The following is a 60,948-nucleotide window of genomic DNA, read 5'->3' as shown; positions in this document are numbered from 1 at the left end:
AGCAAGTGCTGTTAGCAAGTGTTGTGGGCAAGTGCTGTTAGCAAGTGTTGTGGGCAAGTGCTGTTAGCAAGTGCTGTTAGCAAGTGCTGTTAGCAAGTGCTGTGGGCAAGTGCTGTTAGCAAGTGCTGTGGGCAAGTGCTGTTAGCAAGTGCTGTGGGCAAGTGCTGTTAGGTGGGTGGCCAACACCACGCCCGGGCCGCCTTTGTATCCCCAGTGGCGATGTTTACTACACACTGCGTCGGGTACTTATTCAAGGCTGAGTCGACCTAGGAGGAGGCCCATAACCGGTTCAGAAAATCGTCACCGGTGTTGGCCGTGAGCGGGAATCGAACTCGGGCGGCTGGGTGCTTAGCGCAGCGCGCTGACCGCTCCACTACCGCTCCCCACAAAAAAAAACACACAACAAAGACAAAGCCCCCCCCACACCTCCCCACCAGGTACTTATTTAAGACTGAGTTGACCTAGGGGTGTCCCAGGAAAGGTTATGCTCGCATTTTCCACTGAAATGGAACCCGGGTCACAGGGTTCACAGTGCAATCGCACACCTCCCATCGCCTTCACGGGATGTTTGGCAAGTGGACGGACTGTCAGCAAACACTTTTGTAGGCCAGCACGGCACACGAGGGGGAGGGTGGGCGGCCAACACCACGCCGGGCCGTCTTTGTCTCCCCAGTGACGATATTTACACACCGCACCAGGTACTCATTTGAGGCTGAGTTGACCTAGGGGAGGCACAGGACCGGTTCAGATATTCGTCACTGGTGTTGGCCGTGAGCGGGAATCGAACTCGGGTCGCCAGGTTCGTAGCGCAGGGCGCTAACCGCTACACTACCGCTCCCCACACACAAAAACACGCACACAAACACACACACGCACAAACACAAACACACGCACGAACACACACGCACAAACACACAAACACACGCAAACACACACGAACACACACACAAACAGAAAGACAAAGATCCCCCGTATAGCCTTAACAGACTGTAGGGGCAAGTGCTGTTAGCGAGCACCTACACACACACGCAAACACACATACACACACAAACACACACAAACACACACACATACCTACACACGCATTCGTACACAAACACACGCGCGCTCACAGCAGCTTACCCACACCCACTCTCGCCCATCCCCCCCCCCAACACAGCTCAACCCACCCGCTCAGCACCCCCACACCCCCCCTGCTCGCTGGCCGCCACTGTACGCACGGCACGGACGCGGTGCACTCACTCGCCGTTCTCAGGCCGGGAGTCAGGCGCGACCGTGGCGCTGCTCCGACCCCCTCGTCGCCTCTCGTCCTGCCGCCTCGTCCCACCTCCGGCTCGTCCCACCTCCGGCAGGCCTCGGGGAGACGCGATGAACTGGGCTGACATGTGTACCGTGGTTGGGGATGGAGCCGAGTTGTCAGGTTCGTGGCCGAGTGTGCACGTGCGCGCACAGGTGTGCCGACACGTGTGTGTGTGTGTGTACAGGTGTGCCGACACATGCGTGTGTGTGTGTGTACAGGTGTGCCGACACATGCGTGTGTGTGTGTACAGGTGTGCCGACACATGTGTGTGTGTGTACAGGTGCGTGTGTGTGTACAGGTGCGTGCAGGTACGCGTGTGTGTGCGTGCAGGTACGCGTGTGTGTGCGTGCAGGTACGCGTGTGTGTGCGTGCAGGTGCGCGCACAGGTGTGCCGACGCGTGTGTGTATTCGTGTAAGGGTGCGTGTGTGTTCGTGTAAGGGTGTGTGTGTGTTCGTGTAAGGGTGCGTGTGTGTTCGTGTAAGGGTGTGTGTGTGTGAGTTCGCAGTTGTGTGAGAAAGGGTAAGTGTGCAGGGCTGTGTGTACGAGGTGTGTGTGTGTGTATGTAGTGTGTACACACTACATACACACACACACACTTTCACGCTCACAAAAGCCGCTGTTCGCCGCCACTCAGTGGCGGTGACGTCACCACGTCGCTTGTGCCAGGCTAGGTGCACCTAGAGGCCACGTAAAGTGTTACAGGCTGTCTGCTGGCAGGATAGATCCAGGTGTTGTGTGGGTTCACTGACATGGCCGGTAGATGCGTCCGCCTGTTGACCCTTAGGGTGCCAACTCGCTGCGTTTATCCGCCCGTCGCTTCGCTCGTTGTTGTGAGCGTCGCTCCTCTGCCCCCCGTTTGTGTTGGAGGGCGACTGCCTCCAACACCTGCACCGCATCAGCGCACCTCTTTTCACACCTACACACACACCTGTGTGTGCACACCTACACACACACCTGTGTGTGCACACCTACACACACACCTGTGTGTGCACACCTACACACACACCTGTGTGTGCACACCTACACACACACCTGTGTGTGCACACCTACACACACACCTGTGTGTGCACACCTACACACACGCATTTGTGTGACACAATGACAAAGATTCCCCCGTGTAGCCTTAATAGTCCGTTGTTCGGGCAAGTGTAAACACCCTGCTCATATCATACACACGTGTACACACACACACCTGCACACGAGACAAAGATCCCCCGTGTAGCCTTAACAGACTGTTGGGGCAAGTGCTGTTAGCGAGTAGCACCTATGAAGGCCGGCACGGCACACGAGGGGGTGGGTGGCCAACACCACGCCCGGCCGCCTTTGTCTCCCCAGGAGCGATGTTTTTACGCACCGCACCAGTTACTCAGTTGAGGCTGAGTCCACCTAGGGGTAGGCCCAGGACCGGTTCAAGATATTCGTGACACCAATACGCGCGCACACACATGCACCTGAATTGTGGTATCTACACACCTGGGTTTGGAACACGCCACACCTGTACTCAGGTGTCTGAGTCTGTATCAACATCGTCATCATTATGGTCTTTGTCGGGAGTGTCGCTTGAGCCTGGACTTTCAGATCGTGGCGCGTCGCCCGAAATGTCGCTGCCTTGTTCATGCACTCGGGGAGTTGGGGGATGATCGTCAGCCATGGTCACCGCTTCGGTTATCATCATCAGCTATGGTCAATCCACTGCTGAATGTATGTAGAACTTTTTCGCACCGTACGTAGCCAACCATACTTATCACAGCTCTAGCGCTTCGGTTAATCATCATCATCATCATCAGCAGCCATGGTCCATCCACTGCTAGATGAAGGCCTACCCAAGCCGCTGCCACTCACGACCCTGCGACCTATCTCCCCCTCGACATGGTTCGCTCTCTGCTGGCCCCTCTCTGATGCGTGACAGCCTTTGGCTGCTGCTGCTGCTCCGTCATTCGTCTCGACCACCACCACGACGCCTCCCGCCGTCTCCCTCTCGCTCGCCAAGCGAGGGCGAGCGAGAGGGAGACGCACGCCTCGCTCGTGAGCTACTCCAATTCATCCGGGAGTGCGCATCAAACTCTCCCACCATCATCACCATCACCGCTCACCATCGCTCCACGCGTGTTTGTTCGCGTGTTTGTTCGCGTGTTTGTTCACGTGTTTGTTCGCGTGTTTGTTCGCGTGTTTGTTCACGTGTTTGTTCACGTGTTTGATGTGGCGACGATTTACACCTCATCCCCGCTCTCCTCGTGTCCCTGTTTCTGAACCGTCCGTTTATAGCACGACGCCGCGCACTGATTGAAATCTTTCTTGTTTCAAGATGAGGTGGGGGCTAAGGGGGGGGGGGGTTGTTAGGAGTTCTAGGGGGGTTTGGTTGGGGGGCGGGTTCAGGAGGGTTCTGTGGTGAGGGGGGTGAGGGGGGTCAGGTCGTGTTCCCACGTCTACTCAAGAGCACATTGACCTCCTGGGCAAAGTCACTAAAGGGTTATTGGGGACACACACACAGACAGACACAAACACACACAAAGATAGACACACACACAGATAGACACACACACGACATACAGACAGACACACACACAGCCAGACACACAGACAAACACACACACAGATAGACACAACAACAACCGCCATTCACCACTAAGTGGCGGTGACGTCACCACGACGCTTGTGCCAGGCCATGTGCACCTTGAGGCCACGTGAAGTGTCGAACGCCCGCTGGCGGGAGGTCACGGGGCAGACCCAGGTGCCACGGGTCGACTGACTGAGATAACTGACTGATGCACCACCTGTGCCCCCTACTGTGCCAACTTGCTGTGCTTTAGCCACCTGGCGCTCCGCTCGTTGTTGTGAGCGTCGCTCCTCCGCCCTCCGTTGTTGTTGGAGGGCGACAGCCTCCAACTGCCCAGTAGCGTCCTTCACGAGCCTCCTCCACAGAGGCCGATCTTGACACCGCTGGTACCAGTCATCGGCAAGTCCACTCAGCTCCACGTCCTCCTATACCACGTCACTCCATCTCTTCTCCAGCCCGTGCCGCGCCCGTTTAGCCCCCTCGATCCGGCCGAACAATAGCTGTTTAGGCATGCGGTTGCTGGGCATGCGAGCTACATGACCCAGCCAACGCAGCCTTGCCTTCCGGAGGAGCTCACCGATGGGACTTTGCCCAGATCTTTCAAGGATTTGTGAGCTCCTCACGCAATCCAGCCTGGTTAAACCCAGGATGGATCGTAGGCAGGCCAGCCTAAATGTTTCCAACCGGCGAAGACACACAGACAGACACACACTCAGATAGACACACACACAGACAGGCTACGTGTTCACGCGTGTGTACCACTCCCCACGCGTACGCACACACACACACAACACACACAGAGACACACAAAGACAACGATCCCCCGTGTAGCCTGAACAGACTGTTGGGGCAAATGCTGTTAGCGAGCACCTATGAAGGCCGGCACGGCATATGAAGGGGTGGGTGACCAGAACGACGCCCGGCCGCCTTTGTCTCCCTAGTGGCGATGTTTAAATACTGCACCAGGTACTAATTGAGGCTGAGTCGACTTACACAAACCTGCACACACACCTGTGTCAACACAGAGTTACATTTAAAACGTGAATACACAGGTGCAAACACAACCACGTGTTCACACGCACATGTGCGCGTGTGTGTGCTTAGACATACGTGTAACTGCGTGTTCATATGTACATACGTGTGCACAGGCGTACACACTCTCACACGAGTGCGCGCACACACACGTCTTCTCACGCATACGTGCACACACACGTGTTCTCACATACGTATACACACACATGTTCTCACACATACGTGCACACACATACGTATACACGCGTGCACACACACGCGTAATCTCACACACGTGCACACACACACACGTGTCTCACACACACGTGCCCACACATACGTTTTCACACATGCATATAGAGTCTTCTCACACCTACACACGCGCTTTTCACACAGTGCACACACACGCGTAATCTTGCACACGTGCACACACGTGTTCTCACACACGCGTGCACACACACGTGTTCTCACATACGTATACACACATGTTCTCACACATACGTGCACACACATACGTATACACGCGTGCACACACGCATAATCTCACACACGGGCACACACACACACGTGCAATATCACACACGTGCACACACACACACGTGTTCTCACACACGTGCACACGTAAACACACGTGGTCGACCCAATGACGACCACGCGTGCCTCCAACACACCCACCGCCCCCCCCCCCCCACAAAGGCAGTGAATGTACAGACAGAGGGGCGGGGTGCAGTAGGGAGCGGGGGGGGGGAATCTGTCACGCGCCGCGCAGACAAAAATAACTCGGCCGTGTTCAGGCACCCGGCGCGCGAGGGGTGGAGTGTGGGGGGTGTGGGGTGGTGGGGGTGGAGTGTGGGGTGGTGGGAGGTGTGGGAGTGTGGGGGGTGAGGGGCTGACACGTGGTACCCCACGCCCTCTGGAACGACCAAAATCTCCCAGGCAGCCAGCCAGGCAGCCAGACAGCCGTCCTTGGCTCCCCATCGCATCCGCAAGAGTTGACCCAACTTCTCCTTCCTCGCTCGCGTGCCGCTTGCAGCTGGCAGTCCGGCGAGCGCGATGTGACCTCGCTGCTCCAAACCCATCAGCCCCGTGACGGTGGCTCGCCTCTCGGTTTACAGCCCCACGAACCAGTCATGGACATTCCACATTCTCATGGCGGGGGCGTGGCGGAGTCTATCGAAGGGACGACAACCCCCATCCCCTGGTCGGGAAGGACGATGTCCTGAGTCAACCACCCACCCCCACCCCGCCCCAACCAGGAGTTGAACCGGGGCGCTTCCACGTGGCCGGCTCTCTTTCCCTCCTCTCTCTCTCTCTCTGGCCGTGCGGCCTCCACACCGCACACCGCACACCTCGCTTTCGTCTCTTTTTCTACGATCAGAGGAAACAAGAAGATGCTCGGTGTAGTGGGCACTTTGCTTCTTTCATTATTTTGTATTTTTTTGTTTTTTTTCCAATGTTTTGCTTTATGTGCCCCCCCCCCCCCCCCGTTTAAATGAAAGATTTCACGCTCTGCTCTCCTCCTTATCCCTTCCCTCTCTCTCTACCCCCTCTCTCTACCCCCTCTCTCTACCCCCTCTCTCTACCCCCTCTCTCTCTACCCCCTCTCTCTCTACCCCCCTCTCTCTCTACTCCCTCTTTCTCTACCCCCTCTCTCCCTACTCCCTCTCTCTCTACCCCCTCTCTATCTACCCGCTCTCTCTCTACCCCCTCTCTCTCTACTCCCTCTCTCTCTACCCCCTCTCTCTCTCTACCTCCTTTCTATCTACCCCCTCTCTCTCTCTACCCCCTCTCTCTCTACCCCCTCTCTCTCTCTACCCCTCTCTCTCTACCCCCTCTCTCTACCCCCTCTCTCTACCCCCTCTCTCTCTATCCCCTCTCTCCCTAATCCATGTCTATGTTCCCCCTGTTTCCGCTCTCATCCCGTGGCCAGTCGTCACCGCGAAGGAGCGGACGAGAAATCGTCTCATTCCCATTCCCAAGGCGCCCGTGCCTCCCAGTGTGAAAGCTTGAAACGAGCGTCGCCGTCGTCGCCGTCGTCGCCGTTTGACACAGGCGTGGGAGCCCCCTGGGCAGTGCGTTGTGCACCTTCTTTTGAGCAAAGTCGGCCTACGGGGCAGTCGCAAGCAGCTCAGAGCGCGTGCCACGTGGTTGAACTTAATGCCGCTGGGATGTACGCGCTCCCACAAGAATGTGCGGCTCGTGGGCTGCGTAAAACAGTCGCATGCCGTTGTTGCTTTCAGAACGCGAATCGGATATAACGCGACGAGGAATGTATCGGGCAACACATTGTTTTTCATGACGCGAATGCGAATTGGATGTTACGCGATCGAGCAAATGGAACCGCGTCGCGCGAGTAGGAATAAGCGGTGGTACGGCTGCTTCAGTGTAGCGTCATCGTCATCACACGAGGAACTGGGATACTGCTGGATGCTTCTAGATGCTACCCACGCGCCTCTTCGGTCGGTCGGCCTGCTTACCCATCTCACGCGTTATCGCAGACCGTGCTTTACCCTGCATTGTTTATTATGTATTGTAACGCGATGTGTCCATAAGGCGGTGTTCTTCAGGAAGGAATCTTCGACCGCGTTATAGGAGAAGAAGACTGTACGTGTATTGTTGTTGTTGTTGTTTACGTGGAGAGACCGATATGGTAAGGAAGCAACATGCCCGCACGCCCATTGTGAATTCCAAAGGGGCGCTGCTGTGGCTGGGGTTGTGGATGGAGGAGGGGAGAAGATTCATGGGGGGAGGGGGATGCGGGAGAAGGGAAGGGGCTGATGATGAACCCTCGACCCCTCACGACACCAACCCCCACAATGACCCGGGGGGGGACACGTGGCTGAGTGGACAGCTGAGTTGCCTCCTCCTCCTCCACGCCCTCTCTCCTCCGGCACCAGACCGGTGTCATAAAATGTTTTTCTCCCTTCGGCTTTGGTCGCCAGACAAACAGCCCCCCGAATTCCACAGGTGTGTGTGGCAAGGTGTGTGTGTGTGTGACAGGGTGGGTGTGTGTGGCAAGGTGTGTGTGTGTGTGACAGGGTGGGTGTGTGTGGCAGGGTGTGTGTGTGTGTGGCAGGGTGGGTGTGTGTGTGGCAGGGTGGGTGTGTGTGGCAGGGTGTGTGTGTGGCAGGGTGGGTGTGTGTGTGGCAGGGTGGGTGTGTGTGGCAGGGTGGATGTGTGTGGCAGGGTGGGTGTGTGTGGCAGGGTGGGTGTGTGTGTGTGGCAGGGTGGGTGTGTGTGGCAGGGGGTGTGTGTGTGGCAGGGTGGGTGTGTGTGTGGCAGGGTGGGTGTGTGTGGCAGGGTGGATGTGTGTGGCAGGGTGGGTGTGCGTGGCAGGGTGGGGTGTGTGGCAGGGTGGGTGTGTGTGGCAGGGTGGGTGTGTGTGTGGCAGGGTGGGTGTGTGTAGCGGTGGGTGTGTGTGTGTGGCAGGGTGGGTGTGTGTGGCAGGGTGGGTGTGTGTGTGTGGCAGGGTGGGTGTGTGTGGCGTGGTGGGTGGGTGGGGGTGGCGTGGTGGGTGGGTGTGTGTGGCAGGGTGGCAGGGTGGGTGTGTGTGGCAGGGTGGGTGGGTGTGTGTGGCAGGGTGGGTGGGTGTGTGTGGCAGGGTGGGTGGGTGTGTGTGGCAGGGTGGGTGGGAGGGTGTGTTTGGCAGGGTGTGTGTGGCGTGGTGGCAGGGTGTGTGTGTGTGGCAGGGTGGGTGTGTGTGGCAGGGTGGGTGTGTGTGTGTGGCAGGGTGGGTGTGTGTGGCGTGGTGGCAGGGTGGGTGGGTGGGTGTGTGTGGCAGGGTGGGTGTGTGTGGCAGGGTGGGTGTGTGTGTGTGGCAGGGTGTGTGTGTGACGTGGTGACAGGGTGGGTGTGTGTGGCAGGGTGGGTGTGTGTGGCAGGGTGTGTGTGTGTGGCGGGGTGGGTGGGTGGATGTGTGTGGCGTAGTGGGTGGGTGTGTGTGTGTGGCAGGGTGGGTGGGTGTGTGTGGCAGGGTGTGTGTGGCAGGGTGAGTGGTTAGCGCGTTGCGCTACGAACCCGGCAACCTGAGTTCGATTCCCGCTCACGGCCAACACCGGTGAGGATTATCTCGAACCGGTCCTAGGCCTCCCCTAGCTTGACTCAGTCTCAAATGAGTACCTGGTGCGGTGTGTAAACATCGCCACTAGGGAGACAAAGGCGGCCGGGCGTGGTGTTGGCCACCCACCCCCTCGTGTGCCGTGCCGGCCTTCAGAGGCGCTCGCTAACAGCACTTGCCCCGACAGTCTGTCACAGGCTACATGGGGGATCTTTGGGTGGGTGGGACGCGGGGAGATTGGGAGTCAGGGAAGGATGGGTCCTGGTGAGGGAGGGGACTAGGGGGGTCCCTGTACGTGTTGGAAGCTGTGTCCATGACGACTGTGTGCAGGAACACCTCGCCCTGGTTAGGGACCAGAGCATGGACGGACGTCAAAGTGGAGACTTTTTTTTTCTTGCAAATTTATTTTGGCGGCGAAAAACGCGCACTCCGCACCAGGTACTACAGTGACGACGTAACACATGCGTGCAAATTCTTGCAAATTAGAACCTTACGGGTTCTTTTAGCTTCACTATCACCACACTTAGGACCCATCTATATATCTAAAAGGTAAATTTGTGAATATGTGTGTCTGTTCGAAATGTTTAGCATACTTCCCAACATGCAACAAACTTGAAATTTGGCAAGTGGGTAGCTTCCAGACTGTACACAATGCAAAAAGTATAAAAATAGACTTTTGTATTTTGGCGGGGGGGGGGGGGCGCAATAATGGATATATTTTGCACAGCAAGTGAGCGGTGACGTCACATCTGTGATGTCACCCACATGCGGCAGCGTCGCGCAGTGTGCCTGCTGACGTCACGCAGTGTGCCTGCTGACGTCACGCAGTGTGCCTGCTGACGTCACGCACCCACCCTTCCCCCAAACCCTCCGCGTTGGCCGTGTATCCCGCACAAATGCGCGGCATAGCCGTCCCGATGTTCTAAGTCAATGCGGCTATTTTCAGCTCTTCAACATAAAGCAGAAGATGCATCTGTTTGTGTGAAGCAGCAAAAACTCTCCAACGCTGAGCCCTGACGCCATAACATTTGCACAGCTTTACGCTTTACATTTCTATTTAAAGCTTTCGTGACTGCAGGGATTCATATTCTTGGTTCTTTCGGTAAAGTCACGTAGAAGGGAAAAAAAATAAAATAAGAAAAAGAAAACAATAAAATTCTCACTTTTTTCAAATTTTCTTGCTGTGGTTTTCACACCTGATGAAGATTGCTTGTGTTGCAATCGAAACCTCATGAGAATTTTATTGTTTTTCCCTTCAACGTGACTTTACCGAAAGAACCAAGAATACAGCTTTATTTTGTCTGGAAGTTCTAAGCGAACGCGACTATTTTCAGCTCGCCACGTCATTCCCTTCCCGACTTGCTTAAATCGACCTTGCGTATAAAGTGGGTTAAGGTTGAATTTCCTTAAGTGAAAAACATCCGATTTAGTTAAGTTGATTAGTTTCGGATTTTTTCTTTCTTGCAAGCATCAATTTTTTTCAAGGTTTTTCAGTGAAATAGAAGGGATTATGAAATTAGCCCTAGACAACATTCCAAGTCCCGGGTGAAGTCGGATAGTAAAGCTAGTTATGAATATATAAAAGCACTCAAATAAGTATTTTACAGTAATCACAAAAATAAGCACAGTATGAATACTGTACACGTTTTATAATCACGAAAATAACTATGAACACTGTAGTATTATACTATTATCACAACCATTAATTTGAATCGTTTACAGTATGATCACAGAAGTAAGTACAGTATTAATAACATATGAATGAACACAAATATAAGAGATGCTCATTGAACGACCTCTCGTCAAAGACTGAACGAACAAGACGGCGCTTGGCTCGAACGCCGTGGAAGGTTTGGGGATGAAATCGGACGAAAGAGAAAAGCCGCGTGGACGAAATATGAAAAGTGGTGATGATTGAGAACGGCCGAAAGAGCGAAGCGACGAAAGTCAAGGTAGAGCCGTATGTATGTGGACTTATTTCGCACCGTACGTAGCCGGCCATGCTAATCGGAGGTACGGGGGGAACGACTCTCTGTGTGAGTCTATGTGTCTCTGTGTGAGTCTATGTTGTCTCTGTGTGAGTCTATGGGTCTCTGTGTGAGTCTATGTTGTCTCTGTGTGAGTCTATGGGTCTCTGTGTGAGTCTATGTGTCTCTGTGTGAGTTTATGTCTCCGTGTGAGTCTGTGTCTCTGTGTGAGTCTATGGCTCTCTGTGTGAGTCTATGTGTCTCTGTGTGAGTTTATGTCTCTGTGTGAGTGTGTGTCTCTGTGTGAGTCTATGTGTCTCTGTGTGAGTCTGTGTCTCTGTGTGAGTCTATGGGTCTCTGTGTGAGTCTGTGTCTCTGTGTGAGTCTATGGGTCTCTGTGTGAGTCTATGGGTCTCTGTGTGAGTCTATGGGTCTCTGTGTGAGTCTATGTTGTCTCTGTGTGAGTGTATGGGTCTCTGTGTGAGTCTATGTGTCTCTGTGTGAGTTTATGTCTCTGTGTGAGTCTGTGTCTCTGTGTGAGTCTATGGCTCTCTGTGTGAGTCTATGTGTCTCTGTGTGAGTTTATGTCTCTGTGTGAGTGTGTGTCTCTGTGTGAGTCTGTGTCTCTGTGTGAGTCTGTGTCTCTGTGTGAGTCTATGGGTCTCTGTGTGAGTCTGTGTCTCTGTGTGAGTCTATGGGTCTCTGTGTGAGTTTATGTCTCTGTGTGAGTGTGTGTCTCTGTGTGAGTCTATGTGTCTCTGTGTGAGTCTGTGTCTCTGTGTGAGTCTATGGGTCTCTGTGTGAGTCTGTGTCTCTGTGTGAGTCTATGTGTCTCTGTGTGAGTTTATGTCTCTGTGTGAGTGTGTGTCTCTGTGTGAGTCTATGTGTCTCTGTGTGAGTCTGTGTCTCTGTGTGAGTCTATGGGTCTCTGTGTGAGTCTATGTATGCCTCTGTGTGAGCCTATGGGTCTCTGTGTGAGTCTGGGTCTCTGTGTGAGTCTATGTATGCCTCTGTGTGAGTCTATGGATCTCTGTGTGAGTTTATGGATCTCTGTGTGAGTCTATGGGTCTCTGTGTGAGTCTATGTGTCTCTGTGTGAGTCTATGGGTCTCTGTGTGAGTCTATGGGTCTCTGTGTAAGTCTATGGGTCTCTGTGTGAGTCGATGTATGCCTCTGTGTGAGTCTATGTATGTATGTTGAACTTCTTTCGCACCCTACATAGCCAACCGTGCTCATTGGTGGTGCGGGAGAAAGAACAAACTAAACACAAAGAAGCAGTTTGTAACGAATGTATCAACAACCGAGATAGACGGCGAGTTATCAGCAAGGCCCCGCTGTGTGTCCCCCACGTGCATACGTGGTATATGTAGTTACAGTGAAACCCAACACGTGGTTCATAGTCCCATCGACCTGCCGGCTTGCCCGACATCAACGTTGCGGCGGCGGCAGCAGCGTTCGTTTTGAGCACGCAGAGCGAGCGAGCTGCTGCTGCTGCAAGTTTCCACTTTCTGGGTCTCGTCTGGCTCGTCGACCGTTTGCTGCGAGTTGTTGGGAGCGCACGAACGCGATCGGCCCCTTGAAAGGTCGCAGGGTTCACGGCGCGACTGGCACAGCCATCCGGCCTCGGGGATTCTCTCTTCTTCATCATCATCATATGCGAGTTGGTCTCGCTTCATCCTCAGCGCGCTCTCTCTCCCCCCCTGCCCACCCCTCCACTGTGGCCACCAGAACTCGGCTGATTTGGGCCGTGATAGCGCGGGCGGGGGGGGGCCGACAGGACTGGGTTCTCACTGAGATGGAAAGTCTCGAAACACGATGGGGGGCGTTGGCGTGGAGCGCTACGATCGAACAAGCCCAAACCAAGCCACCGATCAGAGATTCGCCCCCCCCCTCGCTCCATTAATCGAGATTCATTGTATCGATGACCACTCGGTCGAACCGTCATAAAGACGCGTCAACAAACTACCAGGGGCTAATCTAACTTGCGGGTTCAGCGCTGATCCATTCACGGATCGATAAATTGCTGTGACACGCCCCCCCTCTCCCTTTATCTGATTGGCTAATATCAGCAACATTGATCGGTGATTCCGTCGCAGTCCGCTTTGATTGTTAGCGCAGCGCCACGGGAACTCGTCTCGATGGACCGAGACGAATGCCACTCAGGTGTGACGTTGCAGGCGGGAGGGTGGGGGGGAGGCGGGAGGGGGAAGGAGGGAGGGGGCGGGAGGGGGTGGGCGGGGGGAGGGAGTGGGGAGGGAGGGGGGCGGGAGGGGGGCGGGAGGGGGAAGGGCGGGGGGGGAGGGCGGGGGGGAGGGAGGGCGTGAGGGCGGGAGGGGGGAGGGAGGGCGGGGCGGGGGGAGGGAGGGAGGGGGAGGGAGGGGGGTAGGGAGGGTGTAGGGAGAGGGGAGGAAGGGAGGCGGGACGAGGGGAGGAGGGAGGAGGGGAGGAGGGAGGGGGGGTTTTTAATTTGGGACTGGATCCAATAGAAGAAAAAAAAGTGTCCCGAATGTGTCGCAGGGTTTGTTGTTTTCAGGCATTCTGGGAGCGGTGAGAGAGAGTGCCCACACTTTATCCCACCACCAATGCGCACCACCCACTGTTACTTCTGGCTGGACATAGACGATGGGCGGTGTTTAATCAACTTGCACCACCTTTAGCTGCCGCGCCTGGAGATGGAACCGGCAACAGCGGCGGACTGACTGTGAGTCCCAGCGAGCCGCGAGCCAATCTCCTTCCACGGGTTGGCAAATCGGCGAATGGTGGGGGCTGCTCCAGCAGTGGAGGGAGACACACGGGGGGGGCCGCATCATCTGGCACGAGTCCAACAAAATCAGCATTTTTGGATGTGGGCCAACAACAATGATCGGATCGGCTGTTGTCACTCGCAGGGCAGCCTCGGACCCCCGAGTCTCACGGGGCCCCCGGCGCACGCGCGAGCCTCGCGTCGCCGGAGGACCGAGTAACTTGCCCGCTGTGGAACTTCACGCTTACAGGCAATTTAAAAAAAAATCAACAACAACGACAAAAAAAACTAGACAGGTAAAACCGGCTGCAGGTTAGCAGGGTTTACTTTGCCGAAGCTTCCCCATTTAGCCTCGCAGGGTATAGGAGCAAGGCTGTAGGACGATAACAGAGGACACATTCTGTCCGTGCGCCGTGCGGTTTAATTATAGGCTGCTGTAGCTCTTGGTCAATCCACTGCTGGATTGGGCTTCACCCGCGAGCCATGAGGGATGTTTGACCGCGGGGGCGCCGCGTTGGCGAGACGCTGATGACCTCGCCCGGTCCACCGGAGGTCGTGGGTTGAACCCCCGTGGTCGTGTGGATTATCCTCCGGGTCCTCCGGTTTTTCCCTCCACGTCAACGTTGCGCGTTCGAGGGTATTGGGCTGCTGCTGAAAATGATCAAGCGACTGCGAGCCACTTCCCTAAAGCCATCATTTGTGATAGCCAGGTGAATCTTCTGAGAAAGATCCACGTCGTCACGGCTCAGTGACGACGTGGATCTTCCTACGTCACACCACGTGGGTGCAGCTGTACGGTGGGATCCCTGTGGCCCCGATGGGCAATGCAGCGAGAACCCCATCGCGGTCGTCGTGCCCGTTGCGTGCGCGCTCGCGTCCCTCGCCGGCCCGCGCCAACCGTGGGCTGCGCTTCTCACTCGCCAGTGGTGGTTCTCGGGTTCGCTGGCAGCCCACGGGGACTTGGTTCGGGTTCGCTGGCAGCCCACGGGGAGTTGGTTGGCGCGCGACGAGCAGCCACGGCCATGCCGAGAGGCATCCTGGACGTGGTGTGGCCGGGCGTGATCAGGTGTCCCTCACTCAAACAGGCCCAGGTGGAATTAAACCCAATATCGTACCTGTATGCTGGTTTACGTAACAATAGCAACAATAGTAATAGGTTTTTACCCTTTCAACTGGTACAAAAACTGACACCTTTATACAAGGCATCATGTTTGCAATAACCACAACACAAGCAGTCAAAATGCATACAAAAAGAAACAACTCTCATGATGATAATGATATGCACTGTCCTTTAAGTTGATTGGTCCACACCCGAGACAGCTTTTCTTAGAGCCTAGTCTCCATTGGTGTTGGACCAGATGACGCCAATGCATTTTGACTGCTTGTGTTGTGGTTATTGCAAACATGATGCCTTGTATAAAGGTGTCAGTTTTGTACCAGTTGAAAGGGTAAAAACCTATTACTATATTTTGCCACTGGTAAAGGAGGTCTCATAGTGTAAATAGCAACAATAATAATGCCCTTTGTTTATCCAGGAGAGCCTCACCGAGTCTCGAGACTCGGCGAGACTCCCGCCCCAGGGGCTGTCACTCGGTATTTGCCCGAGCGCCGCCAGGCTGCCTCGGAGGAGGGATTACCCGCGTCAGGCAGTCGCCACGAGAGCAGTCGCTCTTTTTCTTCGTAACCTGTGGCGCATCACGCACCCCATGCGCGTGCGTGATGCCCTCTCTGGGGGTGTGACACATGGGCAGATTGTTTTTTTAAAGAAGATAAATAACTAGGGTATGGAGGAGGTTGTGGGTTCGATCCCGACCCTGACACCTGCTGTATAATAATAATTGTTTTTTTACCCTTCTATCTGGCAACAAAACTCATGCCTTTTTTACAAGGAGTCATGTTTGCATAGACCACAATACCTGCAGTCATGATACAAACAAAAAACATAACTCTGATAATGTATGCACTGTCCTTGAAGTTGATTGGTCCACACCCGAGACAGCTTTCCTTAGAGCCTAGTCTCACATGGGTTGGACCAGATGACGCCAAAAGGCGCGGTGTCTGTCTCCCCGTGGTCGCGTGGATTTTACTTCAGGTCCTCCAGTTTTTCTCTTCACATTTAGAATCAACGTCACGCGTTTAGATTATTTGGCTGCTACAAATGTCGACGTGATGAACCACTTCGTTGAGCAATACTTCGTGACAGCCTGCAGGTCGCTTCTGACAAAGAGCTACGTAGCTCAGTGGGGCCCTTACCTGGTAAAATATTTAAAAAAATTGCTTCAGTTTATATTTTCCAGAGCAGCGTTCCGGACGCTCCGGCCGGAGAGGACCACTGTGCCAGGACGTCTGCCCGACGTTCATAACGGCCAACTCCCACTCAGGCTCACCGTGTGCACACGCTGCCCTTTTGTCGATTTCACTATTTAACTAAGCACTAACATTGTTTATTATTTCACCAAGTAAGGCCCCGCTTGAGCTACGTAGTTTTTTTTTTTCAAAAGTGACCTGGCCATCACAAATGATAGTGCAACAAAGTGGCTCATTGCGTGGAAATGTATAGCAGCCAAATAATCTAAACGTGTGACGTTGCTGATAAATGTGGAGGGAAAGTCTGGAGGACCGGAGAAAAATCCACGCGACTACGGGGAGAGAACACGCAGACTCCATCGGGATGGAATTCCCGACCTCTTGCATACCAGGCGAGGTAGTTGACATCTGTTATCCACGGCGGTGCGTGTTTGGCTTTATTGGGATCGTTCGTCCTCGACATGGCACGGCGGTGTCGTCGTACGTCTCGAACCCCGACGGTCAAAGATGAAAGTCCCGCGGAGATTGGGGGCTGAGAGTCTGCAAACACCGGCGCTGGCACGCTGCACTTTGCGTGCTCGCTGGACTTTGCGTGCTCGCTGCACTTTGCGTTCTCGTCGATTCGGATCATCATCATCATCGTCGTCATCGTTACCACAGCCACACCGCCACACATAGACAAAGATCCCCCGTATAGACTTGACAGACTGCTGGGGCAAGTGCTGTTAGTGAGTAGCACCTATGAAGACCGTCATGGCACGCGAGGTGGGTGGCCAGCACCATGCCCCGGCCGCCTTTGTCTCCCGAATGGCGATGTTTGCGCACCGCACCAGGTGCTCATTTGAGGCTCAGTTGACTTAAGGGAGGCCGAGGAGCAGTTCAGATAATCAGCATTGGGGTCGCTGGGTTGGTAGCGCGGCGCGCTAACTACTGCGCCACACTCACCCCCTCGAAGACAAAGATGTTGCGTGTAGCCTTAACAGAATGTTGGGGCAACTGCTCATAATAAAGGTGTTTAGGTTAGATCGCGTAAATATAAATGTGTCGTCAATACACCGCCACCCGACACAGCCAATTAGTAAGGTTTATCACGCAAACAAGAGGTGGCAATTAGTTACCACTTGAGCACACTGCTGTGTTGGAGAGTAAACCCACGACAACATTTACCATTTGAGTACGAAGTTGGCGATTACAACAACAAGCAGCGTGGTAAGGCGATTCGTCGAGGAACGGTCATATCATCACCGTGTGACCCATCAGGCTTATCGCCCGTGATCCTCTGCATCTCTTGGGGGCCGTCCATAAATGACGTCACGCACCTGGGGGGGGGGGGGGTCAGACATTTGTGACGATGTGTGACGAGGGGGCGGGGGTTTGTGAAATGTGACGTCACATCAAAATGCGCAACTTTAAATAAATATAGACGACACGTTCTACTTAATTAAGAGTGCAGCGCCATATTAAATACGCACTACAATGACAATAGTTTAAAGCGATTTGAAGCATATTTTATTTGGGGGGGGGGGGGGGCAGAGCTTTGTGACGTCATATTTGAGGCGGGTCTGACTTTTTGTTACGCCGTGTGACGAGGGGGAGAGGGGTCAAAAATTGTCCAAAATCGCGTGACGTCATTTATGGACGGCCCCTTGAGGAACGCCAGCGAAGACATCAATGTCGCCCCCCCCCCCAGCGGGCTCGCCACTCCACTGCCCCCCCCCCCCCATTCAGCCGCAGGGAGCGACGGGGCCAAGTGCCGCTAGCGAGGGCCCCGTCGAGTTGCGCGTGGACGAAGCAGGCGTGGCCAGTGACGGTGTTCTCACGCGTGGAATGAAGCATTCCGTTAAGGCCAAGTCAACCCAGAAGAGGCCCACGACAAGCTCAGCCCGGCTCTCTTCATATCTCAGAATCCGAACAAAGTGGGGGGGGGGGGAGTCGAACCCAGCTGTTGCATCTTCCGCGTGGAGCAGCTGCCCGGGATCACCGGGCGCGGCAGGCTTGTGCCCAGAGGGCGCGGCAGGCTTGTGCCCAGAGGGCGCGGCAGGCTTGTGCCCAGAGGGCGCGGCAGGCTTGTGCCCAGAGGGCGCGGCACACCACGTGTGTTCTTTTACTATTTCGACCCCGTCCGAGCAGAATATCCAGAAATGGTAGAGTTCTGTCAGCTTATACTTCTATGGATGGATGGGTTTTGCGAGTTGAGATGATTTAGAAATTTCGTTAAGTGTATCTTTGCCGCGTGGCCAGACCACCAATGTGTCATCCACATATCTAAACCAAGCAGAGGGTTTAGTGTGATCGAACCTATTGTTTTTGTTTCCACATCTTCCATGTACAAATTCGCCTCCCCGCTCCCTACGAGCGGACAGGGCGCGACGTCCACCCCCTCTCCTCCTCGTCGGCCGCCTCTCGCCGGGCCCCCGCCGATCGGGTGATCGCCCCCCCCCCGTCCCAGCGCCCTCTCTGAGGGACATCGCGAATTGACTGGTTCACTACCGCCCGGGGTTATCTCTTACAAGCCCACGTCAACCACCACCACCACCACGACAACGAACGAGGTGGCGTGCACGCGCGCGCCCCTGCACGCGCGTGTTTTACACAAATGCCGGCGCTAATCAAAAGAAACGGCAGCAGTACGAATATGCGCGCGTACCCCGCAGGTGGTTAAGCTCTAATCTGCGGCACACCAAGACTTGCGTTAAAGGGCTGCGCGAAATTGCGCGCGCCTCGCCCTTATCGCTATTGTCGCCGTGTCAACACGCTGTGTCAATGCGCGCGAGCGCGGGTTTATCGCACCTCGCCCACGCCCTAATTACTCACGCGGCACGCTGCAGGCGCGCGACTTTTACACAAATTACCAACACCGCGCCGACGCTGCAGCCCTGCACTCGCTCTCTCGCGCACATCGTCTCGCCGCGCAGTCGCAACACACAACAACCGCAGACACCACGCCGAGGTTCTACCCACACACACATAAATCACACTGCACCGATACTCTGAACTAACGTTTATTAATGGCGCAAGTACACCCTACCTGGAGGGGGATATTTCGCAGGAAGGAACCCAGCTACTCAAACGTCCTACCACGTACCTCGAAGCTGGACTCACGGCGTTCCACGGGCCCTGAGAGGGTCGGAGGAGGATGAGAGAAGACTTGACCAATCACTGTCTCGCAGCAGCACTCGCTGGCATCACACGGATGCTGTGAGCGGCCTGAAGAGGCAGGCCCGGGGGGAGGGGGGCGTGGCGCGCGCAGCAGCCAATCACGCGCCTACCTTTCGATTTCAACTGATGCCCCGCCCTCACCTGGAGCCTTATTTTCCGTTACACCTCGACCCGTTGCCTACGCGCCCACCCTCGATCATCCCCCCACCCGGGTGCTGCGGCGGCGGCGGCCAGCGGCGGCGGCGACCCCCGTTGCCCCTTTGTCTGGAAGGGCTCCCGCGCTTTGTGCCGACTTAATATGCCACCCTCTGCTGGGCGGCGGCTGTGGCCGGCAGCGGCGGCGACCACCCGTTGTCCTTGTGTCCTTCTTGCCAAATGTCCCGTCCTCCGTCCTCCCCTCCGAGATGTACCTCATTGCGGTTGGCCCACGGAAGCCTTTCTTTCTGCGCCCATACATTTTTAAGCTAATTTAGGGGAACCGCAATGTGACCTGTCATGTGAGGGTCGGCCAATCTCCTGGCACCGGGAAACCGTGGGACTCTCCCTCTAGGGGCCCTTCGGATTAAACCCCGATGCGCCAGGCAACCCCCCGTCAGGACACCACGTGGGTGCGCTGCGTGCGGGGTGGCGTGTTTAGTGCGCGGGCCGGGAGGGGATTGCGGCGTTTGCGGAGTTGCTCCGTGGTCGTGGCACCACGAGCCCATTGCTGCTCCTTCCTTTTGTTTACAGAAGTCACCTTGCCACAAGAAGTAGGTGTTCAGCTAGTCTTGGGATATCTTGGGCTAAACCATTGTTCGTTACCAGAGTGTCAAGTAATTGAATTGACTCGGTGACCAGAACCCTCGTGAACAGAGAGGTCACATTAAAGCTTACGAGAATTTCATTGGGGTTAAGCTTAATATCTTTCATTATATTAACACACAGCGTTTACCGAAAGAAAACGCATACTGACGCCTATCTAAATGTAGTCCCACCATCACCAAGCATCAGAAATCTGTTCTTATCAAGACGCTCATTCATCGAGCTAAGAAAGTGTCAGATGGTGACAGTCTCAGAAATGAAATTAAACATGTTAAAGAAGCGCTGCAAATGAACGGTTACAATGATGCACAAATCTACAGGGCATTAAATGCCAAAACCAAATAAAATAACATGAGCATTGAAACTGCCCAAGTTATTAAAACGATCAAAATACCGTACATTGCGGGAGTAACTGATAAACTAGCCAGATGTTTGGAAAAACAAAACATCCGAGTCAGATTTGGCACGGTACGTAAAATACATAAATTAATCTGGTACAAAAGATGTATTACCGAACCTATCAACAGAAGGTGTGTACAGGATTAACTGCACGTGTGGTACATGTTATATTGAGCAAAAAAGACGAATGATCAGCACGAGACTAAAAGAACATCAGAGAAATATTAAATTCTCCCAAATACAACTGTCAGCAGTAGCAGAACACGCGTGCCAACAAGGACACTCAATTAATTTTGATGAAGTTGAAGTTCTGTGCAAAACTAGCTACTACTGTTGACTTAAAGCTTTCGTGACTGCAAGAATTCATATTCGTTGGGTCTTTCGGTAAAGTCACGTATATAGATGACAAACTCTTGTGTTGCGATCGAAACGTCGTAGATTTTTGTTGTTATTTTTTTTTACCTATCTACGTGACTTTACTGAGAGACCCGAAGAATATAGCTACTACTCGCCAAGACAACAGAATCTATCGAAATTAAACGAAATAGAAATAATTTTAACCATTCGAAAAGCTACCGACTTAGTGCTGCGTGGAAGCGAATCATCAAATAAGAGATTGTTTAAATGCATGGCTATAAAGGCCACCATACTTGAATAGGGATTACCGTTGGTACGGCTATTTTAATACACGCAATGGACAGGAAGGACAAGATCAAAGGGCTCGCATAATGCACATGCATCATGTGCGTTGACTCATTAACACCCCCCCCCCCCAATTTGCGCAAGACCACATCTACGCCTCTATATGAGGAACGAAACAGGTGGACTTCACAAATCTGGCTGTCGCCTGATGAAGCTGGTTGTAATTACTGGTGAAACGTCGTACTCAGATTGTAAATGTTGCGGCTTGGCTCTCCAACACAGCGGTGTGCTGTACTGGTAACGAATTGGCCACGTTCTGTTTACGTGGAAAACCTTACTAATTGGCTGTGTCGGGTGGTGGCAGGTTTTAACGACATGTTTATATATTTACGCGATCTAACCCAAAAAACCTCTATTATGGATGATATTGGTTGCGAAAGCCTACGTGTTAAACATTACGGATGATATTGGTCGCGAAAGCCTACATGTTAAACATTACGGATGATATTGGTCGCGTACAGCAGTGAGGTAGCAATTGAGTGCTGCACCCCCAGAAATGACAACAGGACTGCAACTTGGGCAGAATGTGTCCTCTGTAGCGTCGTGGTAATCGCTGGGAGTTAACGAACGGCTTCTCTGATACCTCCTGAGCCAGATCGGTAACAGTGGCATTCCACGGTAGGACACGGAGCCTGCTGCTGTGCCACGCAGATTGACGGTCCGACCGCGAATAAGAACAACGTCGTCGTCGCCGCGAGGTTTGGCCGCAGGCGGCGTGGCATTGCCCCGGCCTCGTGTGGATACAATCACAGGCGGGTTTTTATTTCAGTCGAACGTGACCAGGCATTTGTCACCTCCCCCCCAATCAGAACGTCGCCTTCAAATCGGCGGTGACCGACGGGGTGAAGCATCTGCATGGGGGGGAGGGAGGGCGGCGAGTGGGTGAGGCGGCGGTGGAAAGAATCCGGTCACCCCGCGACGTTGACATGGGCGTCTCTCTGCCTGTGGCCTTGGTCGTGCGCAGGTCTGGGCGGCCTGTTCGGGTGGCCGGACCTGGACATGGACCCCGTGAGTCCGACCTGCAGCCTGGGCGACTCCGTGTGCACAGGTCAGAAACCGCCCCCCCCCCCCGCCCTCCACGCACCCCTTGACCCCCTGACCTCTGCCGGCCGCCCCCACGGGACCGCCACCACCACCACCACGTCCCATCTCCACATTGCCGGTCACACACACGACCGTCGCGGCCGCGGCTTCTCACTTCTCGCCCCGGCACTCGCCGTAATGCTGCCACAGGCTTCGTGTGGAGTGGGGTATTGGCGGTGTAAGGTACTACCACTGGAGCCTGTGTGCGTCATAAAAAACAATATTATCGTGACCCACGCCCCTGTTATCCTACGAAATGGTTTATACAATTTATCTCGACAAAATATGGCGAAATGGATGCACTGTGCGATAATTCCCGGAACAGTGTTCTGAAGTCTTCCGGATGTCATTATAAAACTAAACAATTTATAATTTTACCAGGTCAGGCCCCACTGAGCTATATACAGTGGAGCCTTGTCAATTCGACACATTTGGGGCTCTGGCCTTGCCGAATTATCCAATATTCCGAATTATTTACAATGGCAATAGCCAGTGCCTCTTGCCCCAATAAAAAAAAAATCCGAATTTATTTTCAAAACTCTTCACATACCATAATACAGGGTTTTTTGAGTTAGATCGCGTAAATATTTAAATGTGTCGGTAAACCTGCCACCACCCGACACATCCAATTAGTAAAGTTTTCCACGTAAAGAGAACGTGCCAATTCGTTATTAATACAGCACACCGGTGTGTTGGAGAGCAAAGCCACGACATTTACAATCTGAGTACGACGTTTCGCCAGTAATTACAACTAGCTTCATCAGGCGACAGGCAGATGTGGCGAAATCCTCCTGTTTCGTTCTGGATTTTTCTCGCGAGATGTTCAGAGCGGTGTGCAGCCCAGAGTATGCGGGCGTGTGGTTGTTTGGGTGTGTGGGTGTGTAGGCGTGTGGCTGTGTGCTGGTGTGTCAGCGTGTGGGTGTGTCAGGGTGTGTCGGGGTGTATCGGAGTGTGTGGGTGTATCGGGGTGTGTGGGTGTGTGGGTGTGTAGGCGTGTGGGTGTGTGGGTGTGTCGGGGTGTATGGGTGTATGGGTGTGTGGGTGTGTAGGCGTGTGGCTGTGTGCTGGTGTGTCAGCGTGTGGGTGTGTGGGTATGTGGGTGTGTCAGCGTGTGGGTGTGTCGGGGTGTGTCGGGGTGTGTGGGTGTGTCGGGGTGTGTGGGTGTGTGGGTGTGTCGGGGTGTGTGGGTGTGTCAGTGTGTGGGTGTGTCGGGGTGTGTGTGGGTGTGTCAGCGTGTGGATGTGTCGGGGTGTGTCGGGGTGTGTGGATGTGTGGGTGTGTCAGCGTGTGGGTGTATCGGGGTGTGTGGGTGTGTCAGCGTGTGGGTGTGTGGATGTGTGGGTGTGTCGGGGTGTGTGGGTGTGTCAGTGTGTGGGTGTGTGTCGGGGTGTGTCGGGGTGTGTGGCTGTGTGGGTGTGTCGGCGTGTGGGTGTGTCGGGGTGTGTGTGCTGTGTGCACTGCTGGGTTGCGGTGTGTCCACGTGACCAGGTGTCCTGCAGGCGCTGTCCGTGGTGCTGATTGCGATGTCCTCCGTCTCCCTCTCTCTGTCTCCCTCTCTGTGTCTCTCACTCTCTGTGTCTCTCGCTCTGTGTCTCTCACTCTCTGTGTCTCTCGCTCTCTGTGTCTCTCACTCTCTGTGTCTCTCGCTCTCTGTGTCTCCCTCTCTGTCTCTCGCTCTCTGTGTCTCCCTCTCCGTCTCCCTCTCTGTCTCTCGCTCTCTGTGTCTCCCTCCCTTTCCGTCTCCTCACAAGAGTCCGACTCCGCGCCCTTCTCTACCCCTGCCGACTCGCCCTCCAAGCCCTGGCCGGGCCCGGACTTCGGCAGCGTCGAGGGCCAGGACGCCGGCTACGGCGCCTACGCCGGCTACGCTGATCTCGGCGCGGCGCCGCCGCCGCACGCGACGCCGCGCACGTCCCCCGAGGTGCCGGTGCTGGCGCTGGGGGTGGCAGCGCTGCCCATCGAGTGCCGCGTGTGCGGGGACCGCGCCTCCGGCTTCCACTATGGGGTCCACGCCTGCGAGGGGTGCAAGGTGGGGCAGGCGGCGGTGCTGGTGCCGGCGGTGGTGGCAGTTGTGGCGGTGGTGGTGCCGGCGGAGGTGGTGGTGGCGTCGGTGGTGTTGTGGTGGCGGCGGTGGTGTTGTGGTGGTGTTGTTGTGGTGGCGGCGGTGGTGGTGTTGTGGTGGCGGTGGCGGCAGTGGTGGCGGCGGTAGCGGTGGTTGGCGGCGGTGGTGGTGGTGACGGTGGTGGCGGCGGTGGTGGTGGTGGTGGCGGCGGTGGTGGTGGTTGGAACGGTGGTGGCAGCGGTGGCGGAAGTGGCAGCGGTGATGGCGGTGGCGTCGTAATCTGAGCTCACCCTGGCACTGCGTGTTATTTGACCACTTTTCTCATTGTTTACCTTCTCTTGATGTATTTTTATCACTTCACGAGGGATTTTTTGGTTTGTTATTTTTACAACGCGAACGCGCACGTGTGCGTGTGTGCATTTGTGTGTCTGCGTGTGTGTGCGCGTGTGTGCGTGCGTGTGCTTGTGTGCTTGTGTGCATGTGCATTTTTTATGTCTGCGTCTCTGCATGTGTCTGCGTGTATGTGCGTGTGTGTGAGTGTGTGTGCGTGTGTCTGCGTGTGCGTGTGTGTAAGCTCGTCTCTGTAAATGTTTAAATGTTTTGTCATAAATCGCGCTAAGTGCCCCTGAAACCGCAGTGGTACGGAAGGCGCTCTGTAAATAAAGAAGATTATTGCAATCGTCATCGTCATCGCAAATTAAACGAAATTACTTTTTTATTTTACCAGGTAAGGCCCCACTGAGCTACGTAGCTCTTTTTAAGAAGCAGCCTGGCCATCACAAGTGATAGCTCAACAAAGTGGCTTATCACTTGTAATGTTGATTCTAAATCTGGAGGGAGAAACTGGAGGACCCGGAGGAAAATCCACGGGGAGAGAGAGAGGCACTCCAAACTCCATATGTACAAGAGTGAGGGTCGGGATCGAACCCCAGGACCTTCCGCATACCAGGCGTGGTAGTTAACATCTCGCCACCGTGCCTTCAATTACTCCGCTCGTCACGAGGGTCGCCGTGATGGAGCCTGCGTTGTCTCTCCGTGTCGATGCTTTGCTGGGTTGCTGGCCGTGTGGCGTTCCCAACAAAGCCTCGTCGTTCACTCTCCACCCACCCCACGCAGCCCAAGCAAACATTTGCAGGAGCTGATCCCCCTGTACACTCCCAACGAGGTCGCCGAGATCTTTCGATCGCCTTCTTCTCAGCACTCCCAAGGTCGAGGCTCTGTTCCTGCAGGGCCCATCGGGATTTTCCCAGTGCAGTGAGAAGACAATCGGAGTCGATAGATATATTTAAGTCTCTATTGGAATGTAAGAATAGATTTTACCCTTTCTGGCAATAAAACAGTTAAGATGTTAAAACACCACACCAAAACCTTTTTCAAGGAATCACGTCTGCATTAACCACATATACTTGTGGTGAACATGCAAACAAAACACATGCTCTGGTAGTATATACATAGTATATACATTGTCTTTGAAACTGATTGGTCCACACCAGAGACAGCTTTCTTTAGAGGCTCGTCTCAAACAGAGTTAGACCAGAGGACATCGCCAAAATGCGAACAGCACAAAGACAATGCCACCATCAGGGCGTTGAGAGCTCGGGGTCAGCAGCTACATCATAGGACCTCTCTGGGAAGCTTACCTCTTTCAATTGGGCTCTACCCCATCATTCTGGCCGTTTCACCTGCAGGTTCTGTTTACTCCTCTGGCTTTCCATACACCGTGGTGGCGAATTGGGATCCGCGGATGAGATGCGCCACTTTAGACATGTAGATGATGATCACAGTCCGTTTTATCCTACAGCGCGGTAGTAGTTGTTGTTGCTTTCCTGAAGAACGCCGCATTATGGAAACATCGCGTTATAATAAATATTGCATAATAGTAAAGGGGATAAAGCACGGTCTGCGATTAACACGTGAGATGTGTACACAGGCGGAACAAAGATTGAGGCACGTGGGTAGCATCTAGAAGCATCCAGCAGCATCCCGCCTTGTGCGATGATAATGATAATGCCGAGGCAGCCGTACAACCGTTAATTCCTACTCGGGCGATGCAGTTCCGTTGACTCGATACGAACCCTTCACCGCCGATCGTTACGCGGCCTAACGCCAAACTCGGCAGTGCATCAGAGCCCTGGCTGCGAAATCCCCGTGCCGGGTTCTCAGTGCCGCTGTCACGGCCGTTGCGGCGACAGCTCCACCGTGTGGGAGCACCCACTTGTTAGCTGGTGACGCACTCTGTCTGACTCTCTCTGACTCTCTCTCCCTCCTCCCTCCCTCCTCCCTCCCCTCTCCTCCTCCCTCCTCCCAGGGATTCTTCCGCCGCACGATCCGCATGAAGCTGGAGTACGAGAAGTGTGAGCAGCGCTGCAAGATCCAGAAGAAGAGTCGGAACAAGTGCCAGCACTGCCGCTTCCAGAAGTGCCTCGGCGTGGGCATGTCGCACGAGGGTGAGCGCGGTGATTGAGATCGCCCGGAGAGACAACGGCTTGGGGGAGGCCTTCGTCCAGCAGTGGATAGTGACATTAACGATGATAACCATGATGATGATGATCATGACGATGACCATAACGATGATGACGATGGTGATGATCATGACAATGACCATAACGATGATGACGATGGTGATGATCATGACGATGACCATAACGATGATGACGATGGTGATGATCATGACGATGACCATAACGATGATGACGATGGTGATGATGATGACGACGATGACGACAATGATAATGATAAACGCCTTTTTCCGTGATCGTGAGGATGCCGGCATCCGGCAGCAGATAGATTCTGTCGAATGACGATGACGACGGTGGCGGTGACTGCGTGGCACCCACAGCGATCCGGTTCGGGAGGATGCCCCAGGCGGAGAAGGAGCGGCTAATCGCCGAGGTGTGCGCCAACGGGCTCGTGGGAGGGCCCATCTCGGCCTCCGCCCTCCTGGTCTCGCGCGGCGGCGGGGGGGGCGGGGGGGGAGCCCGCGGCACCGGTGGGGGGCCGCCCCGGTGCTTGGCGGTGGGGGGGGTCTCGGGAATGGTGGCGGGGGGGGGGCGGCGGCAGCAGAGGAGGGGGGACGGGGGAGACGGAGGTGGCTGTGGCGGGAGACCTGCGCTCGCTGGCGCACGTCATCCAGGAGGCCTACCTCCGCATCTTCCCGCTCTCCAAGGCCCGGGCGCAGGCCATCCTGGCCGGCAAGGCGGCCGGCAGTGCGGTGAGCATCGCGGGCGGCAGGGCGGCACGCGGAATCAGCGGAAACGCGCGGTTCGCCTTCCCTCGCGGTCCTCGGAGACGGAGAGACGGAAGGGGAGGGAGGCGAGACTCAGAGACAAGGGAGGGGGGGGCAGATGTGGCCGCTGGCTGATTGCCCAAGCTCTATTGTCCTGTGTTGAGATTTTCAGCTCGTTTCATCAATAGCAGCTAGGAAACTAAATAAATCAATCGATACAAAGAGATATTCAGCCAGGTCAGCGACCCGGGGGGAATTCTTGGCACCCCCCGGCATGCCACGTCCAGTATACAGCCTCTTGCCATCACGGTCGTCTCCTGTAGTCTATCAGTGACATGGAAAATATTCAGTTCTAAGCCTGGGTCTCTGTATAAGTCGGTGCGTCCATTGTGTGTGGGTCTCTTATCTAATTCTATCCGTCTCTGTGTAAGTCTCCATGCAGTGCCACGAACACGCAATTGTAGGGTGGTGCCTTTACCTTGACGACGCGACACCGTCCGGCTTTTGTCGCACTCGGTTTAGCGACGTCCGACCCTGACAATTTCGTCTCTCGGTCCGCCGCATCCCGGCAGGTGGTGATCCACGACCACGACTCGCTCGCCCGGGCAGAGGACACTATCCTGCACAAGCTGGGCTACGGCACCATCCACGAGAGCAGCGGCGCCATCGGCGTCAGCCTCGCCAGCGTCGCCACCGGCGGCGGGGGCTGCGGCGGCTGCGGCGGAGCCTGCGGCGGCGCCGGTGGCGCCGCGGGGGACGATGGGGCGGCGTGCGATGCGGCGGCGCGCGGCCGCGTGCTCGGCAACGACCGCATCTTCATCACCGTGGTGAGCGGCGGCGGCGTCGGCATTGGCGGAGGAGGCTGCGGCGCCGACGCTCAGGCCGACCTACTGCGGAAGGGCGCGCCGGAGATCCGCATCTTCAACCGCTGCCACTACCGCGTGGTGGAGTCCGTGCGGGAGGTCACCGAGTTCGCCAAAAGCATCCCGGGCTTCATGGCCCTCGACCTCAACGACCAGGTCACGCTGCTCAAGGTGTGTCCCGGGGGGAGGGGCGGGCAAAGGCGGGGGCTAACTGCGTAGTGGGCGGGGCTAACTGCGTAGTGGGCGGGGCTAACTGCGTAGTGGGCGGGGCTATCTGAGCAGTGGGGCGGGACTACGTGAGCAAGGGTTGGCAGTGGGGTGGGCGGGGCCTGCGAGCTAGTAAGGGCGAGTGAGTGGGTGGGCGTGGCTATATGGAAGTGGGCAGGACTGGCACAGAAAGGGAGGAGCTACAGCTCACCACGACGGTTGAGCCTTACGGAATTGCCCTCACTGGAGCTCGATGACTAACTCCAGCTTGCCCCGTGTGCCCGTGTGCCCGCCACGCCAGTACGGTGTGTACGAGGTGATCTTCGCGATGCTGGCTGCCCAGATCAACAAGGACGGGCTGCTCATGGCGTACGGCACGGCGTTCATCACGCGCGAGTTCCTGCGCTCGCTGCGCACGCCCTTCTGCCACGTCCTCGAGCCCAAGTTTGTGTTCTCGGTGCGGTTCAACGCCCTGGCGCTGGACGACACCGACCTGGCTCTCTACGTCGCCGCCATCATCCTGTGCGGCGGTGAGAAACACCGACCGGTCGATCGATCGCCCCCCCCCCCCCCCCTCCGCCTGCGGTGTTCATTCTGGGCTCTATGTGTTGAACTTCTTCACGCCACACGTAGCCAAACGAGCTCCCCATCACCCTGTGGCGGTGAGAGACACCGATGCGTCGCCGCCTGCGGTGTGCAGTCTGGCACTAAACTTATTGCACCAGGTAGGACCCACCGAACTACGTAGCGCTTGTTCAGGAGCGACCTGCAGGCTGTCACAAATGACAGCTCGACGAAGTGGCTCGATGTATGGACATTTATAGCAGTCAAATTCTCTAAACGCATGATGTTGATTCTAAATGTTGAGTGCAAAACCGGAGGACCCGGAGAAAAATTCACGTGACCACGGTGAAAGAGAGAAATACACAGCAGGTGTCAGGGTCAGGATCGAACTCACGTTCTCCTGTATACCAGGCGTGGTAGTTAACATCTCCTAGCCACCATGGTGCCCAGAGCGCCATCATCCTGTGCGAGAGACACCGATTGACTGATCGATTGATCGCCCCCCTCTTGACTGGCGCAGGCCCAGAGAGACATCACCCTGAGCCGGGGGATGGAGAGGGGGGGTCCAAGGGTTGAGGGTTAGGTGATGGGCAGTGGGATTGAAGTGAAGGGATTGCTAGAGGGGGCCAAACGGGCTGGAAAAGAGATGGAGCTGATGCGGTACAAGAGGATGTTCAGCTGAGTGGACTAGCCGATGACTGGTACCAGCGGTATCACGATCGGCCTCCGTGTATATAATCAGTACGTGTAATCTGTGTGTGTGTAATCTGTGTATGTGTTCTGTAGTGTAATCTCTGTGTATTCTGTACGTGTAATCTGTGTGTGTGTGTGTGTAATCAGTACGTGTAATCCGTGTATATGTAATGTGCGCGTGTGGAGAACAGTAGTGACGCGGTTAGCGCGCTGCACTGGCACGATGGGTGTGTGTGGTGGGGTGTGTGGGTGTGAGTAGCAGGGTGGGTGGGTAAGTGGTAGGGTGGGTGGCTGTGTGTGGCAGGGTGTGTGGGTGTGTGTGGCGGGGTGGGTAAGTGGTAGGGTGAATGGGTGTGTGTGGCAGGGTGGGTGGGTGTGAATGGCAGGGTGGGTGTGTGTGTGTGGCGGGGTGGGTGGGTAAGTGGTAGGGTGGGTGGGTGTGGCGGGGTGTGTGTGTGTGTATGGCAGGGTGGGTGTGTGTGGCAGGGTGTGTGTGGCAGGGTGGATGTGTGTGGCAGGGTGGGTGTGTGTGTGTGGCAGGGTGTGTGGCAGGGTGGGTGTGTGTGGCAGGGTGTGTGTGTGGCAGGGTGGGTGGGTGTGTGTGGCGTGGTGGGTGGGTGGGCGGGTGTGGTAGGGTGGGTGGGTGGGTGTGTGGCGTGGTGGGTGGGTGTGTGTGGCGGGGTGTGTGTGTGTGGCGGGGGTGGACGTGTGTGGCGGGGGTGGGTGTGTGTGGCGAGGTGGGTGGGTGTGAGTGGCAGGGTGGGTAGGTGGGTGTGAGTGGCAGGGTGGGTGGGTGTGTGTGGCAGGGTGGGTGGGTGTGTGTGGCGGGGTGTGTGTGTGTGGCGGGGGTGGACGTGTGTGGCGGGGGTGGGTGTGTGTGGCGAGGTGGGTGGGTGTGAGTGGCAGGGTGGGTAGGTGGGTGTGAGTGGCAGGGTGGGTGGGTGTGTGTGGCAGGGTGGGTGGGTAAGTGGTAGGGTGGGTGGGTGTGAGTGGCAGGGTGGGTGTGAGTGGCAGGGTGGGTGTGTGTGTGTGGCGGGGTGGGTAAGTGGTAGGGTGGGTGGGTGTGTGTGGCGGGGTGTGTGGGTGTGTGTGGCAGGGTGGGTGGGTAAGTGGTAGGGTGGGTGGGTGTGAGTGACAGGGTGGGTGTGAGTGGCAGGGTGGGTGGGTAAGTGGTAGGGTGGGTGGGTGTGTGTGGCGAGGTCTGTGTGTGTGGCGGGGTGCGTGTGTGTGGCGGGGGTGGGTGGCGAGGTGGGTGGGTGTGTGTGGCAGGGTGGGTGTGTGTGGCAGGGTGGGTGGGTGTGAGTGGCAGGGTGGGTGTGTGTGGCAGGGTGGGTGGGTGTGAGTGGCAGGGTGGGTGTGTGTGTGTGGCAGGGTGGGTGTGTGTGGCAGGGTGGGTGGGTGTGAGTGGCAGGGTGGGTGTGTGTGTGTGGCAGGGTGGGTGGGTAAATGGTAGGGTGGGTGGGTGTGAGTGGCAGGGTGGGTGTGTGTGTGTGGCGGGGTGGGGGTGTGTGTGTGTGACAGGGTGGGTGTGTGTGGCAGGGTGGGTGGGTAAATGGTAGGGTGGGTGGGTGTGAGTGGCAGGGTGGGTGTGTGTGTGTGGCGGGGTGGGGGTGTGTGTGTGTGACAGGGTGGGTGTGTGTGGCAGGGTGGGTGCGTGTGAGTGGCAGGGTGGGTGTGTGTGTGTGGCAGGGTGGGTGTGTGTGAGTGGCAGGGTGGGTGTGTGTGGCAGGGTGGGTGGGTGTGAGTGGCAGGGTGGGTGTGTGTGTGTGGCAGGGTGGGTGTGTGTGGCAGGGTGGGTGGGTGTGAGTGGCAGGGTGGGTGTGTGTGGCAGGGTGGGTGCGTGTGAGTGGCAGGGTGGGTGTGTGTGTGTGGCAGGGTGGGTGTGTGTGAGTGGCAGGGTGGGTGTGTGTGGCAGGGTGGGTGGGTGTGAGTGGCAGGGTGGGTGTGTGTGTGTGGCAGGGTGGGTGTGTGTGGCAGGGTGGGTGGGTGTGAGTGGCAGGGTGGGTGTGTGTGTGTGGCAGGGTGGGTGGGTAAATGGTAGGGTGGGTGGGTGTGAGTGGCAGGGTGGGTGTGTGTGTGTGGCGGGGTGGGGGTGTGTGTGTGTGACAGGGTGGGTGTGTGTGGCAGGGTGGGTGGGTGTGTGTGGCAGGGTGGGTGGTGTGAGTGGCAGGGTGGGTGGGTGTGTGTGGCAGGGTGGGTGGGTAAGTGGTAGGGTGGGTGGGTGTGAGTGGCAGGGTGGGTGGGTGTGTGTGGCAGGGTGGGTGGGTAAGTGGTAGAGTGGGTGGGTGTGAGTGGCAGGGTGGGTGTGTGTGGCAGGGTGGGTGGGTGTGAGTGGCAGGGTGGGTGTGTGTGTGTGGCAGGGTGGGTGTGTGTGGCAGGGTGGGTGGGTGTGAGTGGCAGGGTGGGTGTGTGTGTGTGGCGGGGTGGGTGGGTAAATGGTAGGGTGGGTGGGTGTGAGTGGCAGGGTGGGTGTGTGTGTGTGGCGGGGTGGGGGTGTGTGTGTGTGGCAGGGTGGGTGTGTGTGGCAGGGTGGGTGGGTGTGTTTGGCTGGGTGGTTGGTGTGAGTGGCAGGGTGGGTGGGTGTGTGTGGCAGGGTGGGTGGGTAAGTGGTAGGGTGGGTGGGTGTGAGTGGCAGGGTGGGTGTGAGTGGCAGGGTGGGTGTGTGTGTGTGGCGGGGTGGGTAAGTGGTAGGGTGGGTGGGTGTGTGTGGCGGGGTGTGTGGGTGTGTGTGGCAGGGTGGGTGGGTAAGTGGTAGGGTGGGTGGGTGTGAGTGACAGGGTGGGTGTGAGTGGCAGGGTGGGTGGGTAAGTGGTAGGGTGGGTGGGTGTGTGTGGCGAGGTCTGTGTGTGTGGCGGGGTGCGTGTGTGTGGCGGGGGTGGGTGGCGAGGTGGGTGGGTGTGTGTGGCAGGGTGGGTGGGTAAGTGGTAGAGTGGGTGGGTGTGAGTGGCAGGGTGGGTGTGTGTGGCAGGGTGGGTGGGTGTGAGTGGCAGGGTGGGTGTGTGTGTGTGGCAGGGTGGGTGTGTGTGGCAGGGTGGGTGGGTGTGAGTGGCAGGGTGGGTGTGTGTGTGTGGCAGGGTGGGTGGGTAAATGGTAGGGTGGGTGGGTGTGAGTGGCAGGGTGGGTGTGTGTGTGTGGCGGGGTGGGGGTGTGTGTGTGTGACAGGGTGGGTGTGTGTGGCAGGGTGGGTGCGTGTGAGTGGCAGGGTGGGTGTGTGTGTGTGGCAGGGTGGGTGTGTGTGAGTGGCAGGGTTGGTGTGTGTGGCAGGGTGGGTGGGTGTGAGTGGCAGGGTGGGTGTGTGTGTGTGGCAGGGTGGGTGTGTGTGGCAGGGTGGGTGGGTGTGAGTAGCAGGGTGGGTGTGTGTGTGTGGCAGGGTGGGTGGGTAAATGGTAGGGTGGGTGGGTGTGAGTGGCAGGGTGGGTGTGTGTGTGTGGCGGGGTGGGGGTGTGTGTGTGTGACAGGGTGGGTGTGTGTGGCAGGGTGGGTGGGTGTGTGTGGCAGGGTGGGTGGTGTGAGTGGCAGGGTGGGTGGGTGTGTGTGGCAGGGTGGGTGGGTAAGTGGTAGGGTGGGTGGGTGTGAGTGGCAGGGTGGGTGGGTGTGTGTGGCAGGGTGGGTGGGTAAGTGGTAGAGTGGGTGGGTGTGAGTGGCAGGGTGGGTGTGTGTGGCAGGGTGGGTGGGTGTGAGTGGCAGGGTGGGTGTGTGTGTGTGGCAGGGTGGGTGTGTGTGGCAGGGTGGGTGGGTGTGAGTGGCAGGGTGGGTGTGTGTGTGTGGCGGGGTGGGTGGGTAAATGGTAGGGTGGGTGGGTGTGAGTGGCAGGGTGGGTGTGTGTGTGTGGCGGGGTGGGGGTGTGTGTGTGTGGCAGGGTGGGTGGGTGTGTTTGGCTGGGTGGTTGGTGTGAGTGGCAGGGTGGGTGGGTGTGTGTGGCAGGGTGGGTGGGTAAGTGGTAGGGTGGGTGGGTGTGAGTGGCAGGGTGGGTGGGTGGGTGTGGCAGGGTGGGTGGGTAAGTGGTAGGGTAGGTTGGTGTGTGGCGGGGTGGGTGTGTGTGTGGTAGGGTGGGTGTGTGTGGCAGGGTGTGTGTGTGTGGCGGGGTGTGTGTGTGTGTGTGTTTGGCAGGGTGGGTGTGTGTGGCAGGGTGGGTGTATGTGTGTGGCAGGGTGGGTGTGTGTGGCAGGGTGTGTGTGGCAGGGTGGGTGTGTGTGGCAGGGTGGGTGTGTCTGTGTGGCAGGGTGTATGGCAGGGTGGGTGTGTGTGGCAGGGTGTGTGTGTGGCAGGGTGGGTGGGTGTGTGTGGCGTGGTGGGTGGGTGGGTGTGTGTGGCGTGGTGGGTGGGTGTGTGTGGCGTGGTGGGTGGGTGTGTGGCGGGGGTGGACGTGTGTGGCGGGGTGGGTGTGTGTGGCGAGGTGGGTGGGTGTGTGTGGCGAGGTGGGTGGGTGTGAGTGGCAGGGTGGGTGGGTGGGTGTGAGTGGCAGGGTGGGTGTGTGTGGCAGGGTGGGTGGGTAAGTGGTAGGGTGGGTGTGTGTGTGTGGCAGGGTGGGTGGGTGGGTGTGGCAGGGTGGGTGGGTAAGTGGTAGGGTAGGTTGGTGTGTGGCGGGGTGGGTGTGTGTGTGGTAGGGTGGGTGTGTGTGGCAGGGTGTGTGTGTGTGGCGGGGTGTGTGTGTGTGTTTGGCAGGGTGGGTGTGTGTGGCAGGGTGGGTGTGTGTGTGTGGCAGGGTGGGTGTGTGTGGCAGGGTGTGTGTGGCAGGGTGGGTGTGGGTGGCAGGGTGGGTGTGTCTGTGTGGCAGGGTGTATGGCAGGGTGGGTGTGTGTGGCAGGGTGTGTGTGTGGCAGGGTGGGTGGGTGTGTGTGGCGTGGTGGGTGGGTGGGTGTGTGTGGCGTGGTGGGTGGGTGTGTGTGGCGTGGTGGGTGGGTGTGTGGCGGGGGTGGACGTGTGTGGCGGGGTGGGTGTGTGTGGCGAGGTGGGTGGGTGTGTGTGGCGAGGTGGGTGGGTGTGAGTGGCAGGGTGGGTGGGTGGGTGTGAGTGAGTGGCAGGGTGGGTGGGTGTGTGTGGCAGGGTGGGTGGGTAAGTGGGAGGGTGGGTGGCTGTGTGTGGCAGGGTGTGTGGGTGTGTGTGGCGGGGTGGGTGGGTAAGTGGTAGGGTGGGTGGGTGTGTGTGGCAGGGTGGGTGGGTGTGAGTGGCAGGGTGGGTGTGTGTGTGTGGCGGGGTGGGTGGGTAAGTGGTAGGGTGTGTGGGTGTGTGTGGCAGGGTGGGTGGGTTTGTGTGGCAGGGTGGGTGGGTAAGTGGTAGGGTGTGTGGGTGTGAGTGGCAGGGTGGGTGTGTGTGTGTGGCGGGGTGGAGGTGTGTGTGTGTGGCAGGGTGGGTGTGTGTGGCAGGGTGGGTGGGTGTGTGTGGCAGGGTGGGTGGGTAAGTGGTAGGGTGGGTAGGTGTGAGTGGCAGGGTGGGTGGGTGTGTGTGGCAGGGTGGGTGGGTAAGTGGTAGGGTAGGTCGGTGTGTGGCGGGGTCGGTGTGTGTGTGTGGTAGGGTAGGTGTGTGTGGCAGGGTGTGTGTGTGGCGGGGTGTGTGTGTGTTTGGCAGGGTGGGTGTGTGTGGCAGGGTGGGTGTGTGTGGCAGGGTGGGTGTGTGTGTGTGGCAGGGTGGGTGTGTGTGGCAGGGTGTGTGTGGCAGGGTGGGTGTGTGTGGCAGGGTGGGTGTGTGTGGCAGGGTGGGTGTGTGTGTGTGGCAGTGTGTGTGGCAGGGTGTGTGTGTGGCAGGGTGGGTGGGTGTGTGGCATTGTGGGTGGGTGGGTGTGTGGCGTGGTGGGTGGGTGTGTGTGGCGTGGTGGGTGGGTGTGTGTGGCGTGGTGGGTGGACGTGTGTGGCGGGTGTGTGTGGCGAGGTGGGTGGGTGTGTGTGGCGAGGTGGGTGGGTGTGAGTGGCAGGGTGGGTGGGTGGGTGTGAGTGGCAGGGTGGGTGGGTGTGTGTGGCAGGGTGGGTGGGTAAGTGGGAGGGTGGGTGGCTGTGTGTGGCAGGGTGTGTGGGTGTGTGTGGCGGGGTGGGTGGGTAAGTGGTAGGGTGGGTGGGTGTGTGTGGCAGGGTGGGTGGGTGTGAGTGGCAGGGTGGGTGTGTGTGTGTGGCGGGGTGGGTGGGTAAGTGGTAGGGTGTGTGGGTGTGTGTGGCAGGGTGGGTGGGTAAGTGGTAGGGTGGGTGGGTGTGTGTGGCGGGGTGTGTGGGTGTGTGTGGCAGGGTGGGTGGGTGTGTGTGGTAGGGTGGGTGGGTGTGTGTGGCAGGGTGGGTGGGAGTGGCAGGGTGGGTGTGAGTGGCAGGGTGGGTGGGTAAGTGGTAGGGTGGGTGTTTGTGTGTGTGGCAGGGTGGGTGGGTGTGAGTGGCAGGGTGGGTGTGTGTGTGTGGCGGGGTGGGTGGGTAAGTTGTAGGGTGGGTGGGTGTGTGTGTGTGGCAGGGTGGGTGGGTGTGAGTGGCAGGGTGGGTGTGAGTGGCAGGGTGGGTGGGTGTGTGTGGTAGGGTAGGTGGGTGTGTGTGGCAGGGTGGGTGGGTGTGAGTGGCAGGGTGGGTGTGAGTGGCAGGGTGGGTAAGTGGTAGGGTGGGTGGGTGTGTGTGGCGGGGTGTGTGTGTGTGGCGGGGGTGGGTGGCGAGGTGGGTGGGTGTGTGTGGCAGGGTGGGTGGGTAAGTGGTAGAGTGGGTGGGTGTGTGTGTCGAGGTAGGTGGGTGGGTGTGTGTGGCAGGGTGGGTGTGTGTGGCAGGGTGGGTGGGTGTGAGTGGCAGGGTTGGTGTGTGTGTGTGGCAGGGTGGGTGGGTGTGTGTGGCGGGGTGGGTGTGTATGTGTGGTAGGGTGGGTGTGTGGTAGGGTGGGTGTGTGTGGCAAAGTGTGTGTGTGTGGCGGGGTGGGTGTGTGTGTGTGTGGCAGGGTGGGTGTGTGTGGCAGGGTGGATGTGTGTGGCAGGGTGGGTGGGTGTGTCTGGCAGGGTGGGTGGGTGTGTCTGGCAGGGTGGGTGGGTGTGAGTGGCAGGGTGGGTGGGTGTGTGTGGCAGGGTGAGTGGGTAAGTGGCAGGGTGGGTGGGTGTGTGGCGGGGTGAGTGTGTGTGTGTGGTAGGGTGAGTGTGTGTGTGTGGTAGGGTGTGTGTGTGTGTGGCAGGGTGTGTGTGTGTAGCAGGGTGTGTGTGTGGCGTGGTGGGTGGGTGTGTGTGGCGTGGGGGGTGGGTGTGTGTGGCGGGGTGTGTGTGTGTGTGGCGAGGTGGGTGGGTGTGTGTGGTAGGGTGGGTGGGTGTGTGTGGCAGGGTGGGTGGGAGTGGCAGGGTGGGTGTGAGTGGCAGGGTGGGTGGGTAAGTGGTAGGGTGGGTGTTTGTGTGTGTGGCAGGGTGGGTGGGTGTGAGTGGCAGGGTGGGTGTGTGTGTGTGGCGGGGTGGGTGGGTAAGTTGTAGGGTGGGTGGGTGTGTGTGTGTGGCAGGGTGGGTGGGTGTGAGTGGCAGGGTGGGTGTGAGTGGCAGGGTGGGTGGGTGTGTGTGGTAGGGTGGGTGGGTGTGTGTGGCAGGGTGGGTGGGTGTGAGTGGCAGGGTGGGTGTGAGTGGCAGGGTGGGTAAGTGGTAGGGTGGGTGGGTGTGTGTGGCGGGGTGTGTGTGTGTGGCGGGGGTGGGTGGCGAGGTGGGTGGGTGTGTGTGGCAGGGTGGGTAAGTGGTAGAGTGGGTGGGTGTGTGTGTCGAGGTAGGTGGGTGGGTGTGTGTGGCAGGGTGGGTGTGTGTGGCAGGGTGGGTGGGTGTGAGTGGCAGGGTTGGTGTGTGTGTGTGGCAGGGTGGGTGGGTGTGTGTGGCGGGGTGGGTGTGTATGTGTGGTAGGGTGGGTGTGTGGTAGGGTGGGTGTGTGTGGCAAAGTGTGTGTGTGTGGCGGGGTGGGTGTGTGTGTGTGTGGCAGGGTGGGTGTGTGTGGCAGGGTGGATGTGTGTGGCAGGGTGGGTGGGTGTGTCTGGCAGGGTGGGTGGGTGTGTCTGGCAGGGTGGGTGGGTGTGAGTGGCAGGGTGGGTGGGTGTGTGTGGCAGGGTGAGTGGGTAAGTGGCAGGGTGGGTGGGTGTGTGGCGGGGTGAGTGTGTGTGTGTGGTAGGGTGAGTGTGTGTGTGTGGTAGGGTGTGTGTGTGTGTGGCAGGGTGTGTGTGTGTAGCAGGGTGTGTGTGTGGCGTGGTGGGTGGGTGTGTGTGGCGTGGGGGGTGGGTGTGTGTGGCGGGGTGTGTGTGTGTGTGGCGAGGTGGGTGGGTGTGTGTGGCAGGGTGGGTGGGTGTGAGTGGCAGGGTGGGTGTGAGTGGCAGGGTGGGTAAGTGGTAGGGTGGGTGGGTGTGTGTGGCAGGGTGGGTGGGTGTGAGTGGTAGGGTGGGTGGGTGTGTGTGGTGGGGTGTGTGTGGCGGGGGTGGATATGTGTGGCGAGGTGGGTGGGTGTGAGTGGCAGGGTGGGTGGGTGGGTGTGAGTGGCAGGGTGGGTGGGTGGGTGTGAGTGGCAGGGTGGGTGGGTGTGTGTGAGTGGCAGGGTGGGTGGGTGTGTGTGGCAGGGTGGGTGGGTAAGTGGTAGGGTGGGTGTGTGTGGTGGGGTGGGTGGGTGGGGAGCGGTGGTGTAGCGGTTAGCATGGTGCACTACGGACCCGGCTACCCGAGTTCGATTTCCGCTCATGGCCAACACCGGTGACGATTATCTAAACCGGTCCTGGGCCTCTTCTAGTTCGACTCTGCCTCAAAATGAGTACCTGGTGCAATTTGTAAACATCGCCACTGGGGAGACAAAGGCGGCCGGGCGTGGTGTTGGTCACCCAACCCCTCGTGTGCCGTGCCGGCCTTCATAGGTTCTCACTAACAGCACTTGCCCCAAGTCGGTTACAGGCTAGACGCGGGATCTTTGTCTTTGTGTGTAACCTGTGTAATATCTGTTTGTTAATGTGTGTGTAATGTGTGTGTGTAATCCATGTGTGTGGGGGTGTGTGCGGTTTATGGCTGTGTGAAACCAAGGTTGGTGCCAAAGAGCACAAGTCACGCACAGGTGACCGACGACGACGATGATGAGTTAAGTGGGGAGACAAAGGTGACTGGGTGTGGTCCCAGCCTACGTAGCCACCCGTGCTCATCGGAGATGCAGGCGCGAAAACAACAAACTAAATTAGTCAATCTAGAGGACGATTTAAAAGTGCACAGCTCCCAGTTGATTCCTTTTTTTGGAGCGAAGAGGCGTTCCAGACGGCCGCAGAAAGCGCATCCGAAAGCGCCGCGCGTCTGTGTTCGATGGCAGCAGCCTGGAGCTGCTGCTGCCGCTGCTGCCGCTGCCGCTTGTTGCTGTGAGGATGTCCGCCGGAGTTGACGTGGGAGGGGAGGGGGGGCACTTTGGCCGATCAGACATCATCCGTGCGAGGGGCCGCCACACCATGTGAAACCATTGTTGGGTTTGTGACAGCAGCACGACGACGACGATGATGTTGGGAGGAGTTTTCACGTTCGGGAGGGGGGGGGGCGCACTAAAGCCCCCCAGTGGCTCGCGGTGGCCTGAGAACGAAGAGCGCTCGCTGGCCTCGTGCTCCTTGGCGAGATGATGTCGGCTGCAGAGCGACGCTGCGGGCAGCAGGTGGTAGTGCGGTCACATGGCTACCGAGGCCACGTGGTGGCCTTCCCTCTGCGTCTGTATTCCCTGCGTTTCAGCACTTGCGCCAACAGTGGGTTATGAGATATTTGTCTTTGTGTACACGCGTGTGAGTGTGTATGTCCGTGTGTCTCATAGCGGTCGTATAACCTGGTGCGGTGGGTAAATTAAGCGCCACTGGGGAGACGAAGACGGCCGAGTGTGGTGCTGGCCACGCACCCCCTCGTGTGCCGTCCCGCCTTCATAGGTGCTCACTCACAGCACTTTCCCCAGCAGTCTGTTAAGGCTACACGGGGGATCTTTGCCTTTATAGCGATAAGCATGCCGCACTACGAACCCAGTGACCCGAGTTCGATTCCTGCTCACGGCCAACACCAGTGACGAATATCTGAATCGGTTCAGGGCCTCCCCTAGGTCGACTAAGCCTCAAATGAGTACCTGCTTCGATACGTAAACATCGCCACTGGGGAGACAAAGGCGGCCTGGCGTGGCGTTGGACACCCCATAATGTGTCGTGCCGGCCTTCATAGGTGCTCGCCAAACTGCACTTGTCCCAAGCGTCTGTTGAGGCTATACGGGGGATCTTTGTGCGTCCATAGGCCCTTGCTAGCAGCACCTGTCCCGACATTCTGCGTTAAATTCGATACAGGACCCCATGGCGGTCACGCAGCGTGGCCTGGAACCCGGCACCGCGGAGGCCGTGAGGGTTGGTGGATCGCGTAGACGTTCGCGAAACTCCCTCCGCACCCTGGCCGGGGTACGCTGGCGGTATGGCAAGTGGGATGATATCCGTCGACGATTGAGCATCAACTCCCCGTTTGCACGCGTGTTGTCCGGGGAACTCGCGGTTTCCTGTGCCGTGTGTCCACCGCTCACTGTCCCCAGTTGGACGTTCCACTGCAAGGACGGCAGAGCTTGGACAATTGTGGGCGAACAACTCTGGGCCTTCCTTTCCCGCTTGCCTGTGGATTTTCTCGAACCTCTGAATCACCCTCCTCCGTCCCCTCCTCCCTCCCTGCGAGCGCGAACGAAAAAAACCCCGCGTTGCGCGCCACGTGAAAGTCTCGGCGGGCGAAGGTTTCCCCTCGACGCTTTCTAAAGGTCGCTCCCCTTGCCCGCGCCCAGACCGACCGGGCCTCCTGGACGTGGGCCCCGTGGAGCGGATGCAGGAGCGCGTGCTGCAGGCGCTCGACCTGCAGCTGCGGCGCAGCCACCCCGAGAGCGCCTTCCTCTTCCCCAAGCTGCTGCAGAAGCTCTCCGACCTGCGCCAGCTGGTGGCCGAGCACGCCCAGATGGTGCACGACATTCGGCGCACGGAGGCCGACACGGCGATGCCGCCCCTGCTGCAGGAGATCTTCAAGGACATGTACTGAGGCCCCCCCACCCCGCCTTCTACCCCCGTCGACACACAATCCCCACCCCCGCTGCCCCTCGGTGGAAGGCTTTGACCTTCGGAAACTGGACTCTACGAAAGTAAACAACGGGTGGCGTGAGTGTGGGGTGGACGTCTACAGAGTGGCCCCCACCACCACCGGAGAGGGGGGTTGTGGGAGGTCCCCACCGCCCCACCACCACCACCCCACCACCACCACCACTGCGATCCGAGAAGTCGCAAATTCTGTTCGTGAGCCTGCGTTCGCCTCCAACGAAGAATACGTTATGCTGCTGCTAATGGTGATGATGCTGCTAACGGTGATGCTGCTGCTGACAATGGTGATGGTGATGACAATGATGCCGATGATGACAATGGTGATGATGCCGATGATGACAATGGTGATGCTGCTGCTGCTGCTGCTGATAATGATGGTGATGACAATGGTGATGGAGATGACAATGACGATAGTATTGATGCTGATGACAATGGTGAAGATGGCATCGGCGGTGGTGATGATGATGAGGGTGATGTTTGATGGTAACGTTTTTAGAGTGGTGATTGGTGATGGACGTGGTATTGATGATGTTGCTTGCTGATGAGAGGAGGATGATGGGGATGATGATGATGATGATGGGGATGATGATGATGGGGATGATGATGATGTTGCTTGCTGATGAGAGGATGATGGGGATGATGATGACAGGACGCGTGATCTGACGCGATGCCATCTCCAGACACCTTCGACCACATCACCTGGAGTGTGCCGGAAGTGAGGAGAAGTGGTTTTATGTTGAGCCTGGCCCGTGCTGCTGGCGTCAGAAAGACATTGTGGGGGCTGCGCCAGGCGACCTCCGTCAACTCGCGCGGGGTCACCATTTGAACCAACGCTCGCCCGTGTCACGTGGGGCACACACACACGTGCACATACACACACGTGCACATACACACACGTACACACACACACACGTACACACACACACGTGCACACAACAACAACAACCGCCATTCGCCACTAAGTGGCGGTGACGTCACCACGACGCTTGTGCCAGGCCATGTGCACCTTGAGGCCACGTGAAGTGTCGAACGCCCGCTGGCAGGAGGTCACGGGGCAGACCCAGCAGGTGCCACGGGTCGACTGACCGAGATGACTGGCTGATGCACCACCTTTGCCCCCTACTGTACCAACTTGCTGTGCTTTAGCCACCCGGCGCTCCGCTCGTTGTTGTGAGCGTCGCTCCTCCGCCCTCCGTTGTTGTTGTAGGGCGACTGCCTCCAACTGCCCAGTAGCGTCCTTCACGAGCCTCCTCCAATGAGGCCGATCTTGACACCGCTGGTACCAGTCATCGGCAAGTCTACTCAGCTCCACGTCCTCCTGTACCACATCACTCCATCTCTTCTCTAGCCCGTGCCGCGCCCGTTTAGCCCCCTCGATCCGGCCGAACAAAAGCTGTTTAGGCATGTGGTGGCTAGGCATGCGGGCTACATGACCCAGCCAACGCAGCCTTGCCTGCCGGAGGAGCTGACCGATGGGACTTTGCCCAGATCTTTCAAAGATTTGTGAGCTCCTCACACAATCCAGCCTGGTTAAACCCAGGATGGATCGTAAGCAGGCCAGCCTAAATGTTTCCAACCGGCGAAGATGCTCCATTAGGGGGGTCCACGTTTCGCAAGCGTAGAGAAGGGAGGGAATGACCGTGGACGAGAAGACCTGAAGCTTCGTGCGGAGCGACAGACCAGGTAGCTTCCACACAGCGTTACGCAACCGATGAAAAGATATTGCCGCTCGACTGATTTGGAGTGAGACCTCTGCTGTTAAACTGGAGCCGGTCATAAGCACACTGCCCAGGTATGGGAAACTCTCCACTCTCTCCACAACTTCCCCATCACCGATTGGGAGTTGTGGGGGTGGAGTGTCCGATGGTACAAAATACCCAGGCAGGTGCTTAGTTTTGGTGGGGCTGATGGTAAGGCCCCATCTCTTAGTGGCACGCTCCAGTCTCAGCAGCAGCGTCTCCAACTCCTCTTCTGAATGAGCAGCTATTACCAAATCATCGGCATACATAACGTGGTTGACCAATAGGGAGCCATCCCTTGATCGCACCCGGGCGTCGATCAGCCTCCCATTATATCTGTACCAAATGGAAATTCCCCCGGTACAGCTATTGAAGGCTTCACGAACTACGCAGTCGAAATAGATGTTAAATAATGTGGGAGCCAGAGGACATCCCTGTCGCACCCCAAGGTGTACAGGGAAAGGCTCCGACTCCCGGCCACGTAGTTTTACCCGGGCCCGCTCACCATAATGAAGGTCCTTAATGATCGTGAGCAGAGGGTCAGGGACTCCGAAAGCACGAAGAACAACCCAGAGCCCATGCCTATTGATGGTATCATAGGCCTTGAGGGTCAATAAAGCAGAGATGTAGGTCTTGTTGGAATTCCCTACACCTCTGCTGTAGCAGACGGACAGAAAATATGGCATCTGTGCAGGACCGCCCTTTCCTGAAACCGCATTGGGGTTCCGCAAGCCTCTCCTCAGCGTGCCTAGCAAGGCGATGTTGAATACTCCTTGCCAGGACCTTTTCCGGCACACTGAGGAGTGAGATGCCCCTGTAGTTGTTACAGTCTGTGCGGTCCCCCTTCTTAAAGAGGGGGACCACCAGGGCATTCTTCCAATCCTGCGGTACCCGTCCAGCGGTCCAGACTGTTGTTATGATGTCATATAGGGCAGTCTGTGCACAAACGCCACCCTCCCTCAGCATTTCGCTTGGGAGATCATCTTTTCTGGTCTCAGACTCCGGATCGCCTTAAGTACTTCCTCAACAGATGGCACCTCAGCCAGCCACTCACAGGGGGTGACCTCTTCCAATATTTGAGGCACGGCAGCCTCAGCAGGGTTATCCCCACTTTGTGCCATGATGTTTTCCTGGCTGAGATATTTTCCCTCCCCCAGGACCTCACAGAAATGCTCAGCAAATCTGCAAACCTGTTCCTGGGGGTCGGAGATTGGATCACCGTTTTTTCCCTTGATGATGGTAATAGGTGTGGCGCTGCAGGTTACTTTTTTGATGGAGTTAAATAGTGATTTGTGATCGCGGGCCACTGAGGCAGACTCCATCTCCTCAGCAACCCGCGACCACCATCCATCCTTGCAGCGCCTTACGGCTCTCCGAACCTCCCAGCGAAGGCTGCGGTAAACCTCCTCATTCTCCGACGTGGGATGCTGTAGCCGATGAGAGTGGGCCTGTCGCTTTTTCTCAATTAACCTGAACACCTCCTCCGTCAGCCAGGGTTTCTGGGGAGGTCTGGACCGCATACCCAAAGCAGCCATTGCAGCTGCATGAGTCAGTCTTAAACCTCGCCCATTTACCCTCGACATAAGGTGGAGTGGGGGACGATGCTAACCCCAGCTGCAAGCGATGATGAAATTCTCGCTTGCAACTTTCATCAGCTAACTGAGACCAGGCCACTTTTGGTTGGAATGGGGTCCTGGGTGTACACCCACCACCGGAGTGGAAGAATGGCAGGCGCATCTTACAGATGACTAGTCGATGGTCAGAGGGCAGATCAGCTCCACGGTAGGTCCTGGTGTCAAGGACATGGGCTCGCATCCGCTGGTCCGTCACTATGTAGTCCAGCAGATGTTCTTGCTTGGACCCGGCATGCATCCATGATGTTGTGTGGATGCGCCGATGCCGGAAGAGCGTGTTGGTAATTACAAGCCCATGGGCTGCACAAAAATCTAGCAGCCTCCTACCGTTGTTATTGAGCTGATCTGGCCCATGCCTTCCAATCACTCCAGACCAGGTGCCAGCATCATGACCAACTCGGGCATTAAAGTCACCCAACAAGATGACTCTGTCCCGAGTGGCCACTTTAGCCAGCACCTGTGACAGGAGGTCATAGAAGGCATCTGACTCATCGGCCTTGCCTGCATCCCTCCACGGATGTTCGTCTTCGGTGGGGGCATAAGTAACCACGACCACCACTCCTCGCCTCCGGTTGATGGGAAGGCGAGCCCAAAGTAGCCTGGGGCTTACAGCTTCCCACACCTCACCGCCACGCTCCCATGCCCCCTTCATTCTTTTGTTCAGAAGAAGAGCCACACCCTGTTGTTTGGCAGTCTCCTGCCCCGAGTGGAGGACTGTCCACCCCTCATGGTGGCAGGAGCCAGAACCGGTCCACCGGACCTCCTGAATGCCACAGAGATCCAGGCGGTACCGGTCCAGCTCCCGACAAAGGAGTGGCAGCCTCTCCTCCGCAGCGAGCGTTCGAACATTCCACGTGGCCATCCGCAATGGTTTTTCGTTGTTTCTGGAGGAGCCCCGAGGGTGAAGATTCAATCTGCTGGCTCCGCCATATGGGGTTTGGCCAGGAGACGTCATAAAAGCCTGACCCCCGGGGCCTCTGGCACAAGCTTATTTGTTACAGCTTTTTGTTTATATCGTAGTTTAGTGGTAGTTAATTGAAGGTGGAGGGGTTACCAGCCCCTCGCACCCGTCCAGAGCCCCCGTTTAGCCACTGTGGTGGTCACAGACGCCATGAGGGGAGAGGCCAATGGCTCTCCCCCCACAGCACTGCCCACGACAGTGTTGCCCGTCCGGCACCGCGAGGAGGTAGGAGGTTGTTTTGCACACACACATACACACGCACACACACACGTGCACACACACACACGTGCACACACACACACGTGTAACACACACACACGTGCACATACACACACGTACACACACACACGTGCACACACACACGTGCACACACACACGTGCACACGATCTCGATCTTAATGCGAACCAGCAGCGCGCGTTTGCTGCGTCACGCCACGGCTTCGTTTGGCAATCACCGGTGGCGTGCGGCGTCGGTAGGACGCCGTGGGTTGGGGGCGGAAGAGGAGGAACAGGAACCCCACGACTCGTGGCCCATCGGCCACAACTGGACGGCTTCCCCCTTTCACTGTCTTCCCTGCCTGGTGCCGCTTTATGTTGGGGGCGGGGTGGGTCGGTGGGTTCAGCCGCCAGCGCCGTCATGAAGGACGAGTAAACATTGACCCCCCCCCACCGGCGTCGTGGTAAAAATAATCCGGGCAACGCGACAGACTGAAGAACGGCCAGTTCCAGGTGACAGCGGGGAGGGGGGGGGGGGGGTGACACGGGGGACAGCGGTTTGGCTACCGGGGGGTGGGCGGAACCATCGCCACAAATGGAACTCTTCAGGGACACTGCCGGCTATGGATGTGAACGCGTCTCCTCTGTACCGCACGCAACCCCAGGGGGGGGGGGGACGTGGGGCAGGGTTGCCACTTCCGAGTTCACAAAAACCGTGACGTCTCGTGGGCAAGAGGATATCGTACACAAGCGGAGGGGGGGGGGGGGGGTTGGGGGTTAGGGGGGGTAGGGGGTGTGAGGGGGGCTCGGCTCTCCCAGTCCCTGCGTGCGTTCACCTCGCCACCTCCGCACGCCGAGAGATTCGGGCGAAGGTTGCGGATTCTGGGACTCTGAAGTCGAGATTTATCATCTCAGGGAGGGAGGGGGGGGTGAGAGTCTGCCTCGTTCGTGTCGTCTCGGTTGCGTCGTTTTGTCCGATTGTTCGTGTCGTTTGTTCCGTCTGCGTTGGTGGTGTCGGTGTCGTTCCGTCTCGTGATTCACGAGCCGACTGTCCAGCAACTCTGTTCGTTGCGGGTGCCTCCGCATGCCGGGTTAAAAGTAATAAGAAGAATCGACACTCGTTCGCGGGGGTGAAAATACTCTATGCAACATACCTGGAGCCAAAAACTAATCAATGTAAATAATCGATAGTTAATCGATAAGTAATCGATGAATAATCGTTACCCCCGTTTTCTCCGGAGTAGAAGACACGATCCGGGAAGTAAGACACCACTCCAGATGTCTTCCCGGTGTAAATAAAGTAACACCGTACACAGCTACCGGAGTATAAGACGCACTCCCAAACTTTTGCTTTAACGTAGCGTGATGGGGGGGGGGGCAGGGGGGGGGTTATTGAGTGCGTCTGACAATCCCGAGATTATTCTCATCGTCTATCCCTGGGCTGCTGGGGGGGGGGGGGGGGGGGCTAGGAAGGGAGGGGGTGATGCTGTGAAGGAACGAGGTGGAGGCTTGTGCACCACACACACGCGTCCCGTGTATTTGTACATATCGCAGCGAGACGAGGTGCTGTTGATGACGACGGGAACAATCGAGCATTGCAAGGAACTAAAAGAGGATGTGGGGACGATTGACGACCTTGGGTGGTGGCCTCGGTTACTTTCACCAGTGATGGTGGGTGGGCGAGTGTGTGGACGGGTGGGTGAGCGGGTGGGCGAGCGGGTGGGCGAGCGAGCGGGTGGGCGAGCGGGTGGGCAAGTGGGTGGGCTAGTGGGTGGGTGGGCTAGTGGGTGGGTGGGCCAGTGGGTGAGAGAGTGGGTGGGTGGGCGAGTGGGTGGGTGGGCGAGTGGGCGAGCGGGTGGCCGAATGGGTGAGCGAGCGGGTGGGCGAGCGAGTGGGTGAGCGAGCGGGTGGGCGAGCGAGTGGGCGAGCCAGTGGGTGAGTCTGCGGGTGAGTGGGCGAGTGTGCAGTCGAGTTGGGCGGGCGAGTGGGTGGGCGAGTTGGGCGGGCGAATGGGTGAGTCTGCGGGCGAGTGGGTGAGTGTGCGGGCGAGTGGGTGAGCGAGTGGGTGAGTCTGTGGGCAAGTGGGTGAGTGTGTGGGTGAGTTGGGTGGGTGAGTGTGCGGGGAAGTGGGTGAGTGTGCGGGGAAGTGGGTGGGCGAGTGGGTGAGTCTGTGGGCGAGTGGGTGAGTGTGTGGATGAGTTGGGTGGGCGAGTGGGTGGGTGAGTGGGTGAGTGTGCGGGGAAGTAGGTGGGTGTACGGGAGGGTGAGTGGCCAAATAGGGAGCGGTTAGTGGTAGCGGTTAGCTCCGCACTGCGCCACGAACCCTGGCGACCTGATGTTCGACTCCCGCTCACGACCAACATCGGCGATGATTATCTGAACCCTTCCTGGGCCTCCCCTAGGTCGACTCGGCCTCAAGTGCGTACATGGTGTGGTGTCAGCATCGCTACTGGGGGAGACAAAGGCGGTCGGGCGTGGATCGAGTGGACAGGATAAAGAGACATTGCGTGGTTGAATATTATCCATAATACACGGACTCCTCTACTCACGAATATATGCGAATTACGACATTTCAGAGATACGAACAAACCTGTCCGTGTCCAGTTGCCTGTTCAGAACGAGAATTGTAAGTTCAACCGCCGTGCAATAGATGACGGTGGTTGCATCTACATCTGCAGAACGTGAAGACCCAGTGACATCTACATCTGCAGAACGTGAAGAATTAGTGGCATCTACATCTGTAGAACATTAAGACCCAGTGGCATCTACATCTGCAGAAGATGAAGAACCAGTGGCATCTACATCTGTAGAACATGAAGAATTAGTGGCATCTATATCTGCAGAACGTGAAGAACCAGTGGCATCTACATTTGTAGAATATGAAGAACCAGTGGCATCTACATCTAAATGAGATTATATAACTTTTAATGCCATTCTCAGGTTAAGTGTACACGCCATACAACACGTTTGAAATCTACAGGCATAAAGTTGGACTTAAGAACGAATCGACATACGAACAGACATATGGAACCCAACTAGTTCCCAAGTAGAGGAGTCTCTGTAGATTTTGTTGGGTTTGAGCGTGTGAATATAAATGTGTCGTTAAACCCGCCACCACCCGACACAGCCAATTAGTAAGGTTTTGTCACATAAACAAAACGTGGCCAATTCGTTACCAGTACAGCACACAGCGGTTGTGTGTTGGAGAGTAAACCCACAACATTTACAATATGAGCACCGTGACGTTTCGACTGTAATTACAAATCGGCATCATCAGGCGGACAGCCACAGAGTTGTGGACAAGTCCTCCTCCTGCCCGGTTCTTAACTAGCGGGACATGACGTGAGGTCACCACTTGTGAGTCAGTGTTGCGAAGGCCAGGGCGGGGGTGGGCCGGGGGTGGTGTTTAATTTTTGCGTAAAAATTACAATGCTTCGTGCATGTGTGGAGTCTAGTAGGAGGAGATGATGAGATGTCAACCAGCTGGAGGCGGCATCGCCGGCCGGCAAAGTGAGTGCCGTACGCTTTGCACGGACCGACCAGGAGCAGAACTAAACTATTTTTTCAGTGTTATTGTATACCAGGTAAGCGCCTTGGCTCTCATAAAGCAGATGGCTAGACGCAGTGGCTGCTGATATCATCGCGAGTCAATGTGTTGCTGCACAAATAATACTCGAAACCCCGTGATGTTGATTTTAGAACGTGGAGGGGAGAAGCTGGGGACAATCAAATGCACGCGACCGCGGGGAGAGAGACACCGAAAACTCCAAATATACAGCAGGGTTCAAGGTGGGGATCGAACCCACGGCATCCTGCCTACCAGGCGAGGTAGTTAACATCTCCTAGCTACCGTGGCAGCGAGCGCGGGGGCACGAGGTGCCACCTCTCCCCCCGCTGGTGGCCAAAGCTACGAGCTGGACCCCCCCCTTGACAACCACCATGATACTTGATTTCAACAAGGGCGTCAAAGAACAACCAAAAACTTGAGAACGCTGTTTACATTATTTTTTTAATGAAATTTATTTCATTTACGTTCCACGTTTAATTTCAATTCAGTTAAGAGCAGTAACGTAATGTTACAAAGAGGTAACTACGACTACGGAGCTGTGGTGGCTGCATTTTGTGAAGATGGAGCGCCTCCTACAGCATTAAATGTTCACGACCGTGAGCGTACGGAAGATGTGGTTAGGGCAAGAGGAGCCGCGATGTCTAATAATAGCCTCTAGGGTGCGACCGTGCGAGACAAACCAAATATTGGGGCCTCACCTTGCTGCACCCCCTGAGCTGATAATGTAGTCACTACACCACTGATAATGTAGTCACTACACCACTGATAATGTAGTCACTACACCATTGATAATGTAGTCACTACACCATTGATAATGTAGTCACTACACCACTGGTAATGTAGTCACTACACCACTGATAATGTAGTCACTACACCACTGATAATGTAGTTACTACACCACTGATAATGTAGTCCCTACACCACTGATAATGTAGTCACTACACCACTGATAATGTAGTCACTACACCACTGATAATGTAGTCACTACACCACTGGTAATGTAGTCAATACACCATTGATAATGTAGTTACTACACCATTGATAATGTAGTTACTACGCCACTGATAATGTAGTCACTACGCCACTGATAATATAGTTACTACACCACTGGTAATGTAGTTACTACACCATTGATAATGTAGTTACTATGCCACTGATAATGTAGTCACTACGCCACTGATAATGTAGTTACTACACCACTGATAATGTAGTTACTACACCATTGATAATGTAGTCACTACGCCACTGATAATGTAGTCACTACACCATTGATAATGTAGTTACTACACCTCTGGTAATGTAGTTACTACACCACTGATAATGTAGTCACTACACCACTGATAATGTAGTCACTACACCACTGATAATGTAGTCACTACACCACTGGTAATGTAGTCAATACACCATTGATAATGTAGTTACTACACCATTGATAATGTAGTTACTACACCACTGATAATGTAGTCCCTACACCACTGATAATGTAGTCACTACACCACTGATAATGTAGTCACTACACCACTGATAATGCAGTCACTACACCACTGGTAATGTAGTCAATACACCATTGATAATGTAGTTACTACACCATTGATAATGTAGTTACTACGCCACTGATAATGTAGTCACTACGCCACTGATAATGTAGTTACTACACCACTGGTAATGTAGTTACTACACCATTGATAATGTAGTCACTACGCCACTGATAATGTAGTCACTACACCACTGATAATGTAGTTACTACACCTCTGGTAATGTAGTTACTACGCCACTGATAATGTAGTCACTACACCATTGATAATGTAGTTACTACACCATTGATAATGTAGTTACTACACCACTGATAATGTAGTCACTACGCCACTGATAATGTAGTTACTACACCACTGGTAAAGTAGTTACTACACCATTGATAATGTAGTCACTACACCACTGGTAACGTAGTCACTACACCACTAATAATGTAGTCACTACACCACTGATAATGTAGTCACTACACCACTGATAATGTAGTTACTACACCATTGATAATGTAGTCACTACACCACTGATAATGTAGTCACTACACCACTGGTAATGTAGTTACGACACCACTGGTAATGTAGTTACTACACCATTGATAATGTAGTCACTACACCACTGGTAACGTAGTCACTACACCACTAATAATGTAGTCACTACACCACTGATAATGTAGTCACTACACCACTGGTAATGTAGTTACTACACCATTGATAATGTAGTCACTACACCACTGGTAACGTAGTCACTACACCACTAATAATGTAGTCACTACACCACTGATAATGTAGTCACTACACCACTGATAATGTAGTTACTACACCACTGGTAACGTAGTCACTACACCACTGATAATGTAGTCACTACGCCACTGATAATGTAGTCACTACACCACTGATAATGTAGTCACTACACCACTGATAATGTAGTTACTACGCCACTGATAATGTAGTCACTACACCACTGATAATGTAGTCACTACACCACTGATAATGTAGTCACTACACCACTGATAATGTAGTCACTACACCACTGATAATGTAGTCACTACGCCACTGATAATGTAGTCACTACACCACTGATAATGTAGTCACTACACCACTGGTAATGTAGTTACTACACCACTGGTAATGTAGTTACTACACCATTGATAATGTAGTCACTACACCACTGGTAACGTAGTCACTACACCACTAATAATGTAGTCACTACACCACTGATAATGTAGTCACTACACCACTGGTAATGTAGTTACTACACCATTGATAATGTAGTCACTACACCACTGGTAACGTAGTCACTACACCACTAATAATGTAGTCACTACACCACTGATAATGTAGTCACTACACCACTGATAATGTAGTTACTACACCACTGGTAACGTAGTCACTACACCACTGATAATGTAGTCACTACGCCACTGATAATGTAGTCACTACACCACTGATAATGTAGTCACTACACCACAGATAATGTAGTTACTACGCCACTGATAATGTAGTCACTACACCACTGATAATGTAGTCACTACACCACTGATAATGTAGTCACTACACCACTGATAATGTAGTCACTACACCACTGATAATGTAGTCACTACGCCACTGATAATGTAGTCACTACACCACTGATAATGTAGTCACTACACCACTTGTAATGTAGTTACTACACCACTAATAATACACTGTGTAACAATTTGTTTTTGTTCTTGGGTAGTAAGCCCACCAGTTGATCTTAGTTCCAGCTGCCTAAGTACATATATATCTGCATTTTTCTTAGATGGCATCAAGATGCTGCAAGCATCCGGCAGTCGCATTTTGCTATATCTGTGGCCAATTTTTCAAGACAAGAGCGAAAAAGTGCTCTGTGGAAGCATCTGCTAAGATGTGTGAGGCATACAAGGCATATTTTGGCATGCCTGTCAGGCATCAAGACAAACCCTGGGCACCTCATTTCACCTGCGAGCAATGCAAAAAAACTCTGGAAGGTAAGATGGACAATTGTTGCTCGGAATTTTATGTTGTGAAATTTGTTTAACAAAAATTACATTGTAAAAGTTTTCCAATGTTATTGAAAAAATATATCATATATGAAACATGTTGCGAGAATCTCTTACACATTAGTCATGGGTGAAATAAATGTATTTTTGTAGGATGGTATAGAGGGGAAAAGAGAGCCATGAAGTTCGCTATCCCAAGAATTTGGCAAGAACCCACTGACCACTCAAGCAACTGCTACTTCTGCATGGTGGACCCTTCCAAACGTAGGACTGGCAAGAATGCACCTGCTATCACCTTCCTTCATCCATCACCCCGGTGCCACACTGCCATGAGCTCCCCGTACCCACTCCTCCGGAGAGAGAGCAGCCGTCTTTAGAAGAGAGCAGCAAGTCAGAGCGCAAGGAAGACATTGTAGATCCAGATGACAATTTGAGAGGTGGAGCTGAGGAGAAAAACCCAGACCTCAACGACTTGATCAGAGATCTTTGTCTCACCAAGTCCAATGCCAGGATTTTGACGTCTAGGCTCAAGCAGTGGAACTTGTTGGATAAAAGTGTGCAAGTCGCAAATAATTTTCAACCTTGTGATTGCCCAGGGGTAGTGGTGCCGGCGACGACGGCGGAGGTGACAGTGATGACGATGATGGCGGTGATGGAGTTGATGTCGAAGTGCGGAGGAGCTGCGATTCCGTCACTGGTAATCTGATGCCACCTGGCAGGGGATGAGAGAATCAGTTTAATTATTCAGTTTTCATGTCTATTTAACTGTGGCATAATTATTTGTTACCGCGTGTGATTTCAATGTCTGATAGGCAACAAATATTGTGCCAAATGTAACCAGAATTGTGCTGTTCTGGTTATGCATTGGGTGGCGTGTCGAGACGTGAAGCATCCATTAAGAAATATTTTCAGCGAGCAGTGTACATTTGTGACGGCGAACGACCCTCGGGATCGGACATGACAAAACTACTCCTGAGAATCTGTTATCTTAATTTGAAGCTTTCGTGACTGCAAGGATTCATATTCTTAGGTTTTTTTTCGGTAAAGTCACATACGTGACTTTACCGAGAAAAAACCTAAGAATATGAATCTGTTATCCGATTGGTTGAGTAATCGGACCGGTAATCGGTAGATAAATCAATCACTCAAATCACTCAAATAAAACATACAATAAGATATCGCAGCTCTAGCAGTGAGTGATGCAGGGTGTAGTGGTGCTGAGCGGTGCGGGGTTTGGTGATGGTGAGCGGTGCGGGGTGTGGTGGCGAGCTGTGCAGGGTGTGGTGATGGTGAGCGGTGTGGGGTGTGGTGGTGGTGAGCGGTGCAGGGTGTGGTGGCGAGTTGTAGCGAGTTGTGGCGAGTTGTGACGTGTCTTGGTGGTGAGTTGTGGGGAGTCGTGGTATGCCACCGCTCACCTCCCCGTACGTGGGACGTCTCTCTGTGCCACGTTCCGCGTGCGAACCACACAGCGAGCAGCACCGCCCCGACGAACGGGAGGAGGAGGAGCAGGAGTCATTGGAGGGATCCTAGGAGTGCGCGTGGGGGAGGGACATGGGGAAGAGAGCCAAGCAGAGCGGCTTAGGACAGACATTACGGACTTAACTCCCCAGGAACTTATACCCTGGGATTCATTTTCTAAATGCTGCTAGAAAGCCTCACTATATCTTCCTTCCTTTGGAGGGCCCTGCCAAGTTTCCGCAGGAAGGGGGCGGTAATTGCTCTGCACAATGCCAATTGATTAACTCGACTGACATTGCTATGGAACCTACGAACAGGTTTGTGAGTGCAAGACGCACGGGGGGGGGGGGGGGGGGGCAGCGTTGATGGCAGTGGCTATTGTTAGTTAGAGGACACCAACAGGGCGACCTGAACACCGGAACCCGGTTCCGGCTAAAAGAATGATCACAACTCACCCCGCGCGGCATTTCCCGTAACCTGACAGGCGATTCAATCCCAAAATGTACTGATTACGAAGATAACGTGAAAGGAAACAATTAAATGGTCCCCGACAGAAGTCTTGGACGGGGGAGTGGGGGAGTAAGTGATATGGTCCGAGTCATTGTGTGGCTGCCTAATGGCTGAGCGATCGCGGTAGAGACAACACGAGTGGCTTACAGGCGAATTGGTATGGAGAGAGATGAGGGCGATGGCGACGCACGCCTGTAATATGGCACCGTGGAGGCAGCAGCAGCGAGGGTTGATGGGTCTCGCACAGATGGTGTCAAACTCCCTTCCCATGGGCGTCGAGGAGGAACCCGTGCCCTGGCTCCTCAGGAGAAAGCGGCGCAGCAAGAACGTGGACTCCACTTGCTACGTCCGTACGGGATAGTGGTGTGCCCCTAGCATGCGTGGGGTTTCTCCTGGTGCACTGATTCGTTGGCTGCGGACCGCAAACACTTGGACAATTGAACCTTATGGCGGACCCCAGGGTCTCGAATAAACGGAAGTCAAAATCTTAATTAATTAATTAATGTCATTCCATCCCACCACGCACATAAACGCCGTGACCTACCAGGCGCAGATCATTCTGTTGTCATGTTCAAGCGCAGCAGCGAGGACGAATGCGCAGGAGAGCTGAACAAGGGAATGCACTCCATGCTCGGGTATGGGCAGGATCACAAGTCTTATCCAAAGCTGATCAAACTGCCTACACGACTCAAGTCCTTTATCACCACGGTATGCACTATACAGTGAAACTGCTCTCTTATCTTCATTGTTATTTGTGACCTATGTTGTATATGTTGGGTTATAACATTTTGATGAAAATAATAAAAATTAATAATTTTCCGAAAAATGCGCAAATCGCATTAATTATGTTAATGTGTGAGTTAATATGCATAAATTATGATAATGTGAGTAATTATATGCATAAATTATGATAATCACGGAGATAATCGTAGTAATTTATGCGGATGCTTGCGATTATGTTAATGTGTGCAGTTATGATAATTAGGCTCAGCTTCGTTTATCCAGAGTTATCAATCAGGATAACACGATTATCATCGATTAAACGTTTACCGATTATCCTAGTGTGTGTTATGATATTTTAGGTCTCCATTTTCATATCTCGTCACAGGATACAGTTATCAAGAATAAGATAGTTTTGCATGGACTTGGAAGGAACACTCGATATGCTTCTGTGATAACAATTTTATTCTAACAAGCATGTGACATTCTATCATGCAGGTTAAACATGTGTCCATAATTCATGAGCAAGATTATGCAATTAACGAACATGGATAACTAAAAATACTTCTTCATTTGCGAGACTATGCATTTAACTAAAATGAATGAATAAACACTTATGCATTTGCGAGACTATGCATTTACTAAATTGAATAACTCAAAACTCTTATGCATTTGCGATATTGTGCATTTAACGAACTGAATGGCTAAAAACCCTCCTAACAATCGTAACCTCTACCTTTCCACCAGGCATCTCATTAGTTCGTTTTTGTATCGATCACAATCGGCGACTGGCCGAGTTTGAAAACAAGCATGACACACTTCATTTTGCGGTAATAAAAAGCACTTATTGTATCCCAGAGGCGAAAGTATATGTCAATAGATTCATCGGCAAGTATAAAATCCTTTTAACGGAATGTTTGATATAATGGTGGGTGAGGGCGTGTGTGTGGGAGAGCGAATCTGGGCTCTGTTTTAATTAATGCTTCGGCGAGACTCTATGACAAAGGAAACTGGTTTGACAAGATTTTCTCTGTGCTTCCTTGAGTCTGTATGTGGGGAGCGATACGACCTCTGTCCGTGCGAGTTGCAGCCGAGACTTTCTCCGCGGTGAGGTGAGCGGCGGCGCTTGGCGGTACTTGGTAGCTGACGGCGCGATGGCGCCTCTCTGCAGCTCTGACGGTGGCGCTCGTTCGGAAGACTTTGACTCTCTTTCTCCACGGCGGGATGACGAGTCGGTTTTGGTTGATGCTGGTCGCTCGGTGTCGCTCGGTGTCGCTCGGTGTCGCTCGGTGTCGCTCGGTGTCGCTCGGTGTCGCTCGGTGTCGCTCGGTGGCGCTCGGTGGCGCTCGGTGGCGCTCGGTGGCGCTCGGTGGCGCTCGGTGGCGCTCGGTGGCGCTCGGTGGCGATCTCCGCCTTTCCTGCGGGTTGTTCGCTGGTCGTCACTCTGACGAGGAGCGATGCTTCGTTCGTGGCAGGGTGGACGTTGGCGTCTTTGTTGGCTTCACTCGCAGCTCGGCGACTCAGGGTAGCGATTCTTCTCAGGTGATGCAGACCTCGGCTTGTAGCGGCACGTCGCTACCCCGCGAACCTCGTCATTCTGGATGACGAAAACTTCTTGACGATCTCTGGTGGGGCCCGTGGCCCGGACGATCTCTGGTGGGGCCCGTGGCCCGGACGATCTCTGGTGGGGCCCGTGGCCCGGACGATCTCTGGTGGGGCCCGTGGCCCGGACGATCTGATGAGATGTAGGCCGGAGCTCGTGAAGATCTGTGGTGGAGCCGGAGCCCTTGACGAGAAGGGGTCCCGAGCCCCTGACGATCTGCTTTGGATGGATTTTTCCTTGGCTTATATCTGGAAATTCCACTCAGTTTCCCGAGTTGTTCAAAGGCTGTCATAAAACATTCCTGTGGGGGTGAACATCTGCGTCCGTGTGTGTGTCGTGTGCGTGTCCGTCCGTGTGTTTCGCGTGCGTGTTTGTCCGTGTGTTTATTAGCTTTGAAGACACAGCTGTGTGTCGTTCTGGAAGAAAGGGTGGGGGGGGGGCCTCATGACGGCGCCACCTAAGTTATCCATTAACCAGCCCGATGATTCGCGTCGAGTCGAGTTATATATATTAAAAAAAAATATTCGAATCCATGTTTTTGTTACTGAATAATATTTGTCGCGAAAACCTACGCGTTAAGCGAGCTTAATTATTCCCTCCCTTGCTCGGGGATCATATCTTTTGTCTCACACAGCTTAAGTTGTTTTGGTTTGGAAGTTGAAATGCGACTTATTTGCTGCTTGGTTCCATTATGCCCAAGTTATGCCGAAACCGTGTTCACGATGTTTCATCGTGACCCGATCTCCCATGGAAATGTTATTTGCTCGCGTGTGCAATTTTTGCTGTCTGTGTTGCGGGGAGACAAAGACGGTTGTTTCCACGGTGGAAGCACCCGGCGCATGCGCTTATTTATTTATTCGAAGACGTGTGTTAATTTACTTTGAGCCATTGCCCCAACCTTTATTGGTGTCATTTCCTGGCTTTTGGTGTGCGAGTGTAGAGATCCTCTTCGGAAAAACAAAGACGGCCGTGTTGCGTTTGGTTAATTATGAGAGACTTCTCCGCCCTTAGCTCCTCTAAGATATCCACTTTAATTCCGTACTTATTATTTGACTTCTTGTGATTATTTAATCTGATATCCCGGCTAGGAATTTTGTTTTGGAGCGACCCAAGCCATAATTATTCTTTGATGCTTCGGCCCGGCCGCGTAGAAATTATTTAAAGTAAATAAGGTCAGTATTTAATTAACAATTGATGAATCGCGACTCTGGTGCAGACTGTAGTCTGGTTTCCAATTGGAGTGAGGATGGATACTGTTTGCTTACTCTTCATGGCTAAGTTGGTAACTTGTTCATCTAACATGGTTCAAAACCCGTTTGTGCTTTTTATCGTCAATGTTGTTTCCTTTGTTAAGAATATAATTATATATTTTGTGGCCTGGTTTTGTATTTATCAAAGGGTTTTTTTAACGAAAGGATGTTTCTTCCAGAACCCCCCCCCCCCCCGCCTGCAATTCCCCCCTCCCTTGTTCCTCTTGTGTGAAATTAGGGGAGTTTTTATTACCTTTATTGCCCTTTTTCATGTCCTCTAGTCTTTTGATATGGTGTATGTGCATCTGTGGAAGTGTGGGGGCGTGTTCGTTCCCACGTTGCCGCGTGTCTATTAAAAAAACGATATTATATATGTTAGCAGAATAATTCTTAAAAAAAAAAATATTTAAAAAAATAAAAAGGGGGCATATACACAACACCTACCAATGTCTGCAGCCAGGATCAATCGATGACAATCCTATTACCTGCAGATATTTAACAGATGATACAGTGGCGGCTCGTCAATAGAGGGCGCAGGGGCGCCGCCCCCATCAAGATTCAAGAATATACATATACAAAAATTATATAAAAATACATAAATAAAATATTTTTTTCATACGATGTGCCGGCTGGTAGTAAGAAAAGCATCAGCATTTAATAAAAACTGGCTTTAATCGGTCAACTATTTTCTATGTTTTTCAATGTGTTTCATGCGGGGCGCCGGACAAATGGATGTCTATGTGAGACTTTAAATTTTCGGACAGCATGTGACCTGAAGCTGGTCTCTAATTGGTTTCTTAAAGATTCTCCTCGGGGCGCAAGTCGTTGCGTCCCTGGCCAATCAGAATTGGATACATGTTATTTTATCCAATCTGATTGGTTCTCGTCACCTGTCATTCAAATTTACGCTCTGGGCCACTACTGCGAGTGCGCAGGCGACACCACTTCGACACTTGCTAGGCTGATCAAATTTTTTGTGTAAACAATGGCAGCAGTTCATCCAAATTCTGTAATTTATTTACAAAAAAACCCTTTCACAAGGCTTTCGCTGGAAGAAATAAAAAAGATAAAGGATCTCGGACCGGACCAACCCGATTTACAAATCCAGCAGCAGGCCAGTGACAGAGGACGAAGCTACACACGAAGCTTCACCCGCGCTTGTTATGAGAAACGGAGGTGGCTGGCTGGATGTGATGTTAGCAATTCTCTTTTTTGTTTTCCCTGTCTTTTATTTCAAAGTGTCGGCACTGAAGTTTTGTGGACAATGACGGGGGTAAGAGACCTCAAACATCTCTCTGACAAATGCAAACGTCATGAAAGTAGCTGCAGTCATATTGATAATAGCATGAAACTAACGTTTTTATGTTCAAGTAGGAAACATGCTTTTTGGTACTTTGGTCTGAAATGTATATAAAAGAGAAACATTTATGTTCAAGTAGGAAACATGCTTTTTGGTACTTTGGTCTGAAATGTATATAAAAGAGAAACATTTATGTTCAAGTAGAAAACATGCTTTTTGGTACTTCTTTTGGTCTGAAATGTAAATAAAGATCATCAAAATTTATATTCAAGTAGTCAAAATGGTTTTTGGTACTGCTTTATATTTATTTGCCCCCCTCAATAAAATAAAAAAAATGCGCCCCCCCAAAAATAAATATCACCAGCCGCCACTGAGATGATGTGTGGCACCATTAATTCCTCCTGTTTGATAATACTTCTCTTGCCCGCATGCATCTGTGCAGATAGGTTTTTTTGCGGTTTTGCCATCGTCACCACATACCGCCCGTATCAATGCGGATAAGAGGAGCGGCGACCCACTACTCTGTAGAGTAACATCGGTATAACCGCTTGTTACAATATGAACAGCGCATTGAAAACGCGCACTATTTTACACTTTACAAAGTGTGTTCACAAATCCACACTGAGAAACACGATGATTGACAGAGGGGTGTAAATAATTTGTTCGATAGTGTATTTAAATAGAGGTACTGCAGGTAAGCAGTTTTCAGTTTTAAAGGCATCGTTTAACAAGACAACACTTGCCACCATCCTTAAAACCAATTGGTGAAAAAAAAGAGCAAACATTTTGTTTATATTATGTTAACTTTATGGTTCTTTCGGTAAAGTCACGTAGAAAGAAAATACATTAAATAATAATAGAATGCGACGTTTCGATTGCAACACAAGCAACCATCATCAGGTACGAATGAATGATAAAACAAACAGCAAACTTATAAATATAATGCAATACAACGCAGAGAGTCGGCTAACACAAGAGTCAACATCCTACCTGGTTGATGAACCTTGTTTGAAGCTTTCGTGACTGCAGGAATCCACTCTTTGGTTCTTGCGGTAAAGTCACAAAATCAACTAAATCACGACGTCTCGAAAGCAGCACAAGCGTCCGTCTTCAGGCGAAACGTCGCGACTTACTTTAGTTTATTTCTAGCGACGTGACTTTACCGCGAGAACCAAAGAGTTTGGTTGATGGACGTTCTTCCAAAGAATGCTAAATTTGCGAGAGAGACTAAACTTAGACACGGAGACACACAAGTAGAGAGAGAACACACAGTGAAGATACTTGACAGGCCGCTGCTGCTGCTGATTGAAGGCCTCTCCACACCGTGATGAACACATCGTAAACGACTGTTAGGCCCAAAACGCCGTGAGGCCAGCACTAAACAATGGCTTAAACTATTGTCACAAAAATATAATTATCTTCATATTGTTAGTTCCAAATAAATACGAAATGCTAAAGTTACTTCATTTGCGCTGCTTACAATGTCGTCCAGCAGAGCATCGCATGGTCAAGACCGAGTTTAAGGATAGAAGGCCAATTTGAAAAGATCATCAATAAGAGAGGCTTCATCGATCTCGTGAACATAATGTGTCGTGCAATCCGCCACCACCCGACACAGTCAATTAGCAAGGTTTGCCACGTAAAGGCGACTAAAGGTAATAACTGTACATGTCGTGGGTTTACTCTCCAACACACTATTTGGTGTTTAGTTTACGTGACAAACCTTACTCACTGGATGTG

At 54.6% G+C, this 60,948-nt stretch overlaps 1 protein-coding gene across 1 annotated transcript; it reads left to right on the top strand.

Moving 5' to 3' along the window:
• Nucleotides 1-617: 617 nt before the first annotated feature.
• LOC144730151 (peroxisome proliferator-activated receptor delta-like) lies at nucleotides 618-41,276 on the top strand. Its single transcript, XM_078610737.1, has 9 exons — nucleotides 618-1,420; nucleotides 21,968-22,051; nucleotides 23,838-24,115; nucleotides 26,457-26,595; nucleotides 26,988-27,113; nucleotides 27,253-27,359; nucleotides 27,947-28,408; nucleotides 28,746-28,974; nucleotides 40,420-41,276. Exons 1-9 carry the CDS (start codon nucleotides 1,369-1,371, stop codon nucleotides 40,665-40,667), a joined length of 1,725 nt encoding a protein of 574 aa, XP_078466863.1. The 5' UTR covers nucleotides 618-1,368; the 3' UTR covers nucleotides 40,668-41,276.
• Nucleotides 41,277-60,948: the final 19,672 nt, after the last annotated feature.

Source organism: Lampetra planeri, chromosome 34 (genome assembly GCF_965212315.1).
Source record: "Lampetra planeri chromosome 34, kcLamPlan1.2.h2, whole genome shotgun sequence".
NCBI lineage: Eukaryota > Metazoa > Chordata > Hyperoartia > Petromyzontiformes > Petromyzontidae > Lampetra > Lampetra planeri.
This window is presented reverse-complemented; position numbering and strand designations above follow the sequence as displayed.

Excerpts from the sequence above, each read along its gene's own strand:
- LOC144730151 (XM_078610737.1), top strand. The coding sequence starts at position 1,369 with ATGAACTGGGCTGACATGTGTACCGTGGTTGGGGATGGAGCCGAGTTG. Across the intron at positions 24,116-26,456 it reads ACGCCTGCGAGGGGTGCAAG|GGATTCTTCCGCCGCACGAT; the intron begins GTGGGGCAGGCG and ends CCCTCCTCCCAG. Across the intron at positions 26,596-26,987 it reads CGTGGGCATGTCGCACGAGG|CGATCCGGTTCGGGAGGATG; the intron begins GTGAGCGCGGTG and ends TGGCACCCACAG.